This window comes from Syngnathus scovelli, chromosome 7, assembly GCF_024217435.2.
Source record: "Syngnathus scovelli strain Florida chromosome 7, RoL_Ssco_1.2, whole genome shotgun sequence".
Lineage (NCBI taxonomy): Eukaryota > Metazoa > Chordata > Actinopteri > Syngnathiformes > Syngnathidae > Syngnathus > Syngnathus scovelli.
Genome location: NC_090853.1, coordinates 19,473,775 through 19,545,863, shown reverse-complemented (window position 1 = coordinate 19,545,863; position 72,089 = coordinate 19,473,775). Strand labels below are relative to the sequence as shown.

The 72,089-nt window shown below is 48.4% G+C and overlaps 1 protein-coding gene and 1 pseudogene across 1 annotated transcript; both read left to right on the top strand.

Moving 5' to 3' along the window:
* Positions 1–17,040: 17,040 nt before the first annotated feature.
* LOC125971921 (janus kinase and microtubule-interacting protein 3-like) lies at positions 17,041–18,449 on the top strand. Its single transcript, XM_068651476.1, has 2 exons — positions 17,041–17,662; positions 17,742–18,449. The coding sequence occupies exons 1-2, from the start codon at positions 17,450–17,452 to the stop codon at positions 17,856–17,858; spliced, it is 330 nt and encodes a 109-aa protein (XP_068507577.1). The 5' UTR covers positions 17,041–17,449; the 3' UTR covers positions 17,859–18,449.
* A 25,668-nt stretch (positions 18,450–44,117) lies between these two features.
* LOC125971920 (janus kinase and microtubule-interacting protein 3-like) lies at positions 44,118–52,450 on the top strand (annotated as a pseudogene).
* The last annotated feature ends 19,639 nt before the right edge of the window (positions 52,451–72,089 follow it).

Sequence of the window (72,089 nt, the reverse complement as noted above, 5' to 3'; positions counted from 1 at the left end):
AGACGGCCTCAGCCCTTTGCAGATCTACTGCGAGGCCGAGGGCGTGAGCGTACGTAAGGCGTCCCTCGCAACCCTAACCTTAACCCGAGGTCCCAGAACACCTTACATTGCTCCTTGCGCCTTTCCCCCGGACATCGTCATCAGTGATCTGATGAAGAAGCTGGACATCCTGGGCTATAACGCCGTAAGTGTATGTCGAACTCCTTATGTTCGCACTCCACGAGACTCGGCGGCTCAAATGTGACTTTTGGAAGGCTTTGCGCTGAAAGAAGCTTGTTGACGCTGTGCCTTTGGGCTCTTGCAGAATCTCACCAACGAGGAGCAGGTGGTCGTGATTCACGCCAGGACCCTTCTCACCCTAGCCGAGAAGGTAACGCGCACGTCCACGCACGCTCTCGCATTCTGCTTATGTGACAGCAGCCTTTCCTCAGTGGTTAGAATACATCAAAGTGACCAAGTCAGCACTTCAACAGAAGATGTTGGACATTGAAAGTGAGAAGGTAGACAGACACGCGACATCAGCCAAGGGGAACTCCGGCAATGTGCCCCAACAATTCTGACCTTGAGCTGTGCTAGGATATGTTCTGCAAGCAGAAGGGCTACCTGGATGAAGAGTTGGACTTCAGGAAGTGTTCCATGGACCAGGCTCATAAGGTAAGCCGCCCTCAAATCTCCCGCCGGACCACTGATGGACGAGGATTGCGGCCCAGAGGATCCTGGAGCTGGAGGCCATGTTGTACGAGGCGCTACCGCAGCGGGACTGCCCCGCCACGGACGGCGAAAAAGCCAGCCACGCTGGCGTGAATGACGTGCTGACGGCGGATCAGAGAGAAGAGCTTAGGAGCGCCGTGGACCAATGGAAGCGAGCCCTGATGTGCGAGTTGAGGGAGCGCGACGCTTGCATCCTCCGAGAGAATGGATCTGCTGCACAGCGCGCAACAGGTAAGGGCCCAAAGCCAGCCCGGCACTTACTTGCACGCTTACTGGCTTTTGAATGCCACTTTCCATTTGTCCGTCCTAGAGGAACAAAGAGCTGAAAGAATTCATCGAAGCTCAGAAGAGACAAATCAAACAATTGGAGGAGAAGTTTCTGTTTCTCTTTCTATTCTTCTCCTTGGCCTTCATTCTGTGGCCCTAACACCAGCTGGTGAGTGAGCTCCAGCGGCACCGCACTCGACACCTCCGATACACTGCCAGCCGGTCTCAGACGTTGGCAGACGCTCCGATGCCAACGTATACCCCCCGCCACGGTGACAAAGGCACCGCGTCACACCGGCGCTCATCCAATCAGAAGGCAGGAAAAGCAAATTCACATGCAGGGCACTTTTGAACCAGAAGAGAGCGCCACAAAAAACGGTTGTTGCCCCAAACGCGCACTAAAAAGGGTCAGAATAACAAGAGTCCCACTGGCCAGCCGGGGCCACCCGTCCAGCTGTTTCTTCAGGGGGGAAAAAAATTGGAGTCACCGGTGAGTACATTTTGCATTTAGCTCTGCTTTTCTGCTTCTGTCTTCAAGTGTGTGGCATCCTGCGATCAAAGATTCAGCCAACCCCAAAGCGGTTGACCTCAACGTCCCACCACCATGCCTACCAGAGCAGGTGACGTGATGCTTTGGACATCCTTCCGTCTCAGATGCCCAAAAGTACTCTTTGCCACATCTGCGGCAATACGGTGTCTTTTCAAAGGTGCAAATAAATCCAGCGTGGGCGGAACACGCACGTCTTCGGTTTTTCCCGCTTTGTTTGTGTGACAGCTGTTGTGAAAATTTTATACAAATAAAGTTGTATAGTACAGGTTTGGCCAAGCCGCAACTCCCGAACCGCATGCGGCTCTTTTATGTTCATATCAACATTTGTGTGTGTGTGTGTGTGTGGGGGGGGGGGGGGGGGGGTTGTGCGTGTTGGCTTCACTTGAGTTCAATTTGGTATTTTGGTCAAAAGCGCATGTGGTGAAATTCCACAAAGTAGGATGGGCAAACACATTTCTTTAAACTATGAGTGTCAATTGGGCTCTCGAAATGGCAGGGAAAAGATGCACAGCAAAACGAAAATACGTAGATGAACACAGGACGTTTTAATCAGAGTGGGAAAGTTTCTATTTTTTGTTGAACGTGATGGCAAACCATTCTGCCTGATATGTCAGACCTCAGCGCATTTCAAAGATTCAAATCTTCAGCGCCATGCACTTCAGCTCACTCCATGCTAACATTGATCAGGCGTCGAACCCGCAACATCATGCTTAAGAGGTGGCCATGCTAACCAGTGCGCCATTATGTCAACGCATAATAACTAAGTCTACTGATCAAAACAGCGGTTACTATATGACGTCGCTACGTCGTGGTCACGTGACGCAGACAAGACGTCAATGGACGTGGGCAGAGTTAACTTGTTTAAAAGGGAGTGGGCAGAAGAAATATTTAATTTATTTAAATCTATTTTGAGTGCACACCATTATGCCAATGCATAACAACTGTAAATCTACTAAACAAAACAGCGGTTGCTATATGACATCTGCCACGTCGTGGTCACGTGACATACGTGACGTCGATGGGCGTAACTTTCGCCGGAATTCAAATCCGCGGGGAGAGTTAACTTGTTTAAAAGAGAGTGGGCAGAAGAATTATTTAATTTATTTAAATCTATTTGGTGTGTGCGCCATTATGTCAATGCATAACAACTGTAAGTCTACTAAACAAAACAGCGGTGGCTATATGACGTCTGCCACGTCGTGGTCACGTGACGCGGACGTGACGTCGACGCCTACTTTACATCCCACCGATCACAGGACCCCTCGGCTGCATAACCGTGCCCCCTTCCCAACCAATCGGATTTGCTATACGCGAAAACGACGCCAATGGAAAGAGCTTCCGCCCAAATTTAAATCCGTGGGCGTGGCTCGCAGCAGGAAGTAGGAAAATGGCGGCGATGTTGACAAAGACACAGCGGATGGTAACATACGACTAACAAGAGAAATATTTTTATTTTCTGCTTGCAACTGGACCGTCCAGAGCGTACACGGTAAGTACAACTCATCGTTTTTAAAAAGAAGTACTTTTGTTGCCCTGAAAAGCGAGTGAGCGTGGCGTTTGTGGGGGACGTCGAATTTCGACGATTCTTTCTGGTCAACGGTTGTAAATGATTGTGTTGATTAAAAAAGAAAACTTGATGTAACTCTACTTTTAACTGCCGTTTCAGATAGATTTGGAATTGCATCACATCCAATTTTGCCTAGAGCGTACACGGTAAGTAACACTCGTTGTGTTTAAGGAGATTTACGTTTGTAATAGCAGAAGTGTAGCCGCGTTGCGTTGTACGTGTGAATGTTTGTCCAGGCGAAATGTTAATGTTTAATTTCATTCCTTTAGGTTCCACGGTGTTTGTTGGCTGCAAGTTTTCCACTGCAAGAAGAGGCTCATATCATTGACCAGGAGCGAGCTACAATGGTGAGTAGCCATAACATTTATGTTAAACACTTCCTATTTCATGTCTAACAGTACTTGATTTAACAAATAACCATAAATAAATACAGTATGGGCACTGAAGTTAACATATGTGATTATACTGCCTAATCTGTCACCGAGTAGAATGTTGCAAAGTAATATAAGATCCAAAGTTGTAATTCAGAATAGTTTTCAAAAGAAGGCCATTAGAATTATATACAAGTCTGATTACCCTGAACAAGCTATTAATTAAATCACAAATTCTTCAATTCAAAGATTTGGTAGATTATCAGACAAATAATGTCTAACAGTAATTGATTTAACACATCACGATAAGTAGATTGAGTGTGGGCACTCTCAAGTTAACATATGTGATTATACTGCCTAATCTGTTACAGAGTATGTTGTTGCCAAGTAATGTAGAATAGATCCAAAGTAGTAATCCAGAATAGTTTTGAAGAGGCCATTAGAATGATAAACAAATCTGATTACCTTGAACATAATAACAAGCTAAGTGTTTAATATGTCCTATGAAGTCAAATTTGGGCACCATCATGTGGTGAAATTTGGAATTGCATCACATCCAATTTTGCCTGGGAACAAACAGATTACATAAATCTTAGTTTTGAATAAGCCACTCCTTCTCAAACAAGTAAACTCTGCCCATTTCGCGCAGTAGATGTTCTGTTAATATCTAGTATTTATACAAAGTCATAATTTAAATTGCTTTCAACCTTCATTCATCGGTTCAACCAACATTACTCGCTCTTATTACCAACTTGTATTGATTTAACTAAGCGTTTAATACTTCCTATCAGGTCTCAAATCGAGATTTGGCAAAATACAATTTCAGCAAATCCAATTTTGCCAGGGAACAAAAATAGATTAAATAAACTAAATAAGTCCTCTTCCCATTAAATAAATCAGAAAAGTCTGTCTTGTAACCAGTCCTCTTCAAACAAGTAAAGTCTGCCCATTTTGTGCCGTAGATTTTGTGTCCATGCCTAGTATTTAAACAAAATCATAATTTAAACGACTTCTTGCCTTCATTCACTTTGGAAATTTGGAATTGCAGCAAATCGAATTTTGCCAGGGAACAAAAATAGATCAATTAAACTAAGTCTTCTTCCCATTAAATAAATTAAAAAAGTCTGTCTTGTAACCAGTCCTTTTCAAACAAGTAAAGTCTGCCCATTTTGTGCCGTCGATTTTGTGTTAATGCCTAGTATTTATACAAAATCATAATTTAAAGGACTTCATTCCTTCATTCACTTTGGAAATTTGGAATTGCAGCACATCAAATTTTGCCTGGGAAGAAAAGTAGATTAAATAAATTTAATAAGTCTTACTACTTCCCATTAAATAAATTAAATACGTCTTACTTGTTCCCACTCCTTTTCAAAACAGTAGTTTAAAACGAGGGCCCTTCACTCAACCTTTAACCCTATTTATTCACCTTCTAGGCTAAGTGTTAAAGGCTAAGTGTTAAAGGCTAAGTGTTAAAGGCTAAGTGTTAAAGGCTAAGTGTTAAAGGCTAAGTGTTAGAGGCTAAGTGCCAGAGGCTAGGCGCCAGAGGCGAGTTTTTGTGGGCTGAAGTTTTAGTGGGGTTAGTGTGAATACAATCCAAAAGAATACAACAGAATACAATACAATAGAATATAATACATAGATTAAATTCAATAGCTCTTACTACTTCCCATTAAATAAATTAAATACGTCTTACTTGTTCCCAATCCTTTTCAAAAAAGTAGTTTAAAACGAGGGCCCTTCACTCAACCTTTAACCTCAACCCCGCACGTCACATTGTGTTGTATCTGTGAATGTTGGTTGTGGCCAAATGATAGTTTTCTTTCATTCGTTTAGGTTCCACGGTGTTTGTTGGCTATGTTTTCCACTGTCAGAAGGATGAAAATACAAAGTACAACGCTTGGACGTGGGCGAAGACGTCACCGGTGAGTCCTTCCTTCCTATTTATTTACCTTCTAGATGCTAGAGGCTAAGTGTTAGAGGCTAAGTGTTAGAGGCTAAGTGTTAGAGGCTAAGTGTTAGAGGCTAAGTGTTAAAGGCAACACAATACGAACAACACAACACAATACGAACAACTCAACACAATATGAACAACACAATATGAACAACACAACACAATACGAACAACACAACACAATACGAACAACACAACACAATACGAACAACACAACACATTACGAACAACACAACACAATACGAACAACACAACGATACTGCACTGAACAACACGATACCGCACTGAGAAACACGATACCGCACTGAACAACACGATACCGCACTGAACAACACCATGCCGCACTGAACACCATGCCACACTGAACAACACCATCCCGCACTGAACAACACCATGCCGCACTAAACAACACCATGCCGCACTGAACAACACCATGCCTCACTGAACGACACCATGCCGCACTGAAAGACACCATGCCGCACTGAACGACACCATGCCGCACTGAAAGACACCATCCCGCACTGAACACCATGCCGCACTGAACAACACCATCCTGCACTGAACAACACCATCCCGCACTGAACAACACCATGCCGCACTGAACAACATTATGCCGCACTGAACAACATTATGCCGCACTGAACATTATGCCGCACTGAACAACACCATGCCGCACTGAACAACACCATGCCGCACTGAACAACACCATGCCGCACTGAACAACACCATGCCGCACTGAACAACATTATGCCGCACTGAACAACACCATGCCGCACTGAACAACACCATCCTGCACTGAACAACACCATTCCGCATTGAACACCATGCCGCACTGAACAACACCATCCCGCACTGAACAACACCATCCCGCACTGAACAACATTATGCCGCACTGAACAACATTATGCCGCACTGAACAACACCATGCCGCACTGAACAACACCATGCCGCACTGAACAACACCATGCCGCACTGAACAACATTATAACGCACTGAACAACACCATCCCGCACTGAACAACACCATGCCGCACTAAACAACATTATGCCGCACTGAACAACATTATGCCGAAATGAACAACACCATGCCGCACTGAACAACACCATGCCGCACTGAACAACACCATGCCGCACTGAACAACACCATGCCGCACTGAACAACACGATCCCGCATTGAACACCATCCCGCACTGAACAACACCATGCTGCACTGAACAACACGATGCCGCACTGAACAACACCATGCCGCACTGAACAACACCATGCCGCACTGAACAACACCATTCCGCACTGAACAACACCATGCCGCACTGAACAACATTATGCTGCACTGAACAACACCATGCCGCACTGAACAACAACATGCCGCACTGAAAAACATTATGCCGCACTGAACAACACCATGCCGCACTGAACAACACCATCCCGAACTGAACAACACCATGCCGCATTGAACAACACCATGCCGCACTGAACAACACCATCCTGCACTGAACAACACCATCCCGCACTGAACAACACCATGCCGCACTGAACAACACCATGCCGCACTGAACAACACCATGCCGCAATGAATAACACCATCCCGCACTGAACAACATTATGCCGCACTGAACAACATTATGCCGCACTGAACAACATTATGCCGCACTGAACAACATTATGCCGCACTGAACAACATTATGCCGCACTGAACAACATTATGCCGCACTGAACAACATTATGCCGCACTGAACAACACCATGCTGCACTGAACAACACCATGCCGCACTGAACAACACCATGCCGCACTGAACAACACCATGCCGCACTGAACAACACGATCCCGCATTGAACAACACCATGCCGCACTGAACAACACCATCCCGCACTGAACAACACCATGCCGCACTGAACAACATTATGGCGCACTGAACAACATTATGCCGCACTGAACAACACCATGCCGCACTGAACAACACCATGCCGCACTGAACAACACCATGCCGCACTGAACAACACCATGCCGCACTGAACAACACGATCCCGCATTGAACAACACCATGCCGCACTGAACAACACCATCCTGCACTGAACAACACCATGCCGCACTGAACAACACCATGCCGCACTGAACAACACCATGCCGCACTGAACAACACGATCCCGCATTGAACAACACCATGCCGCACTGAACAACACCATCCTGCACTGAACAACACCATGCCGCACTGAACAACATTATGGCGCACTGAACAACATTATGCCGCACTGAACAACACCATGCCGCACTGAACAACACCATGCCGCACTGAACAACACCATGCCGCATTGAACAACACCATGCCGCACTGAACAACACCATCCTGCACTGAACAACACCATGCCGCATTGAACAACACCATGCCGCACTGAACAACACCATCCTGCACTGAACAACACCATGCCGCACTGAACAACACCATGCCGCATTGAACAACACCATGCTGCACTGAACAACACCATCCTGCACTGAACAACACCATGCCGCATTGAACAACACCATGCCGCACTGAACAACACCATCCTGCACTGAACAACACCATCCCGCACTGAACAACACCATCCCGCATTGAACAACACCATCCTGCACTGAACAACACCATGCCGCACTGAACAACACCATGCCGCACTGAACAACACCATGCCGCACTGAACAACACCATGCCGCACTGAACAACACCATGCCGCACTGAACAACACCATCCTGCACTGAACAACACCATCCCGCACTGAACAACACCATGCCGCATTGAACAACACCATCCTGCACTGAACAACACCATGCTGCACTGAACAACATTATGCCGCACTGAAAAACACCATGCCGCACTGAACAACACCATCCCGCACTGAACAACACCATGCCGCATTGAACAACACCATGCCGCACTGAACAACACCATGCTGCACTGAACAACACCATGCTGCACTGAACAACACGATCCTGCATTGAACAACACCATGCCGCACTGAACAACACCATCCTGCACTGAACAACACCATCCTGCACTGAACAACACCACCCCGTACTGAACAACACGATCCCGCATTGAACAACACCATCCCACACTGAACAACACCATGCCGCACTGAACAACACCATTCCGCACTGAACAACACCATGCCGCACTGAACAACATTATGGCTTACTGAACAACATTATGCCGCACTGAACAACACCATGCCGCACTGAACAACACCATGCCGCACTGAACAACACCATGCCGCACTGAACAACATTATGCCGCACTGAACAACATTATGCCGCACTGAACAACACCATGCCGCACTGAACAACACCATGCCGCACTGAACAACACCATGCCGCACTGAACAACACCATGCCGCACTGAACAACACGACGCCGCACAGAACAACACGACGCCGCACAGAATAACACAATACCGCACAGAACAACACAATACCGCACAAACAGTTTTAGATAATATTACGTCGCAGTCATGTGACGCGGACATGACGTCAATAGGCGGAACTGACGGCAAAATTATAATCCGTGGGCGTGGCTTGCAACAGGAAGTAGGAAAGCGGCAATTCTGGCAAACAAGACACAGCGGTTAGTAACACGATGACTTACAAGGCAAATATTTTTTTTTTCAGCTTGCAACTTGACCGTCTAGAGCGTACAAGGTAATTACAACTGTTTTTTTTTAGCCCTGAAAAGCGAGGGAGTGTGGCGTTTGGGAGGAATGTCGAACTCGGCGTCTGCTTCCAGCCACAGACGCCAAATTTCGACGATTATTTCGACTGGTCAACGGTTGTAAATTATTGCGTTGACTAAAAACTTTATTTAACTCTACTCTTAACTTTGCCGTTTCAGATATGCGGGTATTACACCGCGGAAATGACGTCAATAGGCTGAACTCTCGCCAAAATTCAAATCTGTGGGCGCAATGGCCTTGAGCGAGACACCGGATACAAACACGACGATTATCAACAGAAATATCTTTATTTTCTGCTTGCAAGTGGACCGTCTAGAGCGTACACGGTAAGTACAACTCATTGTGTTTAAAAAGATTTACGTTTGTGTAGTTTGCGTTGCGTTGTATCTGTGAATGTTGGTTTAGGCTAAATGTTAATGTTTAATTTCATTCCTTTAGGTTCCACGGTGTTTGTTGGCTGTATGTTTTCCACTGCAAGAAGAGGCTCGTATCATTGACCAGCAGGAGCTACAATGGTGAGTACCCCTTTCGTCTTCCATTTATGTTAAACACTTCCTATTTCATGTCTAACAGTACTCGATTTAACAAATAACCATAAATAAATACAGTGTGGGCAGTCACGTTAACATATGTGATTATCCTGCCTAATATGTTTATCACAAATATGTCACTAATCACTAATATGTTTATTTGTTTATCACAACACCTTTGGACCTTCAGCAATCGATTATTTCCCTTCATCTACATAGAGACAGAACGATGGTGTCTTAAACATCTCATTCATTTCACCAAATAACTTCACGCAGGTGGATAACGGCCGTCTCGGTCACGCTATGTTGCGTGATGCAGTTTTGAAGAACCAAATGCATTTATTCAATGAATAAGTCAAGCTAGTTCTATGTTTATGATGTTGTAAGTTACGGTACCGATTGAAGTTGAGTTCGAAGCCAGTGGAAAACAGCGCTGCGTTTGTGCTCTCCAGGTACAAATGTTGTGATCTCTGACTGACGACCGGGCGAGACTCGAGTAAGAGATGTCCAAACGAGCTCCGGCAGGGCGGGCCAAGGCGGAGCGAACGGACGCCCTTCAGGCCGCCAATGACGAGCTGAGAACCAAACTGATGGACGTCCAGTTAGAACTTCAGCAGGAGAAGAACAAGGTGAAAACCTCAACAGACAGACACTGCCTGCCTCCCTGCCTGCCTCCCTGCCTGCCTCCCTGCCTGCCTCCCTCCCTCCCAGTTTTCCCGATGTAGATTAGACATGCGTGTGCCATGACTGTGTCAGCCTACATCAACAAATGCACCGAGGACGTCAGCACCACTAAGAATATCATCACGCGGGGCAACCAACGACCCTGGATGACTGAGGAGGTACGTCAAACGCTACGAGCGCGGAACTCTGCCTTCAAGTCTGGCGACAAGGAGACACTGAGGACAGCGAGAGCCAACTTGAACCGTGCCATCAGAATAGCGAAGCGAGACCGCAGTCGAAAATTTCAGGATCGTTTCCACGACGTCAAAAACATCAGGAGTATGTGGCAAGGCATACGGGCGATTACAGACGACAACTCACCCTCCCCCCCCCCCGGTGGGTGTAGTTGATGCTGACTTTCTAAATGGTCTAAATAACTTCTTTGGGAGGTTCGAGGCACTAAACGGCACTCCAGCAGTTAAAACTGTCCCCCATCAGGAAGAGGAGGTACTCTGCCTTGACTCCGCCGATGTGTTGAAGACCCTGAGGAGAGTCAACCCCTGTAAGGCCCCTGGCCCGGACAACATTCCTGGGCGTGTGTTCAGGGAATGTGCAAGTCATCTGGCTGGGGTCATCACAGACATTTTTAACACCTCGCTGGGCCAAGCCACAGTGCCGGCGTGCTTTAAGACTGCCTCCATCATTCCGGTGCCGAAGAAACCTCAAATCACCTCATTTAATGATTACCGGCCTGTTGCACTGACTCCGGTTATGATGAAGTGCTTCGAAAGGCTGCTTAAAGGTCACATCGTTTCCAGACTCCCCCTATTATTTGACCCGTTCCAGTTTGCCGACCGGCAAAACCGCTCCACTCAGGAAGCCATCTCCTCCGTTCTTCACCTGAGCCTGGCTCACCTGGAGGAGAAGAACACCCATGTGCGGAGGCTGTTCCTGGACTTCAGCTCAGCGTTTAACACCATCATCCCACAGCATCTGGTAGGAAAATTGGAACACCTGGGCTTCAACACCCCCCTTCGCAACTGGCTGCTAGACTTCCTCACCAACAGACCTCAGTCAGTCCGGGTCGGACAGAACACCTCTGATGTCATCACCCTCAGCACAGGCTCCCTTCAGGGCTGCGTCCTGAGCCCCCTGCTGTGCACCCTGATGACACACGACTGCGTCCTCAGGTTCACCACCAATCACATCGTGAAGTCAGCAGACGACACAACGGTGGTGGGGCTCATCAGAGACAACAACGACCTGGACTACAGAGAGGAGGTGGAGCAGCTGGTGGGCTGGTGCAGAGAAAACAGCCTGATCCTGAATGAGGAGAAGATGAAGGAGATCATCGTCGACTTCAGGAAAAAACAGCCTCACCACGCTCCACTGATCATCAACAGCTCAGCTGTGGAGGTGGTCAGCAGCACCAAATTCCTGGGGGTCCACATCACAGAAGACCTCACCTGGACTATGAACACTACGGCACTGGTCAAGAGGGCACAGAAGCGCTTGTACTTCCTGCGGAGGATGAGGAGAGCCCACCTGCCCCCACCCATCATGAGGACGTTCTACAGGAGCACCATAGAGAGCATTCTGACAAGCTGTCTCTCTGTGTGGTGTGGAGGCTGCACCGCCTCCGATTGGAAGAACGTGAGGAGAGTGGTGAGGACAGCAGAGAGGATCATAGGGGCTCCTCTTCCCTCCATTCAGGACATTTCATCTCAGCGCTGCATGTCCCGTGCCCGTAACATCATCAATGACCCATCACACCCCCACCATGGACTGTTCTCCCTGCTGCCCTCTGGGAAGAGGTTTGCAGCATCCGCTGCAGGTCCACCAGGTTCTGCAACAGCTTTTTCCCTGCTGTCATCAGACTGTTGAACACTAGAACTGTTGAGCTCTAAACTGAACTCTGCATCACACATTCACAGAACTGTACTTTATGACACTACGGACCTCTATCTTGCACTATCTCGCACTACCAACTTTACTGAACTTGTATAAACCCTTTAAATAGAAGTTTAATACATGGTTTAGCATTCCTCTGCACACTCTTGAATACTGTTTTGCCTACTTGCACTATTGCATAATTATCACTGCTGCACTTTATACTTATTTTTAATATATATATATATATATATATATAGTATATGTATATATATACATTTTCATAGGATATGTTACTTCTATTCAACTGCAATATCACTACTTTGTTGTAAGACGTATGCAACGGAATTTCGTTTTGTATGCACCATGTGCAGACAAGATGACAATAAAATTTGTCTAAGTCTAAGTCATGTCAGGTCAGCTGTCTGGAGAGAGAGAGAAGTCAGGACCTGCGGGCGGAGCACCACCGTGCCACCGCCGCCATGACGGAACTCAAAAGCAAACTCCATGAGGAGAAGCAGAAAGAGTTAGCCATTACCAGGGAGACATTACTGCGGCAGCATGAAATGGAGCTGATGAGAGTGATCAAAATCAAAGATGGAGAGATCCAGCGACTGAATGCCTTGGTCCTCAGCCTGAGGGACGGCTCCATGGACAAGGTGATCCGCTCTATCCGTGTCTGACTATCCGCACGCCACGTCGGGCTTCGATGCGGCCGCTACCGTATTGTGTAGCTTGTCCCCAGTAAGCGTCGCGGCGCTCCGTTGCGGTCTCAACGGCCCGGTGTGGCGCAATGTCTGCTCAGGTGAGGAGGGGGGGCGCTTTGCTGGCGGAGGTGGAGGAGACGCGGCGGTGTCGGGAGACCGAGCGGTGTCGCCTCCACCAGGAGCGCGGAAGAAGCCCTGGCAGCGGCCCAGCAGGCCTGGCAGTCCCGAGCGGCCGAGCTCCGATCGGCTCATCACCAGCATCGGGAGGAGCTGAGCCGAACCAAGAGAGACTGCGAGAGGGAGATCCGCCGACTGGTAGGACTGATCAGATGCGCGGTGCGTGGCTATGTTCCCAATTTCGTTGTATACCTGCAGTGCAATGACACCTAAGGCATTCTATTCTATTTCACAAGAAGAAAATGTCCGGTTGCTCGCTTCGCTTTTGTCACAGCAAAGGTGTTCTAGTCGATTCAAGAAAAAAATTGGCCGGTTGCTCTCTTTGTTTTTGTCACAATTCTGGCAAATGAGTTTGCCCGCCTGCCTGAGCGCTCCCCGTTTGTACATCCAGACGGATGAGATCAAGCTGAAAGACAGAGCGGTTAGTGTTTTGGATGAAGCCCTGGGGCCGGCCACGTCCACCGCCTTCAGCTGCAGACTCAGGCTGCCGAGCAGCAGATCGCTGCCCTGAGGGATTCCCAAAGGGCGGGCCTAAACTACCCTGGAAGTGGGGTCAACGCCGCTACTAGCAATCCTCTTCATTGCGTAAGCCACCTCATCACACACTTGCAGTACGCATGACTTAGTTCGTTGCTGGAGGAAGGTAGCACAAAAACAGTTTTGAACTTTGAACGAGTGCTTGTGTGTGTGTGTTGCGGGGCGTTTTCAGTCTCAGGAGGATCGGGACACGCGACGGTTTCATCTGAAAATCGCTGAGCTCAGCGCAGTCATCAGGAAACTGGAGGATCGAAACGCCCTGCTTTCTGAAGAGCGCAATGAACTGGTAATTTATTGACGGCACGCTTGAAGGTTTGCGCTACGTTTGATGCGCGCCATCCAGCGAGGCACCCATTGCGCTTGCTTATTAGTTGAGCGGCGCGGCGAGTCGGTTGCCTGGTAGATGTCTTTTATTGGGAGCCAAAGCCACGATTCCGTTCAAACCGATGCAAAAGAAATGGATACGTTCCGGCCCGCGTGTTGTGCGTCTTTCACATCCCGCACTTCATGCTTGCAGCTAAAGCGACTGAGAGAAACAGAAAGCCAGTTTCTGCCACTCCTGTACAAAAACAAACGCCTGAGCAGGAAGAATGAAGAACTCTCGCTGGTGCTGTGTCGCCTTGAAAACAAAGTGCGCTTTGTCACCCAGGAGAACGAGGAGATGGCAAGCTTGGTAAGTCGACGCGGACAACGGCGGCGTGCCAACAGAGTCCACTGCATTTGTGTTCCACAGAGAAGGCCTAGTTCGCTCAATGACCTGGACCGCGGTTGCGGCCAGCAGGACGGTGAAATGGAGTTCCTTCAAGTTGTGGAGCAGCGGCACATCATCGACGACTTGTCCAAGGTCTTCAGGCAGGCGACTCGGTGCACGTACGGCAGCGCCGCGCTCGCTCGCTGTCGCCAGGAAACCTTTTCCGTCCAAAGCTTGGCCGGCGGCCGCCATCCAAAAAATTGGCCCCTTAAATTCCGACCTTTCAAGCAGGAGCATTGTGCGCACGCGTTTGAACACGCTTTAGACTTGTTTTGCCGTTTTCAGCAGCTCAAAGCTCCCGTTTTGTCAGCGCCTTTGCCACTCGCTGTGCGCTGAAAACGACGGACTTGCCCGGCTGCTCAGCCCGTCAACCATGAGCCGCGAGCGCGACGTCATTGTCCGTAGGCAGCTAGTGGCAAAATGCACCCTGTTAGAGTTGCGCTCGCTCCAACTTATTTTGCAAGAACCACACGGGAGACAAGTAAGTTCTTTTGGACACCTGCAGGTGGAGAGTCCATCCGTTGTACGAATGAAGTCTGACTCTCGGCTCCTGCACGAGCATTTTAATTAAGAGAAACAGGGTGGGTGTAAGAGTGGATTGAATAGAGGAAGCCCTTGACCTCTAGTCAAAACATAGCAAGGGGTGTTTTACGACTTTGTGTAGGAAGGGATAAGCGATAGGGATAAATAAGGGATAAATAATATTATTTATTACAGGTCGCAGTCAAAGTCAAAGCAACACAATGATACGATAAAGATAATCTGGAAAACCCTGACACACCCTGTAGTTGTCACTTTTGGAAAAGACGAGCGTCCCTCCAATCATCGCCGGTGACGTGTTTTTCAGGCTCTGGAGACAGGAGCTCATGTCAGAAATGTCATTGTGAGTCGCGTTTGTTTCTGCGCCGGAGCCGTTCGTTCCCTTTGCATCCAAAGAATCTCAAAGGCGGATTATTTGTGTCGACAGGAGAGAGATTTGCTGCTACGATACCGACGTCGAGAATCTCTGAGGAGGAACAAAGCGTGAGGTCCTGCAAGGTGAGTCTGTTTGTTTGCGGCTGCTTGGTGTTGCGCAAGATGAAATGGCCTTTTTCTCGCTATCGTTCCTCTCGTCGATTCATCGTGAGGTGTCGCTTCAGTTTGTTCAGAGAGATGTTTGCTTCCGCGCCCGCAGGTCATCGAAACATTTTACGGCTACAACGAAGACGTGTTGGTGGACCCGGACGGATCGTCCTTGTCTTTTCACACCGACAGAACCCCCGACACGGAACCCGAAGAGGTAGCCCGCCATTTCTGCCAGCGTATTGGCACCAAACATTCCTCTTCAGCCTGGAATCGGACTCGTCTTTGCGTCGCGGGTGCTTTGTCGCCGGTCTGACTGATTCTGGTACTAGTGCTGTGTTGCATTGGTGTGTGCATGAAGAGGCGGAGCTTCGCTACCGCCAGCTGACGCAAGAATATCAAGCGCTGCAACGAGCCTACGCTCTGCTAGCCCAGACCAGCGAAGGGGACTACGACGCCGAGAAGGAGATCAAGGTGGCGCCCCTTCCCGCAACCCCCGGCCGGGTCGCAGCCTCCCCGTTCTCACCCAGCCTCGGGTGTTCTCTGGTCTGAAAGGAGGAGGAGGAGCCTCCCTCCTCCTCCTTTCAGACCAGAGAAAAGCTGATGGTAGAAATGGGTCACTATCAAAGCAGAGTAGCAGATCTGGAGTCAGCGCTGAAGCAACAAGGACAGGTAAGCTCATCAATGAGCACACCTTTTTCTCAGACAAAATAGCTACATTCTTCAGTCACTCATCCGTCTGGCATTACTGGACCAACGCCCCCCCCCCCCCCCCGAACGTGGCTGGGAAAATGCGGAGAAAAGCAAATGTCATTTTCCAGTCAACCAAAGAATTTGTGGATGAAAATGACACAACATTCCAAAGCTGTCCACGCGTTTGTCTCTTCTAGAATGTCAAGTGGGTGGAGGAGAAGCAGCTGCTGCGTCAGAGCAATCAGCAGTTGGCCGAAAAGGTGACGGAAAGAAAGGCGCTGGGCGGAGTCGCTTGGCGTCACACCTGACGGGAAGCCCCGCAGATGAGGTCTGACTGTCTTTTCAGGTCAGGCGGATGGAGGCGGAAGAAGCGCGTCTGAAAGAGCACATCCAGGATATCCGAGACCAAAACGAACTGCTTGAGTTCCGCATCCTGGAGCTGGAGGTGGGAAGACTCGCACAAGCGTGTTGAGGCCAGAGATGTGACGGACGGACGGACGGACGGACGGACGGACGGATGCATGCCTCTGCCTTTCAGGAGAGGGAGTGGCGCTCCCCCGTCTTGAAGTTTCTGCAAGTCCGTTTCCCAGACGGCCTCAGCCCTTTGCAGATCTACTGCGAGGCCGAGGGCGTGAGCGTACGTAAGGCGTCCCTCGCAACCCTAACCTTAACCCGAGGTCCCAGAACACCTTACATTGCTCCTTGCGCCTTTCCCCCGGACATCGTCATCAGTGATCTGATGAAGAAGCTGGACATCCTGGGCTATAACGCCGTAAGTGTATGTCGAACTCCTTATGTTCGCACTCCACGAGACTCGGCGGCTCAAATGTGACTTTTGGAAGGCTTTGCGCTGAAAGAAGCTTGTTGACGCTGTGCCTTTGGGCTCTTGCAGAATCTCACCAACGAGGAGCAGGTGGTCGTGATTCACGCCAGGACCCTTCTCACCCTAGCCGAGAAGGTAACGCGCACGTCCACGCACGCTCTCGCATTCTGCTTATGTGACAGCAGCCTTTCCTCAGTGGTTAGAATACATCAAAGTGACCAAGTCAGCACTTCAACAGAAGATGTTGGACATTGAAAGTGAGAAGGTAGACAGACACGCGACATCAGCCAAGGGGAACTCCGGCAATGTGCCCCAACAATTCTGACCTTGAGCTGTGCTAGGATATGTTCTGCAAGCAGAAGGGCTACCTGGATGAAGAGTTGGACTTCAGGAAGTGTTCCATGGACCAGGCTCATAAGGTAAGCCGCCCTCAAATCTCCCGCCGGACCACTGATGGACGAGGATTGCGGCCCAGAGGATCCTGGAGCTGGAGGCCATGTTGTACGAGGCGCTACCGCAGCGGGACTGCCCCGCCACGGACGGCGAAAAAGCCAGCCACGCTGGCGTGAATGACGTGCTGACGGCGGATCAGAGAGAAGAGCTTAGGAGCGCCGTGGACCAATGGAAGCGAGCCCTGATGTGCGAGTTGAGGGAGCGCGACGCTTGCATCCTCCAAGAGAGAATGGATCTGCTGCACAGCGCGCAACAGGTAAGGGCCCAAAGCCAGCCCGGCACTTACTTGCACGCTTACTGGCTTTTGAATGCCACTTTCCATTTGTCCGTCCTAGAGGAACAAAGAGCTGAAAGAATTCATCGAAGCTCAGAAGAGACAAATCAAACAATTGGAGGAGAAGTTTCTGTTTCTCTTTCTATTCTTCTCCTTGGCCTTCATTCTGTGGCCCTAACACCAGCTGGTGAGTGAGCTCCAGCGGCACCGCACTCGACACCTCCGATACACTGCCAGCCGGTCTCAGACGTTGGCAGACGCTCCGATGCCAACGTATACCCCCCGCCACGGTGACAGAGGCACCGCGTCACACCGGCGCTCATCCAATCAGAAGGCAGGAAAAGCAAATTCACATGCAGGGCACTTTTGAACCAGAAGAGAGCGCCACAAAAAACGGTTGTTGCCCCAAACGCGCACTAAAAAGGGTCAGAATAACAAGAGTCCCACTGGCCAGCCGGGGCCACCCGTCCAGCTGTTTCTTCAGGGGGGAAAAAAATTGGAGTCACCGGTGAGTACATTTTGCATTTAGCTCTGCTTTTCTGCTTCTGTCTTCAAGTGTGTGGCATCCTGCGATCAAAGATTCAGCCAACCCCAAAGCGGTTGACCTCAACGTCCCACCACCATGCCTACCAGAGCAGGTGACGTGATGCTTTGGACATCCTTCCGTCTCAGATGCCCAAAAGTACTCTTTGCCACATCTGCGGCAATACGGTGTCTTTTCAAAGGTGCAAATAAATCCAGCGTGGGCGGAACACGCACGTCTTCGGTTTTTCCCGCTTTGTTTGTGTGACAGCTGTTGTGAAAATTTTATACAAATAAAGTTGTATAGTACAGGTTTGGCCAAGCCGCAACTCCCGAACCGCATGCGGCTCTTTTATGTTCATATCAACATTTGTGTGTGTGTGTGTGTGGGGGGGGGGGGGGTTTGTGCGTGTTGGCTTCACTTGAGTTCAATTTGGTATTTTGGTCAAAAGCGCATGTGGTGAAATTCCACAAAGTAGGATGGGCAAACACATTTCTTTAAACTATGAGTGTCAATTGGGCTCTCGAAATGGCAGGGAAAAGATGCACAGCAAAACGAAAATACGTAGATGAACACAGGACGTTTTAATCAGAGTGGGAAAGTTTCTATTTTTTGTTGAACGTGATGGCAAACCATTCTGCCTGATATGTCAGACCTCAGCGCATTTCAAAGATTCAAATCTTCAGCGCCATGCACTTCAGCTCACTCCATGCTAACATTGATCAGGCGTCGAACCCGCAACATCATGCTTAAGAGGTGGCCATGCTAACCAGTGCGCCATTATGTCAACGCATAATAACTGTAAGTCTACTGATCAAAACAGCGGTTACTATATGACGTCGCTACGTCGTGGTCACGTGACGCAGACAAGACGTCAATGGACGTGGGCAGAGTTAACTTGTTTAAAAGGGAGTGGGCAGAAGAAATATTAAATTTATTTAAATCTATTTTGAGTGCACACCATTATGCCAATGCATAACAACTGTAAATCTACTAAACAAAACAGCGGTTGCTATATGACATCTGCCACGTCGTGGTCACGTGACATACGTGACGTCGATGGGCGTAACTTTCGCCGGAATTCAAATCCGCGGGGAGAGTTAACTTGTTTAAAAGAGAGTGGGCAGAAGAATTATTTAATTTATTTAAATCTATTTGGTGTGTGCGCCATTATGTCAATGCATAACAACTGTAAGTCTACTAAACAAAACAGCGGTTGCTATATGACGTCTGCCACGTCGTGGTCACGTGACGCGGACGTGACGTCGACGCCTACTTTACATCCCACCGATCACAGGACCCCTCGGCTGCATAACCGTGCCCCCTTCCCAACCAATCGGATTTGCTATACGCGAAAACGACGCCAATGGAAAGAGCTTCCGCCCAAATTTAAATCCGTGGGCGTGGCTCGCAGCAGGAAGTAGGAAAATGGCGGCGATGTTGACAAAGACACAGCGGATGGTAACATACGACTAACAAGAGAAATATTTTTATTTTCTGCTTGCAACTGGACCGTCCAGAGCGTACACGGTAAGTACAACTCATCGTTTTTAAAAAGAAGTACTTTTGTTGCCCTGAAAAGCGAGTGAGCGTGGCGTTTGTGGGGGACGTCGAATTTCGACGATTCTTTCTGGTCAACGGTTGTAAATGATTGTGTTGATTAAAAAAGAAAACTTGATGTAACTCTACTTTTAACTGCCGTTTCAGATAGATTTGGAATTGCATCACATCCAATTTTGCCTAGAGCGTACACGGTAAGTAACACTCGTTGTGTTTAAGGAGATTTACGTTTGTAATAGCAGAAGTGTAGCCGCGTTGCGTTGTACGTGTGAATGTTTGTCCAGGCGAAATGTTAATGTTTAATTTCATTCCTTTAGGTTCCACGGTGTTTGTTGGCTGCAAGTTTTCCACTGCAAGAAGAGGCTCATATCATTGACCAGGAGCGAGCTACAATGGTGAGTAGCCATAACATTTATGTTAAACACTTCCTATTTCATGTCTAACAGTACTTGATTTAACAAATAACCATAAATAAATACAGTATGGGCACTGAAGTTAACATATGTGATTATACTGCCTAATCTGTCACCGAGTAGAATGTTGCAAAGTAATATAAGATCCAAAGTTGTAATTCAGAATAGTTTTCAAAAGAAGGCCATTAGAATTATATACAAGTCTGATTACCCTGAACAAGCTATTAATTAAATCACAAATTCTTCAATTCAAAGATTTGGTAGATTATCAGACAAATAATGTCTAACAGTAATTGATTTAACACATCACGATAAGTAGATTGAGTGTGGGCACTCTCAAGTTAACATATGTGATTATACTGCCTAATCTGTTACAGAGTATGTTGTTGCCAAGTAATGTAGAATAGATCCAAAGTAGTAATCCAGAATAGTTTTGAAGAGGCCATTAGAATGATAAACAAATCTGATTACCTTGAACATAATAACAAGCTAAGTGTTTAATATGTCCTATGAAGTCAAATTTGGGCACCATCATGTGGTGAAATTTGGAATTGCATCACATCCAATTTTGCCTGGGAACAAACAGATTACATAAATCTTAGTTTTGAATAAGCCACTCCTTCTCAAACAAGTAAACTCTGCCCATTTCGCGCAGTAGATGTTCTGTTAATATCTAGTATTTATACAAAGTCATAATTTAAATTGCTTTCAACCTTCATTCATCGGTTCAACCAACATTACTCGCTCTTATTACCAACTTGTATTGATTTAACTAAGCGTTTAATACTTCCTATCAGGTCTCAAATCGAGATTTGGCAAAATACAATTTCAGCAAATCCAATTTTGCCAGGGAACAAAAATAGATTAAATAAACTAAATAAGTCCTCTTCCCATTAAATAAATCAGAAAAGTCTGTCTTGTAACCAGTCCTCTTCAAACAAGTAAAGTCTGCCCATTTTGTGCCGTAGATTTTGTGTCCATGCCTAGTATTTAAACAAAATCATAATTTAAACGACTTCTTGCCTTCATTCACTTTGGAAATTTGGAATTGCAGCAAATCGAATTTTGCCAGGGAACAAAAATAGATCAATTAAACTAAGTCTTCTTCCCATTAAATAAATTAAAAAAGTCTGTCTTGTAACCAGTCCTTTTCAAACAAGTAAAGTCTGCCCATTTTGTGCCGTCGATTTTGTGTTAATGCCTAGTATTTATACAAAATCATAATTTAAAGGACTTCATTCCTTCATTCACTTTGGAAATTTGGAATTGCAGCACATCAAATTTTGCCTGGGAAGAAAAGTAGATTAAATAAATTTAATAAGTCTTACTACTTCCCATTAAATAAATTAAATACGTCTTACTTGTTCCCACTCCTTTTCAAAACAGTAGTTTAAAACGAGGGCCCTTCACTCAACCTTTAACCCTATTTATTCACCTTCTAGGCTAAGTGTTAAAGGCTAAGTGTTAAAGGCTAAGTGTTAAAGGCTAAGTGTTAAAGGCTAAGTGTTAGAGGCTAAGTGCCAGAGGCTAGGCGCCAGAGGCGAGTTTTTGTGGGCTGAAGTTTTAGTGGGGTTAGTGTGAATACAATCCAAAAGAATACAACAGAATACAATACAATAGAATATAATACATAGATTAAATTCAATAGCTCTTACTACTTCCCATTAAATAAATTAAATACGTCTTACTTGTTCCCAATCCTTTTCAAAAAAGTAGTTTAAAACGAGGGCCCTTCACTCAACCTTTAACCTCAACCCCGCACGTCACATTGTGTTGTATCTGTGAATGTTGGTTGTGGCCAAATGATAGTTTTCTTTCATTCGTTTAGGTTCCACGGTGTTTGTTGGCTATGTTTTCCACTGTCAGAAGGATGAAAATACAAAGTACAACGCTTGGACGTGGGCGAAGACGTCACCGGTGAGTCCTTCCTTCCTATTTATTTACCTTCTAGATGCTAGAGGCTAAGTGTTAGAGGCTAAGTGTTAGAGGCTAAGTGTTAGAGGCTAAGTGTTAGAGGCTAAGTGTTAAAGGCAACACAATACGAACAACACAACACAATACGAACAACTCAACACAATATGAACAACACAATATGAACAACACAACACAATACGAACAACACAACACAATACGAACAACACAACACAATACGAACAACACAACACATTACGAACAACACAACACAATACGAACAACACAACGATACTGCACTGAACAACACGATACCGCACTGAGAAACACGATACCGCACTGAACAACACGATACCGCACTGAACAACACCATGCCGCACTGAACACCATGCCACACTGAACAACACCATCCCGCACTGAACAACACCATGCCGCACTAAACAACACCATGCCGCACTAAACAACACCATGCCGCACTGAACAACACCATGCCTCACTGAACGACACCATGCCGCACTGAAAGACACCATGCCGCACTGAACGACACCATGCCGCACTGAAAGACACCATCCCGCACTGAACACCATGCCGCACTGAACAACACCATCCTGCACTGAACAACACCATCCCGCACTGAACAACACCATGCCGCACTGAACAACATTATGCCGCACTGAACAACATTATGCCGCACTGAACATTATGCCGCACTGAACAACACCATGCCGCACTGAACAACACCATGCCGCACTGAACAACACCATGCCGCACTGAACAACACCATGCCGCACTGAACAACATTATGCCGCACTGAACAACACCATGCCGCACTGAACAACACCATCCTGCACTGAACAACACCATTCCGCATTGAACACCATGCCGCACTGAACAACACCATCCCGCACTGAACAACACCATCCCGCACTGAACAACATTATGCCGCACTGAACAACATTATGCCGCACTGAACAACACCATGCCGCACTGAACAACACCATGCCGCACTGAACAACACCATGCCGCACTGAACAACATTATAACGCACTGAACAACACCATCCCGCACTGAACAACACCATGCCGCACTAAACAACATTATGCCGCACTGAACAACATTATGCCGAAATGAACAACACCATGCCGCACTGAACAACACCATGCCGCACTGAACAACACCATGCCGCACTGAACAACACCATGCCGCACTGAACAACACGATCCCGCATTGAACACCATCCCGCACTGAACAACACCATGCTGCACTGAACAACACCATGCCGCACTGAACAACACCATGCCGCACTGAACAACACCATGCCGCACTGAACAACACCATTCCGCACTGAACAACACCATGCCGCACTGAACAACATTATGCTGCACTGAACAACACCATGCCGCACTGAACAACAACATGCCGCACTGAAAAACATTATGCCGCACTGAACAACACCATGCCGCACTGAACAACACCATCCCGAACTGAACAACACCATGCCGCATTGAACAACACCATGCCGCACTGAACAACACCATGCCGCACTGAACAACACCATGCCGCACTGAACAACACCATGCCGCAATGAACAACACCATCCCGCACTGAACAACATTATGCCGCACTGAACAACATTATGCCGCACTGAACAACATTATGCCGCACTGAACAACATTATGCCGCACTGAACAACATTATGCCGCACTGAACAACATTATGCCGCACTGAACAACACCATGCCGCACTGAACAACACCATGCCGCACTGAACAACACCATGCCGCACTGAACAACACCATGCCACACTGAACAACACGATCCCGCATTGAACAACACCATGCCGCACTGAACAACACCATCCCGCACTGAACAACACCATGCCGCACTGAACAACATTATGGCGCACTGAACAACGTTATGCCGCACTGAACAACACCATGCCGCACTGAACAACACCATGCCGCACTGAACAACACCATGCCGCACTGAACAACACCATGCCGCACTGAACAACACGATCCCGCATTGAACAACACCATGCCGCACTGAACAACACCATCCTGCACTGAACAACACCATGCCGCACTGAACAACACCATGCCGCACTGAACAACACCATGCCGCACTGAACAACACGATCCCGCATTGAACAACACCATGCCGCACTGAACAACACCATCCTGCACTGAACAACACCATGCCGCACTGAACAACATTATGGCGCACTGAACAACATTATGCCGCACTGAACAACACCATGCCGCATTGAACAACACCATGCCGCACTGAACAACACCATCCTGCACTGAACAACACCATGCCGCATTGAACAACACCATGCCGCACTGAACAACACCATCCTGCACTGAACAACACCATGCCGCACTGAACAACACCATGCCGCATTGAACAACACCATGCTGCACTGAACAACACCATCCTGCACTGAACAACACCATGCCGCATTGAACAACACCATGCCGCACTGAACAACACCATCCTGCACTGAACAACACCATCCCGCACTGAACAACACCATCCCGCATTGAACAACACCATCCTGCACTGAACAACACCATGCCGCACTGAACAACACCATGCCGCACTGAACAACACCATGCCGCACTGAACAACACCATGCCGCACTGAACAACACCATGCCGCACTGAACAACACCATCCTGCACTGAACAACACCATCCCGCACTGAACAACACCATGCCGCATTGAACAACACCATCCTGCACTGAACAACACCATCCTGCACTGAACAACACCATGCTGCACTGAACAACATTATGCCGCACTGAAAAACACCATGCCGCACTGAACAACACCATCCCGCACTGAACAACACCATGCCGCATTGAACAACACCATGCCGCACTGAACAACACCATGCTGCACTGAACAACACCATGCTGCACTGAACAACACGATCCTGCATTGAACAACACCATGCCGCACTGAACAACACCATCCTGCACTGAACAACACCATCCTGCACTGAACAACACCACCCCGTACTGAACAACACGATCCCGCATTGAACAACACCATCCCACACTGAACAACACCATGCCGCACTGAACAACACCATTCCGCACTGAACAACACCATGCCGCACTGAACAACACCATGCCGCACTGAACAACACCATGCCACACTGAACAACACCATGCCGCACTGAACAACACCATGCCGCACTGAACAACACCATGCCGCATTGAACAACACCATGCCGCACTGAACAACACCATCCTGCACTGAACAACACCATCCCGCACTGAACAACACCATGCCGCATTGAACAACACCATGCCGCACTGAACAACACCATCCCGCACTGAACAACACCATGCCGCACTGAACAACATTATGGCTTACTGAACAACATTATGCCGCACTGAACAACACCATGCCGCACTGAACAACACCATGCCGCACTGAACAACACCATGCCGCACTGAACAACATTATGCCGCACTGAACAACATTATGCCGCACTGAACAACACCATGCCGCACTGAACAACACCATGCCGCACTGAACAACACCATGCCGCACTGAACAACACCATGCCGCACTGAACAACACGACGCCGCACAGAACAACACGACGCCGCACAGAATAACACAATACCGCACAGAACAACACAATACCGCACAAACAGTTTTAGATAATATTACGTCGCAGTCATGTGACGCGGACATGACGTCAATAGGCGGAACTCACGGCAAAATTATAATCCGTGGGCGTGGCTTGCAACAGGAAGTAGGAAAGCGGCAATTCTGGCAAACAAGACACAGCGGTTAGTAACACGATGACTTACAAGGCAAATATTTTTTTTTTCAGCTTGCAACTTGACCGTCTAGAGCGTACAAGGTAATTACAACTGTTTTTTTTTAGCCCTGAAAAGCGAGGGAGTGTGGCGTTTGGGAGGAATGTCGAACTCGGCGTCTGCTTCCAGCCACAGACGCCAAATTTCGACGATTATTTCGACTGGTCAACGGTTGTAAATTATTGCGTTGACTAAAAACTTTATTTAACTCTACTCTTAACTTTGCCGTTTCAGATATGCGGGTATTACACCGCGGAAATGACGTCAATAGGCTGAACTCTCGCCAAAATTCAAATCTGTGGGCGCAATGGCCTTGAGCGAGACACCGGATACAAACACGACGATTATCAACAGAAATATCTTTATTTTCTGCTTGCAAGTGGACCGTCTAGAGCGTACACGGTAAGTACAACTCATTGTGTTTAAAAAGATTTACGTTTGTGTAGTTTGCGTTGCGTTGTATCTGTGAATGTTGGTTTAGGCTAAATGTTAATGTTTAATTTCATTCCTTTAGGTTCCACGGTGTTTGTTGGCTGTATGTTTTCCACTGCAAGAAGAGGCTCGTATCATTGACCAGCAGGAGCTACAATGGTGAGTACCCCTTTCGTCTTCCATTTATGTTAAACACTTCCTATTTCATGTCTAACAGTACTCGATTTAACAAATAACCATAAATAAATACAGTGTGGGCAGTCACGTTAACATATGTGATTATCCTGCCTAATATGTTTATCACAAATATGTCACTAATCACTAATATGTTTATTTGTTTATCACAACACCTTTGGACCTTCAGCAATCGATTATTTCCCTTCATCTACATAGAGACAGAACGATGGTGTCTTAAACATCTCATTCATTTCACCAAATAACTTCACGCAGGTGGATAACGGCCGTCTCGGTCACGCTATGTTGCGTGATGCAGTTTTGAAGAACCAAATGCATTTATTCAATGAATAAGTCAAGCTAGTTCTATGTTTATGATGTTGTAAGTTACGGTACCGATTGAAGTTGAGTTCGAAGCCAGTGGAAAACAGCGCTGCGTTTGTGCTCTCCAGGTACAAATGTTGTGATCTCTGACTGACGACCGGGCGAGACTCGAGTAAGAGATGTCCAAACGAGCTCCGGCAGGGCGGGCCAAGGCGGAGCGAACGGACGCCCTTCAGGCCGCCAATGACGAGCTGAGAACCAAACTGATGGACGTCCAGTTAGAACTTCAGCAGGAGAAGAACAAGGTGAAAACCTCAACAGACAGACACTGCCTGCCTCCCTGCCTGCCTCCCTGCCTGCCTCCCTCCCTCCCAGTTTTCCCGATGTAGATTAGACATGCGTGTGCCATGACTGTGTCAGCCTACATCAACAAATGCACCGAGGACGTCAGCACCACTAAGAATATCATCACCCGGGGCAACCAACGACCCTGGATGACTGAGGAGGTACGTCAAACGCTACGAGCGCGGAACTCTGCCTTCAAGTCTGGCGACAAGGAGACACTGAGGACAGCGAGAGCCAACTTGAACCGTGCCATCAGAATAGCGAAGCGAGACCGCAGTCGAAAATTTCAGGATCGTTTCCACGACGTCAAAAACATCAGGAGTATGTGGCAAGGCATACGGGCGATTACAGACGACAACTCACCCTCCCCCCCCCCCCGGTGGGTGTAGTTGATGCTGACTTTCTAAATGGTCTAAATAACTTCTTTGGGAGGTTCGAGGCACTAAACGGCACTCCAGCAGTTAAAACTGTCCCCCATCAGGAAGAGGAGGTACTCTGCCTTGACTCCGCCGATGTGTTGAAGACCCTGAGGAGAGTCAACCCCTGTAAGGCCCCTGGCCCGGACAACATTCCTGGGCGTGTGTTCAGGGAATGTGCAAGTCATCTGGCTGGGGTCATCACAGACATTTTTAACACCTCGCTGGGCCAAGCCACAGTGCCGGCGTGCTTTAAGACTGCCTCCATCATTCCGGTGCCGAAGAAACCTCAAATCACCTCATTTAATGATTACCGGCCTGTTGCACTGACTCCGGTTATGATGAAGTGCTTCGAAAGGCTGCTTAAAGGTCACATCGTTTCCAGACTCCCCCTATTATTTGACCCGTTCCAGTTTGCCGACCGGCAAAACCGCTCCACTCAGGAAGCCATCTCCTCCGTTCTTCACCTGAGCCTGGCTCACCTGGAGGAGAAGAACACCCATGTGCGGAGGCTGTTCCTGGACTTCAGCTCAGCGTTTAACACCATCATCCCACAGCATCTGGTAGGAAAATTGGAACACCTGGGCTTCAACACCCCCCTTCGCAACTGGCTGCTAGACTTCCTCACCAACAGACCTCAGTCAGTCCGGGTCGGACAGAACACCTCTGATGTCATCACCCTCAGCACAGGCTCCCTTCAGGGCTGCGTCCTGAGCCCCCTGCTGTGCACCCTGATGACACACGACTGCGTCCTCAGGTTCACCACCAATCACATCGTGAAGTCAGCAGACGACACAACGGTGGTGGGGCTCATCAGAGACAACAACGACCTGGACTACAGAGAGGAGGTGGAGCAGCTGGTGGGCTGGTGCAGAGAAAACAGCCTGATCCTGAATGAGGAGAAGATGAAGGAGATCATCGTCGACTTCAGGAAAAAACAGCCTCACCACGCTCCACTGATCATCAACAGCTCAGCTGTGGAGGTGGTCAGCAGCACCAAATTCCTGGGGGTCCACATCACAAAAGACCTCACCTGGACTATGAACACTACGGCACTGGTCAAGAGGGCACAGAAGCGCTTGTACTTCCTGCGGAGGATGAGGAGAGCCCACCTGCCCCCACCCATCATGAGGACGTTCTACAGGAGCACCATAGAGAGCATTCTGACAAGCTGTCTCTCTGTGTGGTGTGGAGGCTGCACCGCCTCCGATTGGAAGAACGTGAGGAGAGTGGTGAGGACAGCAGAGAGGATCATAGGGGCTCCTCTTCCCTCCATTCAGGACATTTCATCTCAGCGCTGCATGTCCCGTGCCCGTAACATCATCAATGACCCATCACACCCCCACCATGGACTGTTCTCCCTGCTGCCCTCTGGGAAGAGGTTTGCAGCATCCGCTGCAGGTCCACCAGGTTCTGCAACAGCTTTTTCCCTGCTGTCATCAGACTGTTGAACACTAGAACTGTTGAGCTCTAAACTGAACTCTGCATCACACATTCACAGAACTGTACTTTATGACACTACGGACCTCTATCTTGCACTATCTCGCACTACCAACTTTACTGAACTTGTATAAACCCTTTAAATAGAAGTTTAATACATGGTTTAGCATTCCTCTGCACACTCTTGAATACTGTTTTGCCTACTTGCACTATTGCATAATTATCACTGCTGCACTTTATACTTATTTTTAATATATATATATATATATATATATATATATATGCGGCGGCTCGGTGGCGCACTGGATAGCACGTCCGCCTCACAGTTAGGAGGGTGCGGGTTCGATTCCACCTCCGGCCCTCCCTGTGCGGAGTTTGCATGTTCTCCCCGAGCCCGCGTGGGTTTTCTCCGGGCGCTCCGGTTTCCTCCCACATTCCAAAAACATGCTTGGTAGGCCGATTGATCACTCCAAAATTGTCCCTAGGTGTGAGTGCGAGTGCGAATGGTCGTTTGTCTCTGTGTGCCCTGCGATTGGCTGGCAACCGGTTCAGGGTGTCCCCCGCCTACTGCCCGATGACGGCTGGGATAGGCTCCAGCACGCACGCGACCCCCGTGGGGACTAAGCGGTTCAGAAAATGGATGGATGGATGGATATATATATATATATATATATATATAGTATATGTATATATATACATTTTCATAGGATATGTTACTTCTATTCAACTGCAATATCACTACTTTGTTGTAAGACGTATGCAACGGAATTTCGTTTTGTATGCACCATGTGCAAGATGACAATAAAGTTTGTCTAAGTCTAAGTCTAAGTCATGTCAGGTCAGCTGTCTGGAGAGAGAGAGAAGTCAGGACCTGCGGGCGGAGCACCACCGTGCCACCGCCGCCATGACGGAACTCAAAAGCAAACTCCATGAGGAGAAGCAGAAAGAGTTAGCCATTACCAGGGAGACATTACTGCGGCAGAATGAAATGGAGCTGATGAGAGTGATCAAAATCGAAGATGGAGAGATCCAGCGACTGAATGCCTTGGTCCTCAGCCTGAGGGACGGCTCCATGGACAAGGTGATCCGCTCTATCCGTGTCTGACTATCCGCACGCCACGTCGGGCTTCGATGCGGCCGCTACCGTATTGTGTAGCTTGTCCCCAGTAAGCGTCGCGGCGCTCCGTTGCGGTCTCAACGGCCCGGTGTGGCGCAATGTCTGCTCAGGTGAGGAGGGGGGGCGCTTTGCTGGCGGAGGTGGAGGAGACGCGGCGGTGTCGGGAGACCGAGCGGTGTCGCCTCCACCAGGAGCGCGGAAGAAGCCCTGGCAGCGGCCCAGCAGGCCTGGCAGTCCCGAGCGGCCGAGCTCCGATCGGCTCATCACCAGCATCGGGAGGAGCTGAGCCGAACCAAGAGAGACTGCGAGAGGGAGATCCGCCGACTGGTAGGACTGATCAGATGCGCGGTGCGTGGCTATGTTCCCAATTTCGTTGTATACCTGCAGTGCAATGACACCTAAGGCATTCTATTCTATTCTATTTCACAAGAAGAAAATGTCCGGTTGCTCGCTTCGCTTTTGTCACAGCAAAGGTGTTCTAGTCGATTCAAGAAAAAAATTGGCCGGTTGCTCTCTTTGTTTTTGTCACAATTCTGGCAAATGAGTTTGCCCGCCTGCCTGAGCGCTCCCCGTTTGTACATCCAGACGGATGAGATCAAGCTGAAAGACAGAGCGGTTAGTGTTTTGGATGAAGCCCTGGGGCCGGCCACGTCCACCGCCTTCAGCTGCAGACTCAGGCTGCCGAGCAGCAGATCGCTGCCCTGAGGGATTCCCAAAGGGCGGGCCTAAACTACCCTGGAAGTGGGGTCAACGCCGCTACTAGCAATCCTCTTCATTGCATAAGCCACCTCATCACACACTTGCAGTACGCATGACTTAGTTCGTTGCTGGAGGAAGGTAGCACAAAAACAGTTTTGAACTTTGAACGAGTGCTTGTGTGTGTGTGTTGCGGGGCGTTTTCAGTCTCAGGAGGATCGGGACACGCGACGGTTTCATCTGAAAATCGCTGAGCTCAGCGCAGTCATCAGGAAACTGGAGGATCGAAACGCCCTGCTTTCTGAAGAGCGCAATGAACTGGTAATTTATTGACGGCACGCTTGAAGGTTTGCGCTACGTTTGATGCGCGCCATCCAGCGAGGCACCCATTGCGCTTGCTTATTAGTTGAGCGGCGCGGCGAGTCGGTTGCCTGGTAGATGTCTTTTATTGGGAGCCAAAGCCACGATTCCGTTCAAACCGATGCAAAAGGAATGGATACGTTCTGGCCCGCGTGTTGTGCGTCTTTCACATCCCGCACTTCATGCTTGCAGCTAAAGCGACTGAGAGAAACAGAAAGCCAGTTTCTGCCACTCCTGTACAAAAACAAACGCCTGAGCAGGAAGAATGAAGAACTCTCGCTGGTGCTGTGTCGCCTTGAAAACAAAGTGCGCTTTGTCACCCAGGAGAACGAGGAGATGGCAAGCTTGGTAAGTCGACGCGGACAACGGCGGCGTGCCAACAGAGTCCACTGCATTTGTGTTCCACAGAGAAGGCCTAGTTCGCTCAATGACCTGGACCGCGGTTGCGGCCAGCAGGACGGTGAAATGGAGTTCCTTCAAGTTGTGGAGCAGCGGCACATCATCGACGACTTGTCCAAGGTCTTCAGGCAGGCGACTCGGTGCACGTACGGCAGCGCCGCGCTCGCTCGCTGTCGCCAGGAAACCTTTTCCGTCCAAAGCTTGGCCGGCGGCCGCCATCCAAAAAATTGGCCCCTTAAATTCCGACCTTTCAAGCAGGAGCATTGTGCGCACGCGTTTGAACACGCTTTAGACTTGTTTTGCCGTTTTCAGCAGCTCAAAGCTCCCGTTTTGTCAGCGCCTTTGCCACTCGCTGTGCGCTGAAAACGACGGACTTGCCCGGCTGCTCAGCCCGTCAACCATGAGCCGCGAGCGCGACGTCATTGTCCGTAGGCAGCTAGTGGCAAAATGCACCCTGTTAGAGTTGCGCTCGCTCCAACTTATTTTGCAAGAACCACACGGGAGACAAGTAAGTTCTTTTGGACACCTGCAGGTGGAGAGTCCATCCGTTGTACGAATGAAGTCTGACTCTCGGCTCCTGCACGAGCATTTTAATTAAGAGAAACAGGGTGGGTGTAAGAGTGGATTGAATAGAGGAAGCCCTTGACCTCTAGTCAAAACATAGCAAGGGGTGTTTTACGACTTTGTGTAGGAAGGGATAAGCGATAGGGATAAATAAGGGATAAATAATATTATTTATTACAGGTCGCAGTCAAAGTCAAAGCAACACAATGATACGATAAAGATAATCTGGAAAACCCTGACACACCCTGTAGTTGTCACTTTTGGAAAAGACGAGCGTCCCTCCAATCATCGCCGGTGACGTGTTTTTCAGGCTCTGGAGACAGGAGCTCATGTCAGAAATGTCATTGTGAGTCGCGTTTGTTTCTGCGCCGGAGCCGTTCGTTCCCTTTGCATCCAAAGAATCTCAAAGGCGGATTATTTGTGTCGACAGGAGAGAGATTTGCTGCTACGATACCGACGTCGAGAATCTCTGAGGAGGAACAAAGCGTGAGGTCCTGCAAGGTGAGTCTGTTTGTTTGCGGCTGCTTGGTGTTGCGCAAGATGAAATGGCCTTTTTCTCGCTATCGTTCCTCTCGTCGATTCATCGTGAGGTGTCGCTTCAGTTTGTTCAGAGAGATGTTTGCTTCCGCGCCCGCAGGTCATCGAAACATTTTACGGCTACGACGAAGACGTGTTGGTGGACCCGGACGGATCGTCCTTGTCTTTTCACACCGACAGAACCCCCGACACGGAACCCGAAGAGGTAGCCCGCCATTTCTGCCAGCGTATTGGCACCAAACATTCCTCTTCAGCCTGGAATCGGACTCGTCTTTGCGTCGCGGGTGCTTTGTCGCCGGTCTGACTGATTCTGGTACTAGTGCTGTGTTGCATTGGTGTGCGCATGAAGAGGCGGAGCTTCGCTACCGCCAGCTGACGCAAGAATATCAAGCGCTGCAACGAGCCTACGCTCTGCTAGCCCAGACCAGCGAAGGGGACTACGACGCCGAGAAGGAGATCAAGGTGGCGCCCCTTCCCGCAACCCCCGGCCGGGTCGCAGCCTCCCCGTTCTCACCCAGCCTCGGGTGTTCTCTGGTCTGAAAGGAGGAGGAGGAGCCTCCCTCCTCCTCCTTTCAGACCAGAGAAAAGCTGATGGTAGAAATGGGTCACTATCAAAGCAGAGTAGCAGATCTGGAGTCAGCGCTGAAGCAACAAGGACAGGTAAGCTCATCAATGAGCACACCTTTTTCTCAGACAAAATAGCTACATTCTTCAGTCACTCATTCGTCTGGCATTACTGGACCAACCCCCCCCCCCGAACGTGGCTGGGAAAACGCGGAGAAAAGCAAATGTCATTTTCCAGTCAACCAAAGAATTTGTGGATGAAAATGACACAACATTCCAAAGCTGTCCACGCGTTTGTCTCTTCTAGAATGTCAAGTGGGTGGAGGAGAAGCAGCTGCTGCGTCAGAGCAATCAGCAGTTGGCCAAAAAGGTGACGGAAAGAAAGGCGCTGGGCGGAGTCGCTTGGCGTCACACCCGTCGGGAAGCCCCGCAGATGAGGTCTGACTGTCTTTTCAGGTCAGGCGGATGGAGGCGGAAGAAGCGCGTCTGAAAGAGGACATCCAGGATATCCGAGACCAAAACGAACTGCTTGAGTTCCGCATCCTGGAGCTGGAGGTGGGAAGACTCGCACAAGCGTGTTGAGGCCAGAGATGTGACGGACGGACGGACGGACGGACGGATGCATGCCTCTGCCTTTCAGGAGAGGGAGTGGCGCTCCCCCGTCTTGAAGTTTCTGCAAGTCCTTTTCCCAGACGGCCTCAGCCCTTTGCAGATCTACTGCGAGGCCGAGGGCGTGAGCGTACGTAAGGCGTCCCTCGCAACCCTAACCTTAACCCGAGGTCCCAGAACACCTTACATTGCTCCTTGCGCCTTTCCCCCGGACATCGTCATCAGTGATCTGATGAAGAAGCTGGACATCCTGGGCTATAACGCCGTAAGTGTATGTCGAACTCCTTATGTTCGCACTCCACGAGACTCGGCGGCTCAAATGTGACTTTTGGAAGGCTTTGCGCTGAAAGAAGCTTGTTGACGCTGTGCCTTTGGGCTCTTGCAGAATCTCACCAACGAGGAGCAGGTGGTCGTGATTCACGCCAGGACCCTTCTCACCCTAGCCGAGAAGGTAACGCGCACGTCCACGCACGCTCTCGCATTCTGCTTATGTGACAGCAGCCTTTCCTCAGTGGTTAGAATACATCAAAGTGACCAAGTCAGCACTTCAACAGAAGATGTTGGACATTGAAAGTGAGAAGGTAGACAGACACGCGACATCAGCCAAGGGGAACTCCGGCAATGTGCCCCAACAATTCTGACCTTGAGCTGTGCTAGGATATGTTCTGCAAGCAGAAGGGCTACCTGGATGAAGAGTTGGACTTCAGGAAGTGTTCCATGGACCAGGCTCATAAGGTAAGCCGCCCTCAAATCTCCCGCCGGACCACTGATGGACGAGGATTGCGGCCCAGAGGATCCTGGAGCTGGAGGCCATGTTGTACGAGGCGCTACCGCAGCGGGACTGCCCCGCCACGGACGGCGAAAAAGCCAGCCACGCTGGCGTGAATGACGTGCTGACGGCGGATCAGAGAGAAGAGCTTAGGAGCGCCGTGGACCAATGGAAGCGAGCCCTGATGTGCGAGTTGAGGGAGCGCGACGCTTGCATCCTCCGAGAGAATGGATCTGCTGCACAGCGCGCAACAGGTAAGGGCCCAAAGCCAGCCCGGCACTTACTTGCACGCTTACTGGCTTTTGAATGCCACTTTCCATTTGTCCGTCCTAGAGGAACAAAGAGCTGAAAGAATTCATCGAAGCTCAGAAGAGACAAATCAAACAATTGGAGGAGAAGTTTCTGTTTCTCTTTCTATTCTTCTCCTTGGCCTTCATTCTGTGGCCCTAACACCAGCTGGTGAGTGAGCTCCAGCGGCACCGCACTCGACACCTCCGATACACTGCCAGCCGGTCTCAGACGTTGGCAGACGCTCCGATGCCAACGTATACCCCCCGCCACGGTGACAAAGGCACCGCGTCACACCGGCGCTCATCCAATCAGAAGGCAGGAAAAGCAAATTCACATGCAGGGCACTTTTGAACCAGAAGAGAGCGCCACAAAAAACGGTTGTTGCCCCAAACGCGCACTAAAAAGGGTCAGAATAACAAGAGTCCCACTGGCCAGCCGGGGCCACCCGTCCAGCTGTTTCTTCAGGGGGGAAAAAAATTGGAGTCACCGGTGAGTACATTTTGCATTTAGCTCTGCTTTTCTGCTTCTGTCTTCAAGTGTGTGGCATCCTGCGATCAAAGATTCAGCCAACCCCAAAGCGGTTGACCTCAACGTCCCACCACCATGCCTACCAGAGCAGGTGACGTGATGCTTTGGACATCCTTCCGTCTCAGATGCCCAAAAGTACTCTTTGCCACATCTGCGGCAATACGGTGTCTTTTCAAAGGTGCAAATAAATCCAGCGTGGGCGGAACACGCACGTCTTCGGTTTTTCCCGCTTTGTTTGTGTGACAGCTGTTGTGAAAATTTTATACAAATAAAGTTGTATAGTACAGGTTTGGCCAAGCCGCAACTCCCGAACCGCATGCGGCTCTTTTATGTTCATATCAACATTTGTGTGTGTGTGTGTGTGTGTGTGGGGGGGGGGGGGGGGTTGTGCGTGTTGGCTTCACTTGAGTTCAATTTGGTATTTTGGTCAAAAGCGCATGTGGTGAAATTCCACAAAGTAGGATGGGCAAACACATTTCTTTAAACTATGAGTGTCAATTGGGCTCTCGAAATGGCAGGGAAAAGATGCACAGCAAAACGAAAATACGTAGATGAACACAGGACGTTTTAATCAGAGTGGGAAAGTTTCTATTTTTTGTTGAACGTGATGGCAAACCATTCTGCCTGATATGTCAGACCTCAGCGCATTTCAAAGATTCAAATCTTCAGCGCCATGCACTTCAGCTCACTCCATGCTAACATTGATCAGGCGTCGAACCCGCAACATCATGCTTAAGAGGTGGCCATGCTAACCAGTGCGCCATTATGTCAACGCATAATAACTAAGTCTACTGATCAAAACAGCGGTTACTATATGACGTCGCTACGTCGTGGTCACGTGACGCAGACAAGACGTCAATGGACGTGGGCAGAGTTAACTTGTTTAAAAGGGAGTGGGCAGAAGAAATATTTAATTTATTTAAATCTATTTTGAGTGCACACCATTATGCCAATGCATAACAACTGTAAATCTACTAAACAAAACAGCGGTTGCTATATGACATCTGCCACGTCGTGGTCACGTGACATACGTGACGTCGATGGGCGTAACTTTCGCCGGAATTAAAATCCGCGGGGAGAGTTAACTTGTTTAAAAGAGAGTGGGCAGAAGAATTATTTAATTTATTTAAATCTATTTGGTGTGTGCGCCATTATGTCAATGCATAACAACTGTAAGTCTACTAAACAAAACAGCGGTTGCTATATGACGTCTGCCACGTCGTGGTCACGTGACGCGGACGTGACGTCGACGCCTACTTTACATCCCACCGATCACAGGACCCCTCGGCTGCATAACCGTGCCCCCTTCCCAACCAATCGGATTTGCTATACGCGAAAACGACGCCAATGGAAAGAGCTTCCGCCCAAATTTAAATCCGTGGGCGTGGCTCGCAGCAGGAAGTAGGAAAATGGCGGCGATGTTGACAAAGACACAGCGGATGGTAACATACGACTAACAAGAGAAATATTTTTATTTTCTGCTTGCAACTGGACCGTCCAGAGCGTACACGGTAAGTACAACTCATCGTTTTTAAAAAGAAGTACTTTTGTTGCCCTGAAAAGCGAGTGAGCGTGGCGTTTGTGGGGGACGTCGAATTTCGACGATTCTTTCTGGTCAACGGTTGTAAATGATTGTGTTGATTAAAAAAGAAAACTTGATGTAACTCTACTTTTAACTGCCGTTTCAGATAGATTTGGAATTGCATCACATCCAATTTTGCCTAGAGCGTACACGGTAAGTAACACTCGTTGTGTTTAAGGAGATTTACGTTTGTAATAGCAGAAGTGTAGCCGCGTTGCGTTGTACGTGTGAATGTTTGTCCAGGCGAAATGTTAATGTTTAATTTCATTCCTTTAGGTTCCACGGTGTTTGTTGGCTGCAAGTTTTCCACTGCAAGAAGAGGCTCATATCATTGACCAGGAGCGAGCTACAATGGTGAGTAGCCATAACATTTATGTTAAACACTTCCTATTTCATGTCTAACAGTACTTGATTTAACAAATAACCATAAATAAATACAGTATGGGCACTGAAGTTAACATATGTGATTATACTGCCTAATCTGTCACCGAGTAGAATGTTGCAAAGTAATATAAGATCCAAAGTTGTAATTCAGAATAGTTTTCAAAAGAAGGCCATTAGAATTATATACAAGTCTGATTACCCTGAACAAGCTATTAATTAAATCACAAATTCTTCAATTCAAAGATTTGGTAGATTATCAGACAAATAATGTCTAACAGTAATTGATTTAACACATCACGATAAGTAGATTGAGTGTGGGCACTCTCAAGTTAACATATGTGATTATACTGCCTAATCTGTTACAGAGTATGTTGTTGCCAAGTAATGTAGAATAGATCCAAAGTAGTAATCCAGAATAGTTTTGAAGAGGCCATTAGAATGATAAACAAATCTGATTACCTTGAACATAATAACAAGCTAAGTGTTTAATATGTCCTATGAAGTCAAATTTGGGCACCATCATGTGGTGAAATTTGGAATTGCATCACATCCAATTTTGCCTGGGAACAAACAGATTACATAAATCTTAGTTTTGAATAAGCCACTCCTTCTCAAACAAGTAAACTCTGCCCATTTCGCGCAGTAGATGTTCTGTTAATATCTAGTATTTATACAAAGTCATAATTTAAATTGCTTTCAACCTTCATTCATCGGTTCAACCAACATTACTCGCTCTTATTACCAACTTGTATTGATTTAACTAAGCGTTTAATACTTCCTATCAGGTCTCAAATCGAGATTTGGCAAAATACAATTTCAGCAAATCCAATTTTGCCAGGGAACAAAAATAGATTAAATAAACTAAATAAGTCCTCTTCCCATTAAATAAATCAGAAAAGTCTGTCTTGTAACCAGTCCTCTTCAAACAAGTAAAGTCTGCCCATTTTGTGCCGTAGATTTTGTGTCCATGCCTAGTATTTAAACAAAATCATAATTTAAACGACTTCTTGCCTTCATTCACTTTGGAAATTTGGAATTGCAGCAAATCGAATTTTGCCAGGGAACAAAAATAGATCAATTAAACTAAGTCTTCTTCCCATTAAATAAATTAAAAAAGTCTGTCTTGTAACCAGTCCTTTTCAAACAAGTAAAGTCTGCCCATTTTGTGCCGTCGATTTTGTGTTAATGCCTAGTATTTATACAAAATCATAATTTAAAGGACTTCATTCCTTCATTCACTTTGGAAATTTGGAATTGCAGCACATCAAATTTTGCCTGGGAAGAAAAGTAGATTAAATAAATTTAATAAGTCTTACTACTTCCCATTAAATAAATTAAATACGTCTTACTTGTTCCCACTCCTTTTCAAAACAGTAGTTTAAAACGAGGGCCCTTCACTCAACCTTTAACCCTATTTATTCACCTTCTAGGCTAAGTGTTAAAGGCTAAGTGTTAAAGGCTAAGTGTTAAAGGCTAAGTGTTAAAGGCTAAGTGTTAAAGGCTAAGTGTTAGAGGCTAAGTGCCAGAGGCTAGGCGCCAGAGGCGAGTTTTTGTGGGCTGAAGTTTTAGTGGGGTTAGTGTGAATACAATCCAAAAGAATACAACAGAATACAATACAATAGAATATAATACATAGATTAAATTCAATAGCTCTTACTACTTCCCATTAAATAAATTAAATACGTCTTACTTGTTCCCAATCCTTTTCAAAAAAGTAGTTTAAAACGAGGGCCCTTCACTCAACCTTTAACCTCAACCCCGCACGTCACATTGTGTTGTATCTGTGAATGTTGGTTGTGGCCAAATGATAGTTTTCTTTCATTCGTTTAGGTTCCACGGTGTTTGTTGGCTATGTTTTCCACTGTCAGAAGGATGAAAATACAAAGTACAACGCTTGGACGTGGGCGAAGACGTCACCGGTGAGTCCTTCCTTCCTATTTATTTACCTTCTAGATGCTAGAGGCTAAGTGTTAGAGGCTAAGTGTTAGAGGCTAAGTGTTAGAGGCTAAGTGTTAGAGGCTAAGTGTTAAAGGCAACACAATACGAACAACACAACACAATACGAACAACTCAACACAATATGAACAACACAATATGAACAACACAACACAATACGAACAACACAACACAATACGAACAACACAACACAATACGAACAACACAACACATTACGAACAACACAACACAATACGAACAACACAACGATACTGCACTGAACAACACGATACCGCACTGAGAAACACGATACCGCACTGAACAACACGATACCGCACTGAACAACACCATGCCGCACTGAACACCATGCCACACTGAACAACACCATCCCGCACTGAACAACACCATGCCGCACTAAACAACACCATGCCGCACTGAACAACACCATGCCTCACTGAACGACACCATGCCGCACTGAAAGACACCATGCCGCACTGAACGACACCATGCCGCACTGAAAGACACCATCCCGCACTGAACACCATGCCGCACTGAACAACACCATCCTGCACTGAACAACACCATCCCGCACTGAACAACACCATGCCGCACTGAACAACATTATGCCGCACTGAACAACATTATGCCGCACTGAACATTATGCCGCACTGAACAACACCATGCCGCACTGAACAACACCATGCCGCACTGAACAACACCATGCCGCACTGAACAACACCATGCCGCACTGAACAACATTATGCCGCACTGAACAACACCATGCCGCACTGAACAACACCATCCTGCACTGAACAACACCATTCCGCATTGAACACCATGCCGCACTGAACAACACCATCCCGCACTGAACAACACCATCCCGCACTGAACAACATTATGCCGCACTGAACAACATTATGCCGCACTGAACAACACCATGCCGCACTGAACAACACCATGCCGCACTGAACAACACCATGCCGCACTGAACAACATTATAACGCACTGAACAACACCATCCCGCACTGAACAACACCATGCCGCACTAAACAACATTATGCCGCACTGAACAACATTATGCCGAAATGAACAACACCATGCCGCACTGAACAACACCATGCCGCACTGAACAACACCATGCCGCACTGAACAACACCATGCCGCACTGAACAACACGATCCCGCATTGAACACCATCCCGCACTGAACAACACCATGCTGCACTGAACAACACGATGCCGCACTGAACAACACCATGCCGCACTGAACAACACCATGCCGCACTGAACAACACCATTCCGCACTGAACAACACCATGCCGCACTGAACAACATTATGCTGCACTGAACAACACCATGCCGCACTGAACAACAACATGCCGCACTGAAAAACATTATGCCGCACTGAACAACACCATGCCGCACTGAACAACACCATCCCGAACTGAACAACACCATGCCGCATTGAACAACACCATGCCGCACTGAACAACACCATCCTGCACTGAACAACACCATCCCGCACTGAACAACACCATGCCGCACTGAACAACACCATGCCGCACTGAACAACACCATGCCGCAATGAATAACACCATCCCGCACTGAACAACATTATGCCGCACTGAACAACATTATGCCGCACTGAACAACATTATGCCGCACTGAACAACATTATGCCGCACTGAACAACATTATGCCGCACTGAACAACATTATGCCGCACTGAACAACATTATGCCGCACTGAACAACACCATGCTGCACTGAACAACACCATGCCGCACTGAACAACACCATGCCGCACTGAACAACACCATGCCGCACTGAACAACACGATCCCGCATTGAACAACACCATGCCGCACTGAACAACACCATCCCGCACTGAACAACACCATGCCGCACTGAACAACATTATGGCGCACTGAACAACATTATGGCGCACTGAACAACACCATGCCGCACTGAACAACACCATGCCGCACTGAACAACACCATGCCGCACTGAACAACACCATGCCGCACTGAACAACACGATCCCGCATTGAACAACACCATGCCGCACTGAACAACACCATCCTGCACTGAACAACACCATGCCGCACTGAACAACACCATGCCGCACTGAACAACACCATGCCGCACTGAACAACACGATCCCGCATTGAACAACACCATGCCGCACTGAACAACACCATCCTGCACTGAACAACACCATGCCGCACTGAACAACATTATGGCGCACTGAACAACATTATGCCGCACTGAACAACACCATGCCGCACTGAACAACACCATGCCGCACTGAACAACACCATGCCGCATTGAACAACACCATGCCGCACTGAACAACACCATCCTGCACTGAACAACACCATGCCGCATTGAACAACACCATGCCGCACTGAACAACACCATCCTGCACTGAACAACACCATGCCGCACTGAACAACACCATGCCGCATTGAACAACACCATGCTGCACTGAACAACACCATCCTGCACTGAACAACACCATGCCGCATTGAACAACACCATGCCGCACTGAACAACACCATCCTGCACTGAACAACACCATCCCGCACTGAACAACACCATCCCGCATTGAACAACACCATCCTGCACTGAACAACACCATGCCGCACTGAACAACACCATGCCGCACTGAACAACACCATGCCGCACTGAACAACACCATGCCGCACTGAACAACACCATGCCGCACTGAACAACACCATCCTGCACTGAACAACACCATCCCGCACTGAACAACACCATGCCGCATTGAACAACACCATCCTGCACTGAACAACACCATCCTGCACTGAACAACACCATGCTGCACTGAACAACATTATGCCGCACTGAAAAACACCATGCCGCACTGAACAACACCATCCCGCACTGAACAACACCATGCCGCATTGAACAACACCATGCCGCACTGAACAACACCATGCTGCACTGAACAACACCATGCTGCACTGAACAACACGATCCTGCATTGAACAACACCATGCCGCACTGAACAACACCATCCTGCACTGAACAACACCATCCTGCACTGAACAACACCACCCCGTACTGAACAACACGATCCCGCATTGAACAACACCATCCCACACTGAACAACACCATGCCGCACTGAACAACACCATTCCGCACTGAACAACACCATGCCGCACTGAACAACATTATGGCTTACTGAACAACATTATGCCGCACTGAACAACACCATGCCGCACTGAACAACACCATGCCGCACTGAACAACACCATGCCGCACTGAACAACATTATGCCGCACTGAACAACATTATGCCGCACTGAACAACACCATGCCGCACTGAACAACACCATGCCGCACTGAACAACACCATGCCGCACTGAACAACACCATGCCGCACTGAACAACACGACGCCGCACAGAACAACACGACGCCGCACAGAATAACACAATACCGCACAGAACAACACAATACCGCACAAACAGTTTTAGATAATATTACGTCGCAGTCATGTGACGCGGACATGACGTCAATAGGCGGAACTCACGGCAAAATTATAATCCGTGGGCGTGGCTTGCAACAGGAAGTAGGAAAGCGGCAATTCTGGCAAACAAGACACAGCGGTTAGTAACACGATGACTTACAAGGCAAATATTTTTTTTTTCAGCTTGCAACTTGACCGTCTAGAGCGTACAAGGTAATTACAACTGTTTTTTTTTAGCCCTGAAAAGCGAGGGAGTGTGGCGTTTGGGAGGAATGTCGAACTCGGCGTCTGCTTCCAGCCACAGACGCCAAATTTCGACGATTATTTCGACTGGTCAACGGTTGTAAATTATTGCGTTGACTAAAAACTTTATTTAACTCTACTCTTAACTTTGCCGTTTCAGATATGCGGGTATTACACCGCGGAAATGACGTCAATAGGCTGAACTCTCGCCAAAATTCAAATCTGTGGGCGCAATGGCCTTGAGCGAGACACCGGATACAAACACGACGATTATCAACAGAAATATCTTTATTTTCTGCTTGCAAGTGGACCGTCTAGAGCGTACACGGTAAGTACAACTCATTGTGTTTAAAAAGATTTACGTTTGTGTAGTTTGCGTTGCGTTGTATCTGTGAATGTTGGTTTAGGCTAAATGTTAATGTTTAATTTCATTCCTTTAGGTTCCACGGTGTTTGTTGGCTGTATGTTTTCCACTGCAAGAAGAGGCTCGTATCATTGACCAGCAGGAGCTACAATGGTGAGTACCCCTTTCGTCTTCCATTTATGTTAAACACTTCCTATTTCATGTCTAACAGTACTCGATTTAACAAATAACCATAAATAAATACAGTGTGGGCAGTCACGTTAACATATGTGATTATCCTGCCTAATATGTTTATCACAAATATGTCACTAATCACTAATATGTTTATTTGTTTATCACAACACCTTTGGACCTTCAGCAATCGATTATTTCCCTTCATCTACATAGAGACAGAACGATGGTGTCTTAAACATCTCATTCATTTCACCAAATAACTTCACGCAGGTGGATAACGGCCGTCTCGGTCACGCTATGTTGCGTGATGCAGTTTTGAAGAACCAAATGCATTTATTCAATGAATAAGTCAAGCTAGTTCTATGTTTATGATGTTGTAAGTTACGGTACCGATTGAAGTTGAGTTCGAAGCCAGTGGAAAACAGCGCTGCGTTTGTGCTCTCCAGGTACAAATGTTGTGATCTCTGACTGACGACCGGGCGAGACTCGAGTAAGAGATGTCCAAACGAGCTCCGGCAGGGCGGGCCAAGGCGGAGCGAACGGACGCCCTTCAGGCCGCCAATGACGAGCTGAGAACCAAACTGATGGACGTCCAGTTAGAACTTCAGCAGGAGAAGAACAAGGTGAAAACCTCAACAGACAGACACTGCCTGCCTCCCTGCCTGCCTCCCTGCCTGCCTCCCTGCCTGCCTCCCTCCCTCCCAGTTTTCCCGATGTAGATTAGACATGCGTGTGCCATGACTGTGTCAGCCTACATCAACAAATGCACCGAGGACGTCAGCACCACTAAGAATATCATCACGCGGGGCAACCAACGACCCTGGATGACTGAGGAGGTACGTCAAACGCTACGAGCGCGGAACTCTGCCTTCAAGTCTGGCGACAAGGAGACACTGAGGACAGCGAGAGCCAACTTGAACCGTGCCATCAGAATAGCGAAGCGAGACCGCAGTCGAAAATTTCAGGATCGTTTCCACGACGTCAAAAACATCAGGAGTATGTGGCAAGGCATACGGGCGATTACAGACGACAACTCACCCTCCCCCCCCCCCGGTGGGTGTAGTTGATGCTGACTTTCTAAATGGTCTAAATAACTTCTTTGGGAGGTTCGAGGCACTAAACGGCACTCCAGCAGTTAAAACTGTCCCCCATCAGGAAGAGGAGGTACTCTGCCTTGACTCCGCCGATGTGTTGAAGACCCTGAGGAGAGTCAACCCCTGTAAGGCCCCTGGCCCGGACAACATTCCTGGGCGTGTGTTCAGGGAATGTGCAAGTCATCTGGCTGGGGTCATCACAGACATTTTTAACACCTCGCTGGGCCAAGCCACAGTGCCGGCGTGCTTTAAGACTGCCTCCATCATTCCGGTGCCGAAGAAACCTCAAATCACCTCATTTAATGATTACCGGCCTGTTGCACTGACTCCGGTTATGATGAAGTGCTTCGAAAGGCTGCTTAAAGGTCACATCGTTTCCAGACTCCCCCTATTATTTGACCCGTTCCAGTTTGCCGACCGGCAAAACCGCTCCACTCAGGAAGCCATCTCCTCCGTTCTTCACCTGAGCCTGGCTCACCTGGAGGAGAAGAACACCCATGTGCGGAGGCTGTTCCTGGACTTCAGCTCAGCGTTTAACACCATCATCCCACAGCATCTGGTAGGAAAATTGGAACACCTGGGCTTCAACACCCCCCTTCGCAACTGGCTGCTAGACTTCCTCACCAACAGACCTCAGTCAGTCCGGGTCGGACAGAACACCTCTGATGTCATCACCCTCAGCACAGGCTCCCTTCAGGGCTGCGTCCTGAGCCCCCTGCTGTGCACCCTGATGACACACGACTGCGTCCTCAGGTTCACCACCAATCACATCGTGAAGTCAGCAGACGACACAACGGTGGTGGGGCTCATCAGAGACAACAACGACCTGGACTACAGAGAGGAGGTGGAGCAGCTGGTGGGCTGGTGCAGAGAAAACAGCCTGATCCTGAATGAGGAGAAGATGAAGGAGATCATCGTCGACTTCAGGAAAAAACAGCCTCACCACGCTCCACTGATCATCAACAGCTCAGCTGTGGAGGTGGTCAGCAGCACCAAATTCCTGGGGGTCCACATCACAGAAGACCTCACCTGGACTATGAACACTACGGCACTGGTCAAGAGGGCACAGAAGCGCTTGTACTTCCTGCGGAGGATGAGGAGAGCCCACCTGCCCCCACCCATCATGAGGACGTTCTACAGGAGCACCATAGAGAGCATTCTGACAAGCTGTCTCTCTGTGTGGTGTGGAGGCTGCACCGCCTCCGATTGGAAGAACGTGAGGAGAGTGGTGAGGACAGCAGAGAGGATCATAGGGGCTCCTCTTCCCTCCATTCAGGACATTTCATCTCAGCGCTGCATGTCCCGTGCCCGTAACATCATCAATGACCCATCACACCCCCACCATGGACTGTTCTCCCTGCTGCCCTCTGGGAAGAGGTTTGCAGCATCCGCTGCAGGTCCACCAGGTTCTGCAACAGCTTTTTCCCTGCTGTCATCAGACTGTTGAACACTAGAACTGTTGAGCTCTAAACTGAACTCTGCATCACACATTCACAGAACTGTACTTTATGACACTACGGACCTCTATCTTGCACTATCTCGCACTACCAACTTTACTGAACTTGTATAAACCCTTTAAATAGAAGTTTAATACATGGTTTAGCATTCCTCTGCACACTCTTGAATACTGTTTTGCCTACTTGCACTATTGCATAATTATCACTGCTGCACTTTATACTTATTTTTAATATATATATATATATATATATATAGTATATGTATATATATACATTTTCATAGGATATGTTACTTCTATTCAACTGCAATATCACTACTTTGTTGTAAGACGTATGCAACGGAATTTCGTTTTGTATGCACCATGTGCAGACAAGATGACAATAAAATTTGTCTAAGTCTAAGTCATGTCAGGTCAGCTGTCTGGAGAGAGAGAGAAGTCAGGACCTGCGGGCGGAGCACCACCGTGCCACCGCCGCCATGACGGAACTCAAAAGCAAACTCCATGAGGAGAAGCAGAAAGAGTTAGCCATTACCAGGGAGACATTACTGCGGCAGCATGAAATGGAGCTGATGAGAGTGATCAAAATCAAAGATGGAGAGATCCAGCGACTGAATGCCTTGGTCCTCAGCCTGAGGGACGGCTCCATGGACAAGGTGATCCGCTCTATCCGTGTCTGACTATCCGCACGCCACGTCGGGCTTCGATGCGGCCGCTACCGTATTGTGTAGCTTGTCCCCAGTAAGCGTCGCGGCGCTCCGTTGCGGTCTCAACGGCCCGGTGTGGCGCAATGTCTGCTCAGGTGAGGAGGGGGGGCGCTTTGCTGGCGGAGGTGGAGGAGACGCGGCGGTGTCGGGAGACCGAGCGGTGTCGCCTCCACCAGGAGCGCGGAAGAAGCCCTGGCAGCGGCCCAGCAGGCCTGGCAGTCCCGAGCGGCCGAGCTCCGATCGGCTCATCACCAGCATCGGGAGGAGCTGAGCCGAACCAAGAGAGACTGCGAGAGGGAGATCCGCCGACTGGTAGGACTGATCAGATGCGCGGTGCGTGGCTATGTTCCCAATTTCGTTGTATACCTGCAGTGCAATGACACCTAAGGCATTCTATTCTATTTCACAAGAAGAAAATGTCCGGTTGCTCGCTTCGCTTTTGTCACAGCAAAGGTGTTCTAGTCGATTCAAGAAAAAAATTGGCCGGTTGCTCTCTTTGTTTTTGTCACAATTCTGGCAAATGAGTTTGCCCGCCTGCCTGAGCGCTCCCCGTTTGTACATCCAGACGGATGAGATCAAGCTGAAAGACAGAGCGGTTAGTGTTTTGGATGAAGCCCTGGGGCCGGCCACGTCCACCGCCTTCAGCTGCAGACTCAGGCTGCCGAGCAGCAGATCGCTGCCCTGAGGGATTCCCAAAGGGCGGGCCTAAACTACCCTGGAAGTGGGGTCAACGCCGCTACTAGCAATCCTCTTCATTGCGTAAGCCACCTCATCACACACTTGCAGTACGCATGACTTAGTTCGTTGCTGGAGGAAGGTAGCACAAAAACAGTTTTGAACTTTGAACGAGTGCTTGTGTGTGTGTGTTGCGGGGCGTTTTCAGTCTCAGGAGGATCGGGACACGCGACGGTTTCATCTGAAAATCGCTGAGCTCAGCGCAGTCATCAGGAAACTGGAGGATCGAAACGCCCTGCTTTCTGAAGAGCGCAATGAACTGGTAATTTATTGACGGCACGCTTGAAGGTTTGCGCTACGTTTGATGCGCGCCATCCAGCGAGGCACCCATTGCGCTTGCTTATTAGTTGAGCGGCGCGGCGAGTCGGTTGCCTGGTAGATGTCTTTTATTGGGAGCCAAAGCCACGATTCCGTTCAAACCGATGCAAAAGAAATGGATACGTTCCGGCCCGCGTGTTGTGCGTCTTTCACATCCCGCACTTCATGCTTGCAGCTAAAGCGACTGAGAGAAACAGAAAGCCAGTTTCTGCCACTCCTGTACAAAAACAAACGCCTGAGCAGGAAGAATGAAGAACTCTCGCTGGTGCTGTGTCGCCTTGAAAACAAAGTGCGCTTTGTCACCCAGGAGAACGAGGAGATGGCAAGCTTGGTAAGTCGACGCGGACAACGGCGGCGTGCCAACAGAGTCCACTGCATTTGTGTTCCACAGAGAAGGCCTAGTTCGCTCAATGACCTGGACCGCGGTTGCGGCCAGCAGGACGGTGAAATGGAGTTCCTTCAAGTTGTGGAGCAGCGGCACATCATCGACGACTTGTCCAAGGTCTTCAGGCAGGCGACTCGGTGCACGTACGGCAGCGCCGCGCTCGCTCGCTGTCGCCAGGAAACCTTTTCCGTCCAAAGCTTGGCCGGCGGCCGCCATCCAAAAAATTGGCCCCTTAAATTCCGACCTTTCAAGCAGGAGCATTGTGCGCACGCGTTTGAACACGCTTTAGACTTGTTTTGCCGTTTTCAGCAGCTCAAAGCTCCCGTTTTGTCAGCGCCTTTGCCACTCGCTGTGCGCTGAAAACGACGGACTTGCCCGGCTGCTCAGCCCGTCAACCATGAGCCGCGAGCGCGACGTCATTGTCCGTAGGCAGCTAGTGGCAAAATGCACCCTGTTAGAGTTGCGCTCGCTCCAACTTATTTTGCAAGAACCACACGGGAGACAAGTAAGTTCTTTTGGACACCTGCAGGTGGAGAGTCCATCCGTTGTACGAATGAAGTCTGACTCTCGGCTCCTGCACGAGCATTTTAATTAAGAGAAACAGGGTGGGTGTAAGAGTGGATTGAATAGAGGAAGCCCTTGACCTCTAGTCAAAACATAGCAAGGGGTGTTTTACGACTTTGTGTAGGAAGGGATAAGCGATAGGGATAAATAAGGGATAAATAATATTATTTATTACAGGTCGCAGTCAAAGTCAAAGCAACACAATGATACGATAAAGATAATCTGGAAAACCCTGACACACCCTGTAGTTGTCACTTTTGGAAAAGACGAGCGTCCCTCCAATCATCGCCGGTGACGTGTTTTTCAGGCTCTGGAGACAGGAGCTCATGTCAGAAATGTCATTGTGAGTCGCGTTTGTTTCTGCGCCGGAGCCGTTCGTTCCCTTTGCATCCAAAGAATCTCAAAGGCGGATTATTTGTGTCGACAGGAGAGAGATTTGCTGCTACGATACCGACGTCGAGAATCTCTGAGGAGGAACAAAGCGTGAGGTCCTGCAAGGTGAGTCGGTTTGTTTGCGGCTGCTTGGTGTTGCGCAAGATGAAATGGCCTTTTTCTCGCTATCGTTCCTCTCGTCGATTCATCGTGAGGTGTCGCTTCAGTTTGTTCAGAGAGATGTTTGCTTCCGCGCCCGCAGGTCATCGAAACATTTTACGGCTACGACGAAGACGTGTTGGTGGACCCGGACGGATCGTCCTTGTCTTTTCACACCGACAGAACCCCCGACACGGAACCCGAAGAGGTAGCCCGCCATTTCTGCCAGCGTATTGGCACCAAACATTCCTCTTCAGCCTGGAATCGGACTCGTCTTTGCGTCGCGGGTGCTTTGTCGCCGGTCTGACTGATTCTGGTACTAGTGCTGTGTTGCATTGGTGTGTGCATGAAGAGGCGGAGCTTCGCTACCGCCAGCTGACGCAAGAATATCAAGCGCTGCAACGAGCCTACGCTCTGCTAGCCCAGACCAGCGAAGGGGACTACGACGCCGAGAAGGAGATCAAGGTGGCGCCCCTTCCCGCAACCCCCGGCCGGGTCGCAGCCTCCCCGTTCTCACCCAGCCTCGGGTGTTCTCTGGTCTGAAAGGAGGAGGAGGAGCCTCCCTCCTCCTCCTCTCAGACCAGAGAAAAGCTGATGGTAGAAATGGGTCACTATCAAAGCAGAGTAGCAGATCTGGAGTCAGCGCTGAAGCAACAAGGACAGGTAAGCTCATCAATGAGCACACCTTTTTCTCAGACAAAATAGCTACATTCTTCAGTCACTCATCCGTCTGGCATTACTGGACCAACCCCCCCCCCCCCCCCCCGAACGTGGCTGGGAAAATGCGGAGAAAAGCAAATGTCATTTTCCAGTCAACCAAAGAATTTGTGGATGAAAATGACACAACATTCCAAAGCTGTCCACGCGTTTGTCTCTTCTAGAATGTCAAGTGGGTGGAGGAGAAGCAGCTGCTGCGTCAGAGCAATCAGCAGTTGGCCGAAAAGGTGACGGAAAGAAAGGCGCTGGGCGGAGTCGCTTGGCGTCACACCTGACGGGAAGCCCCGCAGATGAGGTCTGACTGTCTTTTCAGGTCAGGCGGATGGAGGCGGAAGAAGCGCGTCTGAAAGAGCACATCCAGGATATCCGAGACCAAAACGAACTGCTTGAGTTCCGCATCCTGGAGCTGGAGGTGGGAAGACTCGCACAAGCGTGTTGAGGCCAGAGATGTGACGGACGGACGGACGGACGGACGGACGGATGCATGCCTCTGCCTTTCAGGAGAGGGAGTGGCGCTCCCCCGTCTTGAAGTTTCTGCAAGTCCGTTTCCCAGACGGCCTCAGCCCTTTGCAGATCTACTGCGAGGCCGAGGGCGTGAGCGTACGTAAGGCGTCCCTCGCAACCCTAACCTTAACCCGAGGTCCCAGAACACCTTACATTGCTCCTTGCGCCTTTCCCCCGGACATCGTCATCAGTGATCTGATGAAGAAGCTGGACATCCTGGGCTATAACGCCGTAAGTGTATGTCGAACTCCTTATGTTCGCACTCCACGAGACTCGGCGGCTCAAATGTGACTTTTGGAAGGCTTTGCGCTGAAAGAAGCTTGTTGACGCTGTGCCTTTGGGCTCTTGCAGAATCTCACCAACGAGGAGCAGGTGGTCGTGATTCACGCCAGGACCCTTCTCACCCTAGCCGAGAAGGTAACGCGCACGTCCACGCACGCTCTCGCATTCTGCTTATGTGACAGCAGCCTTTCCTCAGTGGTTAGAATACATCAAAGTGACCAAGTCAGCACTTCAACAGAAGATGTTGGACATTGAAAGTGAGAAGGTAGACAGACACGCGACATCAGCCAAGGGGAACTCCGGCAATGTGCCCCAACAATTCTGACCTTGAGCTGTGCTAGGATATGTTCTGCAAGCAGAAGGGCTACCTGGATGAAGAGTTGGACTTCAGGAAGTGTTCCATGGACCAGGCTCATAAGGTAAGCCGCCCTCAAATCTCCCGCCGGACCACTGATGGACGAGGATTGCGGCCCAGAGGATCCTGGAGCTGGAGGCCATGTTGTACGAGGCGCTACCGCAGCGGGACTGCCCCGCCACGGACGGCGAAAAAGCCAGCCACGCTGGCGTGAATGACGTGCTGACGGCGGATCAGAGAGAAGAGCTTAGGAGCGCCGTGGACCAATGGAAGCGAGCCCTGATGTGCGAGTTGAGGGAGCGCGACGCTTGCATCCTCCAAGAGAGAATGGATCTGCTGCACAGCGCGCAACAGGTAAGGGCCCAAAGCCAGCCCGGCACTTACTTGCACGCTTACTGGCTTTTGAATGCCACTTTCCATTTGTCCGTCCTAGAGGAACAAAGAGCTGAAAGAATTCATCGAAGCTCAGAAGAGACAAATCAAACAATTGGAGGAGAAGTTTCTGTTTCTCTTTCTATTCTTCTCCTTGGCCTTCATTCTGTGGCCCTAACACCAGCTGGTGAGTGAGCTCCAGCGGCACCGCACTCGACACCTCCGATACACTGCCAGCCGGTCTCAGACGTTGGCAGACGCTCCGATGCCAACGTATACCCCCCGCCACGGTGACAGAGGCACCGCGTCACACCGGCGCTCATCCAATCAGAAGGCAGGAAAAGCAAATTCACATGCAGGGCACTTTTGAACCAGAAGAGAGCGCCACAAAAAACGGTTGTTGCCCCAAACGCGCACTAAAAAGGGTCAGAATAACAAGAGTCCCACTGGCCAGCCGGGGCCACCCGTCCAGCTGTTTCTTCAGGGGGGAAAAAAATTGGAGTCACCGGTGAGTACATTTTGCATTTAGCTCTGCTTTTCTGCTTCTGTCTTCAAGTGTGTGGCATCCTGCGATCAAAGATTCAGCCAACCCCAAAGCGGTTGACCTCAACGTCCCACCACCATGCCTACCAGAGCAGGTGACGTGATGCTTTGGACATCCTTCCGTCTCAGATGCCCAAAAGTACTCTTTGCCACATCTGCGGCAATACGGTGTCTTTTCAAAGGTGCAAATAAATCCAGCGTGGGCGGAACACGCACGTCTTCGGTTTTTCCCGCTTTGTTTGTGTGACAGCTGTTGTGAAAATTTTATACAAATAAAGTTGTATAGTACAGGTTTGGCCAAGCCGCAACTCCCGAACCGCATGCGGCTCTTTTATGTTCATATCAACATTTGTGTGTGTGTGTGTGTGTGTGTGGGGGGGGGGGGGGGGGGGGTTTGTGCGTGTTGGCTTCACTTGAGTTCAATTTGGTATTTTGGTCAAAAGCGCATGTGGTGAAATTCCACAAAGTAGGATGGGCAAACACATTTCTTTAAACTATGAGTGTCAATTGGGCTCTCGAAATGGCAGGGAAAAGATGCACAGCAAAACGAAAATACGTAGATGAACACAGGACGTTTTAATCAGAGTGGGAAAGTTTCTATTTTTTGTTGAACGTGATGGCAAACCATTCTGCCTGATATGTCAGACCTCAGCGCATTTCAAAGATTCAAATCTTCAGCGCCATGCACTTCAGCTCACTCCATGCTAACATTGATCAGGCGTCGAACCCGCAACATCATGCTTAAGAGGTGGCCATGCTAACCAGTGCGCCATTATGTCAACGCATAATAACTGTAAGTCTACTGATCAAAACAGCGGTTACTATATGACGTCGCTACGTCGTGGTCACGTGACGCAGACAAGACGTCAATGGACGTGGGCAGAGTTAACTTGTTTAAAAGGGAGTGGGCAGAAGAAATATTAAATTTATTTAAATCTATTTTGAGTGCACACCATTATGCCAATGCATAACAACTGTAAATCTACTAAACAAAACAGCGGTTGCTATATGACATCTGCCACGTCGTGGTCACGTGACATACGTGACGTCGATGGGCGTAACTTTCGCCGGAATTCAAATCCGCGGGGAGAGTTAACTTGTTTAAAAGAGAGTGGGCAGAAGAATTATTTAATTTATTTAAATCTATTTGGTGTGTGCGCCATTATGTCAATGCATAACAACTGTAAGTCTACTAAACAAAACAGCGGTTGCTATATGACGTCTGCCACGTCGTGGTCACGTGACGCGGACGTGACGTCGACGCCTACTTTACATCCCACCGATCACAGGACCCCTCGGCTGCATAACCGTGCCCCCTTCCCAACCAATCGGATTTGCTATACGCGAAAACGACGCCAATGGAAAGAGCTTCCGCCCAAATTTAAATCCGTGGGCGTGGCTCGCAGCAGGAAGTAGGAAAATGGCGGCGATGTTGACAAAGACACAGCGGATGGTAACATACGACTAACAAGAGAAATATTTTTATTTTCTGCTTGCAACTGGACCGTCCAGAGCGTACACGGTAAGTACAACTCATCGTTTTTAAAAAGAAGTACTTTTGTTGCCCTGAAAAGCGAGTGAGCGTGGCGTTTGTGGGGGACGTCGAATTTCGACGATTCTTTCTGGTCAACGGTTGTAAATGATTGTGTTGATTAAAAAAGAAAACTTGATGTAACTCTACTTTTAACTGCCGTTTCAGATAGATTTGGAATTGCATCACATCCAATTTTGCCTAGAGCGTACACGGTAAGTAACACTCGTTGTGTTTAAGGAGATTTACGTTTGTAATAGCAGAAGTGTAGCCGCGTTGCGTTGTACGTGTGAATGTTGGTCCAGGCGAAATGTTAATGTTTAATTTCATTCCTTTAGGTTCCACGGTGTTTGTTGGCTGCAAGTTTTCCACTGCAAGAAGAGGCTCATATCATTGACCAGGAGCGAGCTACAATGGTGAGTAGCCATAACATTTATGTTAAACACTTCCTATTTCATGTCTAACAGTACTTGATTTAACAAATAACCATAAATAAATACAGTATGGGCACTGAAGTTAACATATGTGATTATACTGCCTAATCTGTCACCGAGTAGATTGTTGCAAAGTAATATAAGATCCAAAGTTGTAATTCAGAATAGTTTTCAAAAGAAGGCCATTAGAATTATATACAAGTCTGATTACCCTGAACAAGCTATTAATTAAATCACAAATTCTTCAATTCAAAGATTTGGTAGATTATCAGACAAATAATGTCTAACAGTAATTGATTTAACACATCACGATAAGTAGATTGAGTGTGGGCACTCTCAAGTTAACATATGTGATTATACTGCCTAATCTGTTACAGAGTATGTTGTTGCCAAGTAATGTAGAATAGATCCAAAGTAGTAATCCAGAATGGTTTTGAAGAGGCCATTAGAATGATAAACAAATCTGATTACCTTGAACATAATAACAAGCTAAGTGTTTAATATGTCCTATGAAGTCAAAATTGGGCACCATCATGTGGTGAAATTTGGAATTGCATCACATCCAATTTTGCCTGGGAACAAACAGATTACATAAATCTTAGTTTTGAATAAGCCACTCCTTCTCAAACAAGTAAACTCTGCCCATTTTGCGCAGTAGATGTTCTGTTAATATCTAGTATTTATACAAAGTCATAATTTAAATTGCTTTCAACCTTCATTCATCGGTTCAACCAACATTACTCGCTCTTATTACCAACTTGTATTGATTTAACTAAGCGTTTAATACTTCCTATCAGGTCTCAAATCGAGATTTGGCAAAATACAATTTCAGCAAATACAATTTTGCCAGGGAACAAAAATAGATTAAATAAACTAAATAAGTCCTCTTCCCATTAAATAAATCAGAAAAGTCTGTCTTGTAACCAGTCCTCTTCAAACAAGTAAAGTCTGCCCATTTTGTGCCGTAGATTTTGTGTCTATGCCTAGTATTTAAACAAAATCATAATTTAAACGACTTCTTTCCTTCATTCACTTTGGAAATTTGGAATTGCAGCAAATCGAATTTTGCCAGGGAACAAAAATAGATCAATTAAACTAAATAAGTCTTCTTCCCATTAAATAAATTAAAAAAGTCTGTCTTGTAACCAGTCCTTTTCAAACAAGTAAAGTCTGCCCATTTTGTGCCGTCGATTTTGTGTTTATGCCTAGTATTTATACAAAATCATAATTTAAAGGACTTCATTCCTTCATTCACTTTGGAAATTTGGAATTGCAGCACATCAAATTTTGCCTGGGAAGAAAAGTAGATTAAATAAATTTAATAAGTCTTACTACTTCCCATTAAATAAATTAAATACGTCTTACTTGTTTCCACTCCTTTTCAAAACAGTAGTTTAAAACGAGGGCCCTTCACTCAATCTTTAACCTCAACCCCGCACGTTGTGTTGTATCTGTGAATGTTGGTTGTGGCCAAATGATAGTTTTCTTTCATTCGTTTAGGTTCCAAGAAAACTTGATGTAACTCTACTTTTAACTGCCGTTTCAGATAAGCGGGTATTACGTCGCAGTCATGTGCCGCGGATATGACGTAATTGCCGGAACCTCCGCCAAAATTCAAATCTGTTGGCGCAATGGCCGTGAGCCACTGAGCAGCGACGATTATCAACAGAAATATCTTTATTTTCTGCTTGCAACTGGACCGTCTAGAGCGTACACGGTAAGTAACACTCATTGTGTTTAAGGAGATTTACGTTTGTAATAGCAGAAGTGTAGCCGCGTTGCGTTGTACGTGTGAAAATTGGTCGAGGCGAAATGTTAATGTTTAATTTCATTCCTTTAGGTTCCACGGTGTTTGTTGGCTGCAAGTTTTCCACTGCAAGAAGAGGCTCGTATCATTGACCAGGAGCGAGCTACAATGGTGAGTAGCCATTACATTTATGTTAAACACTTCCTATTTCATGTCTAACAGTACTTGATTTAACAAATAACCATAAATAAATACAGTGTGGGCACTGAAGTTAACATATGTGATTATACTGCCTAATCTGTCACCGAGTAGATTGTTGCAAAGTAATATAAGATCCAAAGTTGTAATTCAGAATAGTTTTCAAAAGAAGGCCATTAGAATTATATACAAGTCTGATTACCCTGAACATAACAACAAGCTATTAATTAAATCACAAATTCTTCAATTCAAAGATATGGTAGATTATCAGACAAATAATGTCTAACAGTAATTGATTTAACACATCACGATAAGTAGATTGAGTGTGGGCACTCTCAAGTTAACATATATGATTATACTGCCTAATCTGTTACAGAGTATGTTGTTGCCAAGTAATGTAGAATAGATCCAAAGTAGTAATCCAGAATAGTTTTGAAGAGGCCATTAGAATAATAAACAAATCTGATTACCTTGAACATAATAACAAGCTAAGTGTTTAATATGTCCTATGAAGTCGAAATTGGGCACCGTCATGTGGTGAAATTTGGAATTGCATCACATCCAATTTTGCCTGGGAACAAACAGATTAAATAAATCTTAGTTTTGAATAAGCCACTCCTTCTCAAACAAGTAAACTCTGCCCATTTCGCGCAGTAGATGTTCTGTTAATATCTAGTATTTATACAAAGTCATAATTTAAATTGCTTTCAACCTTCATTCATCGGTTCAACCAACATTACTCGCTCTTACTACCAACTTGTATTGATTTAACTAAGCGTTTAATACTTCCTATCAGGTCTCAAGGCAAGATTTGGCAAAATACAGTTTCAGCAAATCCAATTTTGCCAGGGAACAAAAATAGATTAAATAAACTAAATAAGTCTTCTTCCCAATAAATAAATCAGAAAAGTCTGTCTTGTAACCAGTCCTCTTCAAACAAGTAAAGTCTGCCCATTTTGTGCCGTAGATTTTGTGTCCATGCCTAGTATTTAAACAAAATCATAATTTAAACGACTTCTTGCCTTCATTCACTTTGGAAATTTGGAATTGCAGCAAATCGAATTTTGCCAGGGAACAAAAATAGATCAATTAAACTAAGTCTTCTTCCCATTAAATAAATTAAAAAAGTCTGTCTTGTAACCAGTCCTTTACAAACAAGTAAAGTCTGGCCATTTTGTGCCGTCGATTTTGTGTTAATGCCTAGTATTTATACAAAATCATAATTTAAAGGACTTCATTCCTTCATTCACTTTGGAAATTTGGAATTGCAGCACATCAAATTTTGCCTGGGAAGAAAAGTAGATTAAATAAATTTAATAAGTCTTACTACTTCCCATTAAATAAATTAAATACGTCTTACTTGTTCCCACTCCTTTTCAAAACAGTAGTTTAAAACGAGGGCCCTTCACTCAACCTTTAACCCTATTTATTCACCTTCTAGGCTAAGTGTTAAAGGCTAAGTGTTAAAGGCTAAGTGTTAAAGGCTAAGTGTTAAAGGCTAAGTGTTAGAGGCTAAGTGCCAGAGGCTAGGCGCCAGAGGCGAGTTTTTGTGGGCTGAAGTTTTAGTGGGGTTAGTGTGAATACAATCCAAAAGAATACAACAGATTACAATACAAAAGAATATAATACATAGATTAAATTCAATAGCTCTTACTACTTCCCATTAAATAAATTAAATACGTCTTACTTGTTCCCAATCCTTTTCAAAAAAGTAGTTTAAAACGAGGGCCCTTCACTCAACCTTTAACCTCAACCCCGCACGTCACATTGTGTTGTATCTGTGAATGTTGGTTGTGGCCAAATGATAGTTTTCTTTCATTCGTTTAGGTTCCACGGTGTTTGTTGGTTATGTTTTCCACTGTCAGAAGGATGAAAATACAAAGTACAACGCTTGGACGTGGGCGAAGACGTCACCGGTGAGTCCTTCCTTCCTCTTTATTTACCTTCTAGATGCTAGAGGCTAAGTGTTAGAGGCTAAGTGTTAGAGGCTAAGTGTTAAAGGCAACACAATACGAACAACACAACACAATACGAACAACTCAACACAATATGAACAACACAATATGAACAACACAACACAATACGAACAACACAACACAATACGAACAACACAACACAATACGAACAACACAACACATTACGAACAACACAACACAATACGAACAACACAACGATACTGCACTGAACAACACGATACCGCACTGAGAAACACGATACCGCACTGAACAACACGATACCGCACTGAACAACACCATGCCGCACTGAACACCATGCCACACTGAACAACACCATCCCGCACTGAACAACACCATGCCGCACTAAACAACACCATGCCGCACTGAACAACACCATGCCTCACTGAACGACACCATGCCGCACTGAAAGACACCATGCCGCACTGAACGACACCATGCCGCACTGAAAGACACCATCCCGCACTGAACACCATGCCGCACTGAACAACACCATCCTGCACTGAACAACACCATCCCGCACTGAACAACACCATGCCGCACTGAACAACATTATGCCGCACTGAACAACATTATGCCGCACTGAACATTATGCCGCACTGAACAACACCATGCCGCACTGAACAACACCATGCCGCACTGAACAACACCATGCCGCACTGAACAACACCATGCCGCACTGAACAACATTATGCCGCACTGAACAACACCATGCCGCACTGAACAACACCATCCTGCACTGAACAACACCATTCCGCATTGAACACCATGCCGCACTGAACAACACCATCCCGCACTGAACAACACCATCCCGCACTGAACAACATTATGCCGCACTGAACAACATTATGCCGCACTGAACAACACCATGCCGCACTGAACAACACCATGCCGCACTGAACAACACCATGCCGCACTGAACAACATTATAACGCACTGAACAACACCATCCCGCACTGAACAACACCATGCCGCACTAAACAACATTATGCCGCACTGAACAACATTATGCCGAAATGAACAACACCATGCCGCACTGAACAACACCATGCCGCACTGAACAACACCATGCCGCACTGAACAACACCATGCCGCACTGAACAACACGATCCCGCATTGAACACCATCCCGCACTGAACAACACCATGCTGCACTGAACAACACGATGCCGCACTGAACAACACCATGCCGCACTGAACAACACCATGCCGCACTGAACAACACCATTCCGCACTGAACAACACCATGCCGCACTGAACAACATTATGCTGCACTGAACAACACCATGCCGCACTGAACAACAACATGCCGCACTGAAAAACATTATGCCGCACTGAACAACACCATGCCGCACTGAACAACACCATCCCGAACTGAACAACACCATGCCGCATTGAACAACACCATGCCGCACTGAACAACACCATCCTGCACTGAACAACACCATCCCGCACTGAACAACACCATGCCGCACTGAACAACACCATGCCGCACTGAACAACACCATGCCGCAATGAACAACACCATCCCGCACTGAACAACATTATGCCACACTGAACAACATTATGCCGCACTGAACAACATTATGCCGCACTGAACAACATTATGCCGCACTGAACAACATTATGCCGCACTGAACAACATTATGCCGCACTGAACAACACCATGCCGCACTGAACAACACCATGCCGCACTGAACAACACCATGCCGCACTGAACAACACCATGCCGCACTGAACAACACGATCCCGCATTGAACAACACCATGCCGCACTGAACAACACCATCCCGCATTGAACAACACCATGCCGCACTGAACAACACCATCCTGCACTGAACAACACCATGCCGCATTGAACAACACCATGCCGCACTGAACAACACCATCCTGCACTGAACAACACCATGCCGCACTGAACAACACCATGCCGCATTGAACAACACCATGCTGCACTGAACAACACCATCCTGCACTGAACAACACCATGCCGCATTGAACAACACCATGCCGCACTGAACAACACCATCCTGCACTGAACAACACCATCCCGCACTGAACAACACCATCCCGCATTGAACAACACCATCCTGCACTGAACAACACCATGCCGCACTGAACAACACCATGCCGCACTGAACAACACCATGCCGCACTGAACAACACCATGCCGCACTGAACAACACCATGCCGCACTGAACAACACCATCCTGCACTGAACAACACCATCCCGCACTGAACAACACCATGCCGCATTGAACAACACCATCCTGCACTGAACAACACCATCCTGCACTGAACAACACCATGCTGCACTGAACAACATTATGCCGCACTGAAAAACACCATGCCGCACTGAACAACACCATCCCGCACTGAACAACACCATCCCGCACTGAACAACACCATGCCGCACTGAACAACACCATGCTGCACTGAACAACACCATGCTGCACTGAACAACACGATCCTGCATTGAACAACACCATGCCGCACTGAACAACACCATCCTGCACTGAACAACACCATCCTGCACTGAACAACACCACCCCGTACTGAACAACACGATCCCGCATTGAACAACACCATCCCACACTGAACAACACCATGCCGCACTGAACAACACCATTCCGCACTGAACAACACCATGCCGCACTGAACAACACCATGCCACACTGAACAACACCATGCCGCACTGAACAACACCATGCCGCATTGAACAACACCATGCCGCACTGAACAACACCATCCTGCACTGAACAACACCATCCCGCACTGAACAACACCATGCCGCATTGAACAACACCATGCCGCACTGAACAACACCATCCCGCACTGAACAACACCATGCCGCACTGAACAACATTATGGCTTACTGAACAACATTATGCCGCACTGAACAACACCATGCCGCACTGAACAACACCATGCCGCACTGAACAACACCATGCCGCACTGAACAACATTATGCCGCACTGAACAACATTATGCCGCACTGAACAACACCATGCCGCACTGAACAACACCATGCCGCACTGAACAACACCATGCCGCACTGAACAACACCATGCCGCACAGAACAACACGACGCCGCACAGAATAACACAATACCGCACAGAACAACACAATACCGCACAAACAGTTTTAGATAATATTACGTCGCAGTCATGTGACGCGGACATGACGTCAATAGGCGGAACTCACGGCAAAATTATAATCCGTGGGCGTGGCTTGCAACAGGAAGTAGGAAAGCGGCAATTCTGGCAAACAAGACACAGCGGTTAGTAACACGATGACTTACAAGGCAAATATTTTTTTTTTCAGCTTGCAACTTGACCGTCTAGAGCGTACAAGGTAATTACAACTGTTTTTTTTTAGCCCTGAAAAGCGAGGGAGTGTGGCGTTTGGGAGGAATGTCGAACTCGGCGTCTGCTTCCAGCCACAGACGCCAAATTTCGACGATTATTTCGACTGGTCAACGGTTGTAAATTATTGCGTTGACTAAAAACTTTATTTAACTCTACTCTTAACTTTGCCGTTTCAGATATGCGGGTATTACACCGCGGAAATGACGTCAATAGGCTGAACTCTCGCCAAAATTCAAATCTGTGGGCGCAATGGCCTTGAGCGAGACACCGGATACAAACACGACGATTATCAACAGAAATATCTTTATTTTCTGCTTGCAAGTGGACCGTCTAGAGCGTACACGGTAAGTACAACTCATTGTGTTTAAAAAGATTTACGTTTGTGTAGTTTGCGTTGCGTTGTATCTGTGAATGTTGGTTTAGGCTAAATGTTAATGTTTAATTTCATTCCTTTAGGTTCCACGGTGTTTGTTGGCTGTATGTTTTCCACTGCAAGAAGAGGCTCGTATCATTGACCAGCAGGAGCTACAATGGTGAGTACCCCTTTCGTCTTCCATTTATGTTAAACACTTCCTATTTCATGTCTAACAGTACTCGATTTAACAAATAACCATAAATAAATACAGTGTGGGCAGTCACGTTAACATATGTGATTATCCTGCCTAATATGTTTATCACAAATATGTCACTAATCACTAATATGTTTATTTGTTTATCACAACACCTTTGGACCTTCAGCAATCGATTATTTCCCTTCATCTACATAGAGACAGAACGATGGTGTCTTAAACATCTCATTCATTTCACCAAATAACTTCACGCAGGTGGATAACGGCCGTCTCGGTCACGCTATGTTGCGTGATGCAGTTTTGAAGAACCAAATGCATTTATTCAATGAATAAGTCAAGCTAGTTCTATGTTTATGATGTTGTAAGTTACGGTACCGATTGAAGTTGAGTTCGAAGCCAGTGGAAAACAGCGCTGCGTTTGTGCTCTCCAGGTACAAATGTTGTGATCTCTGACTGACGACCGGGCGAGACTCGAGTAAGAGATGTCCAAACGAGCTCCGGCAGGGCGGGCCAAGGCGGAGCGAACGGACGCCCTTCAGGCCGCCAATGACGAGCTGAGAACCAAACTGATGGACGTCCAGTTAGAACTTCAGCAGGAGAAGAACAAGGTGAAAACCTCAACAGACAGACACTGCCTGCCTCCCTGCCTGCCTCCCTGCCTGCCTCCCTCCCTCCCAGTTTTCCCGATGTAGATTAGACATGCGTGTGCCATGACTGTGTCAGCCTACATCAACAAATGCACCGAGGACGTCAGCACCACTAAGAATATCATCACCCGGGGCAACCAACGACCCTGGATGACTGAGGAGGTACGTCAAACGCTACGAGCGCGGAACTCTGCTTTCAAGTCTGGCGACAAGGAGACACTGAGGACAGCGAGAGCCAACTTGAACCGTGCCATCAGAATAGCGAAGCGAGACCGCAGTCGAAAATTTCAGGATCGTTTCCACGACGTCAAAAACATCAGGAGTATGTGGCAAGGCATACGGGCGATTACAGACGACAACTCACCCTCCCCCCCCCCCGGTGGGTGTAGTTGATGCTGACTTTCTAAATGGTCTAAATAACTTCTTTGGGAGGTTCGAGGCACTAAACGGCACTCCAGCAGTTAAAACTGTCCCCCATCAGGAAGAGGAGGTACTCTGCCTTGACTCCGCCGATGTGTTGAAGACCCTGAGGAGAGTCAACCCCTGTAAGGCCCCTGGCCCGGACAACATTCCTGGGCGTGTGTTCAGGGAATGTGCAAGTCATCTGGCTGGGGTCATCACAGACATTTTTAACACCTCGCTGGGCCAAGCCACAGTGCCGGCGTGCTTTAAGACTGCCTCCATCATTCCGGTGCCGAAGAAACCTCAAATCACCTCATTTAATGATTACCGGCCTGTTGCACTGACTCCGGTTATGATGAAGTGCTTCGAAAGGCTGCTTAAAGGTCACATCGTTTCCAGACTCCCCCTATTATTTGACCCGTTCCAGTTTGCCGACCGGCAAAACCGCTCCACTCAGGAAGCCATCTCCTCCGTTCTTCACCTGAGCCTGGCTCACCTGGAGGAGAAGAACACCCATGTGCGGAGGCTGTTCCTGGACTTCAGCTCAGCGTTTAACACCATCATCCCACAGCATCTGGTAGGAAAATTGGAACACCTGGGCTTCAACATCCCCCTTCGCAACTGGCTGCTAGACTTCCTCACCAACAGACCTCAGTCAGTCCGGGTCGGACAGAACACCTCTGATGTCATCACCCTCAGCACAGGCTCCCTTCAGGGCTGCGTCCTGAGCCCCCTGCTGTGCACCCTGATGACACACGACTGCGTCCTCAGGTTCACCACCAATCACATCGTGAAGTCAGCAGACGACACAACGGTGGTGGGGCTCATCAGAGACAACAACGACCTGGACTACAGAGAGGAGGTGGAGCAGCTGGTGGGCTGGTGCAGAGAAAACAGCCTGATCCTGAATGAGGAGAAGATGAAGGAGATCATCGTCGACTTCAGGAAAAAACAGCCTCACCACGCTCCACTGATCATCAACAGCTCAGCTGTGGAGGTGGTCAGCAGCACCAAATTCCTGGGGGTCCACATCACAAAAGACCTCACCTGGACTATGAACACTACGGCACTGGTCAAGAGGGCACAGAAGCGCTTGTACTTCCTGCGGAGGATGAGGAGAGCCCACCTGCCCCCACCCATCATGAGGACGTTCTACAGGAGCACCATAGAGAGCATTCTGACAAGCTGTCTCTCTGTGTGGTGTGGAGGCTGCACCGCCTCCGATTGGAAGAACGTGAGGAGAGTGGTGAGGACAGCAGAGAGGATCATAGGGGCTCCTCTTCCCTCCATTCAGGACATTTCATCTCAGCGCTGCATGTCCCGTGCCCGTAACATCATCAATGACCCATCACACCCCCACCATGGACTGTTCTCCCTGCTGCCCTCTGGGAAGAGGTTTGCAGCATCCGCTGCAGGTCCACCAGGTTCTGCAACAGCTTTTTCCCTGGTGTCATCAGACTGTTGAACACTAGAACTGTTGAGCTCTAAACTGAACTCTGCATCACACATTCACAGAACTGTACTTTATGACACTACGGACCTCTATCTTGCACTATCTCGCACTACCAACTTTACTGAACTTGTATAAACCCTTTAAATAGAAGTTTAATACATGGTTTAGCATTCCTCTGCACACTCTTGAATACTGTTTTGCCTACTTGCACTATTGCATAATTATCACTGCTGCACTTTATACTTATTTTTAATATATATATATATATAGTATATGTATATATATACATTTTCATAGGATATGTTACTTCTATTCAACTGCAATATCACTACTTTGTTGTAAGACGTATGCAACGGAATTTCGTTTTGTATGCACCATGTGCAGACAAGATGACAATAAAGTTTGTCTAAGTCTAAGTCTAAGTCATGTCAGGTCAGCTGTCTGGAGAGAGAGAGAAGTCAGGACCTGCGGGCGGAGCACCACCGTGCCACCGCCGCCATGACGGAACTCAAAAGCAAACTCCATGAGGAGAAGCAGAAAGAGTTAGCCATTACCAGGGAGACATTACTGCGGCAGAATGAAATGGAGCTGATGAGAGTGATCAAAATCAAAGATGGAGAGATCCAGCGACTGAATGCCTTGGTCCTCAGCCTGAGGGACGGCTCCATGGACAAGGTGATCCGCTCTATCCGTGTCTGACTATCCGCACGCCACGTCGGGCTTCGATGCGGCCGCTACCGTATTGTGTAGCTTGTCCCCAGTAAGCGTCGCGGCGCTCCGTTGCGGTCTCAACGGCCCGGTGTGGCGCAATGTCTGCTCAGGTGAGGAGGGGGGGCGCTTTGCTGGCGGAGGTGGAGGAGACGCGGCGGTGTCGGGAGACCGAGCGGTGTCGCCTCCACCAGGAGCGCGGAAGAAGCCCTGGCAGCGGCCCAGCAGGCCTGGCAGTCCCGAGCGGCCGAGCTCCGATCGGCTCATCACCAGCATCGGGAGGAGCTGAGCCGAACCAAGAGAGACTGCGAGAGGGAGATCCGCCGACTGGTAGGACTGATCAGATGCGCGGTGCGTGGCTATGTTCCCAATTTCGTTGTATACCTGCAGTGCAATGACACCTAAGGCATTCTATTCTATTCTATTTCACAAGAAGAAAATGTCCGGTTGCTCGCTTCGCTTTTGTCACAGCAAAGGTGTTCTAGTCGATTCAAGAAAAAAATTGGCCGGTTGCTCTCTTTGTTTTTGTCACAATTCTGGCAAATGAGTTTGCCCGCCTGCCTGAGCGCTCCCCGTTTGTACATCCAGACGGATGAGATCAAGCTGAAAGACAGAGCGGTTAGTGTTTTGGATGAAGCCCTGGGGCCGGCCACGTCCACCGCCTTCAGCTGCAGACTCAGGCTGCCGAGCAGCAGATCGCTGCCCTGAGGGATTCCCAAAGGGCGGGCCTAAACTACCCTGGAAGTGGGGTCAACGCCGCTACTAGCAATCCTCTTCATTGCATAAGCCACCTCATCACACACTTGCAGTACGCATGACTTAGTTCGTTGCTGGAGGAAGGTAGCACAAAAACAGTTTTGAACTTTGAACGAGTGCTTGTGTGTGTGTGTTGCGGGGCGTTTTCAGTCTCAGGAGGATCGGGACACGCGACGGTTTCATCTGAAAATCGCTGAGCTCAGCGCAGTCATCAGGAAACTGGAGGATCGAAACGCCCTGCTTTCTGAAGAGCGCAATGAACTGGTAATTTATTGACGGCACGCTTGAAGGTTTGCGCTACGTTTGATGCGCGCCATCCAGCGAGGCACCCATTGCGCTTGCTTATTAGTTGAGCGGCGCGGCGAGTCGGTTGCCTGGTAGATGTCTTTTATTGGGAGCCAAAGCCACGATTCCGTTCAAACCGATGCAAAAGGAATGGATACGTTCTGGCCCGCGTGTTGTGCGTCTTTCACATCCCGCACTTCATGCTTGCAGCTAAAGCGACTGAGAGAAACAGAAAGCCAGTTTCTGCCACTCCTGTACAAAAACAAACGCCTGAGCAGGAAGAATGAAGAACTCTCGCTGGTGCTGTGTCGCCTTGAAAACAAAGTGCGCTTTGTCACCCAGGAGAACGAGGAGATGGCAAGCTTGGTAAGTCGACGCGGACAACGGCGGCGTGCCAACAGAGTCCACTGCATTTGTGTTCCACAGAGAAGGCCTAGTTCGCTCAATGACCTGGACCGCGGTTGCGGCCAGCAGGACGGTGAAATGGAGTTCCTTCAAGTTGTGGAGCAGCGGCACATCATCGACGACTTGTCCAAGGTCTTCAGGCAGGCGACTCGGTGCACGTACGGCAGCGCCGCGCTCGCTCGCTGTCGCCAGGAAACCTTTTCCGTCCAAAGCTTGGCCGGCGGCCGCCATCCAAAAAATCGGCCCCTTAAATTCCGACCTTTCAAGCAGGAGCATTGTGCGCACGCGTTTGAACACGCTTTAGACTTGTTTTGCCGTTTTCAGCAGCTCAAAGCTCCCGTTTTGTCAGCGCCTTTGCCACTCGCTGTGCGCTGAAAACGACGGACTTGCCCGGCTGCTCAGCCCGTCAACCATGAGCCGCGAGCGCGACGTCATTGTCCGTAGGCAGCTAGTGGCAAAATGCACCCTGTTAGAGTTGCGCTCGCTCCAACTTATTTTGCAAGAACCACACGGGAGACAAGTAAGTTCTTTTGGACACCTGCAGGTGGAGAGTCCATCCGTTGTACGAATGAAGTCTGACTCTCGGCTCCTGCACGAGCATTTTAATTAAGAGAAACAGGGTGCGTGTAAGAGTGGATTGAATAGAGGAAGCCCTTGACCTCTAGTCAAAACATAGCAAGGGGTGTTTTACGACTTTGTGTAGGAAGGGATAAGCGATAGGGATAAATAAGGGATAAATAATATTATTTATTACAGGTCGCAGTCAAAGTCAAAGCAACACAATGATACGATAAAGATAATCTGGAAAACCCTGACACACCCTGTAGTTGTCACTTTTGGAAAAGACGAGCGTCCCTCCAATCATCGCCGGTGACGTGTTTTTCAGGCTCTGGAGACAGGAGCTCATGTCAGAAATGTCATTGTGAGTCGCGTTTGTTTCTGCGCCGGAGCCGTTCGTTCCCTTTGCATCCAAAGAATCTCAAAGGCGGATTATTTGTGTCGACAGGAGAGAGATTTGCTGCTACGATACCGACGTCGAGAATCTCTGAGGAGGAACAAAGCGTGAGGTCCTGCAAGGTGAGTCTGTTTGTTTGCGGCTGCTTGGTGTTGCGCAAGATGAAATGGCCTTTTTCTCGCTATCGTTCCTCTCGTCGATTCATCGTGAGGTGTCGCTTCAGTTTGTTCAGAGAGATGTTTGCTTCCGCGCCCGCAGGTCATCGAAACATTTTACGGCTACGACGAAGACGTGTTGGTGGACCCGGACGGATCGTCCTTGTCTTTTCACACCGACAGAACCCCCGACACGGAACCCGAAGAGGTAGCCCGCCATTTCTGCCAGCGTATTGGCACCAAACATTCCTCTTCAGCCTGGAATCGGACTCGTCTTTGCGTCGCGGGTGCTTTGTCGCCGGTCTGACTGATTCTGGTACTAGTGCTGTGTTGCATTGGTGTGCGCATGAAGAGGCGGAGCTTCGCTACCGCCAGCTGACGCAAGAATATCAAGCGCTGCAACGAGCCTACGCTCTGCTAGCCCAGACCAGCGAAGGGGACTACGACGCCGAGAAGGAGATCAAGGTGGCGCCCCTTCCCGCAACCCCCGGCCGGGTCGCAGCCTCCCCGTTCTCACCCAGCCTCGGGTGTTCTCTGGTCTGAAAGGAGGAGGAGGAGCCTCCCTCCTCCTCCTTTCAGACCAGAGAAAAGCTGATGGTAGAAATGGGTCACTATCAAAGCAGAGTAGCAGATCTGGAGTCAGCGTTGAAGCAACAAGGACAGGTAAGCTCATCAATGAGCACACCTTTTTCTCAGACAAAATAGCTACATTCTTCAGTCACTCATTCGTCTGGCATTACTGGACCAACCCCCCCCCCCGAACGTGGCTGGGAAAACGCGGAGAAAAGCAAATGTCATTTTCCAGTCAACCAAAGAATTTGTGGATGAAAATGACACAACATTCCAAAGCTGTCCACGCGTTTGTCTCTTCTAGAATGTCAAGTGGGTGGAGGAGAAGCAGCTGCTGCGTCAGAGCAATCAGCAGTTGGCCAAAAAGGTGACGGAAAGAAAGGCGCTGGGCGGAGTCGCTTGGCGTCACACCCGTCGGGAAGCCCCGCAGATGAGGTCTGACTGTCTTTTCAGGTCAGGCGGATGGAGGCGGAAGAAGCGCGTCTGAAAGAGCACATCCAGGATATCCGAGACCAAAACGAACTGCTTGAGTTCCGCATCCTGGAGCTGGAGGTGGGAAGACTCGCACAAGCGTGTTGAGGCCAGAGATGTGACGGACGGACGGACGGACGGACGGATGCATGCCTCTGCCTTTCAGGAGAGGGAGTGGCGCTCCCCCGTCTTGAAGTTTCTGCAAGTCCTTTTCCCCAGACGGCCTCAGCCCTTTGCAGATCTACTGCGAGGCCGAGGGCGTGAGCGTACGTAAGGCGTCCCTCGCAACCCTAACCTTAACCCGAGGTCCCAGAACACCTTACATTGCTCCTTGCGCCTTTCCCCCGGACATCGTCATCAGTGATCTGATGAAGAAGCTGGACATCCTGGGCTATAACGCCGTAAGTGTATGTCGAACTCCTTATGTTCGCACTCCACGAGACTCGGCGGCTCAAATGTGACTTTTGGAAGGCTTTGCGCTGAAAGAAGCTTGTTGACGCTGTGCCTTTGGGCTCTTGCAGAATCTCACCAACGAGGAGCAGGTGGTCGTGATTCACGCCAGGACCCTTCTCACCCTAGCCGAGAAGGTAACGCGCACGTCCACGCACGCTCTCGCATTCTGCTTATGTGACAGCAGCCTTTCCTCAGTGGTTAGAATACATCAAAGTGACCAAGTCAGCACTTCAACAGAAGATGTTGGACATTGAAAGTGAGAAGGTAGACAGACACGCGACATCAGCCAAGGGGAACTCCGGCAATGTGCCCCAACAATTCTGACCTTGAGCTGTGCTAGGATATGTTCTGCAAGCAGAAGGGCTACCTGGATGAAGAGTTGGACTTCAGGAAGTGTTCCATGGACCAGGCTCATAAGGTAAGCCGCCCTCAAATCTCCCGCCGGACCACTGATGGACGAGGATTGCGGCCCAGAGGATCCTGGAGCTGGAGGCCATGTTGTACGAGGCGCTACCGCAGCGGGACTGCCCCGCCACGGACGGCGAAAAAGCCAGCCACGCTGGCGTGAATGACGTGCTGACGGCGGATCAGAGAGAAGAGCTTAGGAGCGCCGTGGACCAATGGAAGCGAGCCCTGATGTGCGAGTTGAGGGAGCGCGACGCTTGCATCCTCCGAGAGAATGGATCTGCTGCACAGCGCGCAACAGGTAAGGGCCCAAAGCCAGCCCGGCACTTACTTGCACGCTTACTGGCTTTTGAATGCCACTTTCCATTTGTCCGTCCTAGAGGAACAAAGAGCTGAAAGAATTCATCGAAGCTCAGAAGAGACAAATCAAACAATTGGAGGAGAAGTTTCTGTTTCTCTTTCTATTCTTCTCCTTGGCCTTCATTCTGTGGCCCTAACACCAGCTGGTGAGTGAGCTCCAGCGGCACCGCACTCGACACCTCCGATACACTGCCAGCCGGTCTCAGACGTTGGCAGACGCTCCGATGCCAACGTATACCCCCCGCCACGGTGACAAAGGCACCGCGTCACACCGGCGCTCATCCAATCAGAAGGCAGGAAAAGCAAATTCACATGCAGGGCACTTTTGAACCAGAAGAGAGCGCCACAAAAAACGGTTGTTGCCCCAAACGCGCACTAAAAAGGGTCAGAATAACAAGAGTCCCACTGGCCAGCCGGGGCCACCCGTCCAGCTGTTTCTTCAGGGGGGAAAAAAATTGGAGTCACCGGTGAGTACATTTTGCATTTAGCTCTGCTTTTCTGCTTCTGTCTTCAAGTGTGTGGCATCCTGCGATCAAAGATTCAGCCAACCCCAAAGCGGTTGACCTCAACGTCCCACCACCATGCCTACCAGAGCAGGTGACGTGATGCTTTGGACATCCTTCCGTCTCAGATGCCCAAAAGTACTCTTTGCCACATCTGCGGCAATACGGTGTCTTTTCAAAGGTGCAAATAAATCCAGCGTGGGCGGAACACGCACGTCTTCGGTTTTTCCCGCTTTGTTTGTGTGACAGCTGTTGTGAAAATTTTATACAAATAAAGTTGTATAGTACAGGTTTGGCCAAGCCGCAACTCCCGAACCGCATGCGGCTCTTTTATGTTCATATCAACATTTGTGTGTGTGTGTGTGTGTGTGTGTGTGTGTGTGTGTGGGGGGGGGGGGTTGTGCGTGTTGGCTTCACTTGAGTTCAATTTGGTATTTTGGTCAAAAGCGCATGTGGTGAAATTCCACAAAGTAGGATGGGCAAACACATTTCTTTAAACTATGAGTGTCAATTGGGCTCTCGAAATGGCAGGGAAAAGATGCACAGCAAAACGAAAATACGTAGATGAACACAGGACGTTTTAATCAGAGTGGGAAAGTTTCTATTTTTTGTTGAACGTGATGGCAAACCATTCTGCCTGATATGTCAGACCTCAGCGCATTTCAAAGATTCAAATCTTCAGCGCCATGCACTTCAGCTCACTCCATGCTAACATTGATCAGGCGTCGAACCCGCAACATCATGCTTAAGAGGTGGCCATGCTAACCAGTGCGCCATTATGTCAACGCATAATAACTGTAAGTCTACTGATCAAAACAGCGGTTACTATATGACGTCGCTACGTCGTGGTCACGTGACGCAGACAAGACGTCAATGGACGTGGGCAGAGTTAACTTGTTTAAAAGGGAGTGGGCAGAAGAAATATTAAATTTATTTAAATCTATTTTGAGTGCACACCATTATGCCAATGCATAACAACTGTAAATCTACTAAACAAAACAGCGGTTGCTATATGACATCTGCCACGTCGTGGTCACGTGACATACGTGACGTCGATGGGCGTAACTTTCGCCGGAATTCAAATCCGCGGGGAGAGTTAACTTGTTTAAAAGAGAGTGGGCAGAAGAATTATTTAATTTATTTAAATCTATTTGGTGTGTGCGCGCCATTATGTCAATGCATAACAACTGTAAGTCTACTAAACAAAACAGCGGTTGCTAGCTGACGTCTGCCACGTCGTGGTCACGTGACGCGGACGTGACGTCGACGACTACTTTACATCCCACCGATCACAGGACCCCTCGGCTGCATAACCGTGCCCCCTTCCCAACCAATCGGATTTGCTATACGCGAAAACGACGCCAATGGAAAGAGCTTCCGCCCAAATTTAAATCCGTGGGCGTGGCTCGCAGCAGGAAGTAGGAAAACGGCGGCGATGTTTACAAAGACACAGCGGATGGTAACATACGACTAACAAGAGAAATATTTTTATTTTCTGCTTGCAACTGGACCGTCCAGA

Coding starts and splice junctions, on each gene's coding strand:
- LOC125971921 (XM_068651476.1), top strand. CDS start 17,450: ATGTTGTACGAGGCGCTACCGCAGCGGGACTGCCCCGCCACGGACGGC. Junction 17,663..17,741: donor TGCTGCACAGCGCGCAACAG/GTAAGGGCCCAA, acceptor TGTCCGTCCTAG/AGGAACAAAGAGCTGAAAGA.